Source organism: Cornus florida, unplaced genomic scaffold (genome assembly GCF_030987335.1).
Source record: "Cornus florida cultivar Cherokee Brave unplaced genomic scaffold, ASM3098733v1 CherokeeBrave_3.0.0_Hap2_Chr05, whole genome shotgun sequence".
Lineage (NCBI taxonomy): Eukaryota > Viridiplantae > Streptophyta > Magnoliopsida > Cornales > Cornaceae > Cornus > Cornus florida.
In genome coordinates this window covers 48670361-48742449 of record NW_026775575.1, presented here as the reverse complement: position 1 = coordinate 48742449, position 72089 = coordinate 48670361, and positions in this window count along the sequence as shown.

The window sequence follows — 72089 nt, the reverse complement described above, 5'->3', positions numbered from 1 at the left end:
AACGGCACGTCGTTGGATGTGCTTGATGTTCTTTGCTTTTGGGTTTGGATTCTGAATTTGTGTCTCTGACTTCTGAGTCTCTGGATTTCTAAGTCTCTGGATTTTTGGAATTCTGAATTCTGAATCTGTCTCTCTTCAATTTTTGTCCCTTGTTTCTTCCTCCAGGCCTTTATTTATAGGCTTCTTGGATTAATAGGATGATGACACGTGTCATCTCTTGATAAGGATAAAATCATAACTGGCCGAGCCGGTTATATTATGATTATTACCCTTAAATATAATTATCCCAAATATATTTTATTAGGAATAATTATTTTTTTTATTTAATCATCTGGGCTGGGCTAATTAAATAAATTAAGTGGACCAAGTTTGGGCCATTAAATAACTTAATTAAATATTAAGTCCATATTTCATGGATCCATTTGTCAAAACCAAAACCCACTAAAATTTTAGTGCCTACAGCGATAAACACCCATGGATTTGGCCTGGTTGATGATGAGCACTGCAACAAGCTCAGAGAGAGTCATGGGTTGTCCATGCTTGCGGATGATGTCTGGTATGCCAAGTTGAACTGCACAGTTTAGTGACATAGAGTTCATGAAGTTGAATATGTGGTTCCATATGTGAGCTTGAGAGTGAAACAGCTCTTTATCAACCTCAACATTGGTCATCATATCCATCTTAATTAAACTGTCTAATGTTTTTGCTTAAAACTCTTAAAACATTGATCTATATATATATATATATATATATATATATATATATATATAGGAAGTGGCAGAAGTACAAGCAAGCATGAGCAGAAATAAAAAAAGATAGTTTACTCTTTCAATTTTTCCATATTTTTTTAATATAACAATGGCCATTCGTTTTATATAGAAGTGTCATTTTCCTTCCATTTACATGGGTCTTCATTAGTCAAGATCTACTAAATCTGATCATTATCGCATTTGCAAATCAAACAATTATATATTTTCATATATATTTAAGTAAGCCGAAGTAATAAATTTGTTCACAGGTAAAGGAATTTTGAATTTTAACCAAAAAAAAAAAAGTATTTTGAATTCACAAAACAAAAAAATAATTCAGAGAAATTTAATATATTATTTGATAATTAAATGAATTGATAATTCAGAGAAATCTAATATATTATTTGATAATTGAATAAATAAACAATTTTACACTTGGTAGTACACATATATATTATTAAAGAAAACTTAATTCTAGAAAACTAAAACATAAAGAAACTTAAAGGAAAATAACAATAAAAATAAGTCCAAAAATAAAGTTTTTTTTTTAAATTCCAAAACAAAATAGAATAAGATAAATAAAAAATACTGAATCTAAAATTTGAGATCAATCAGACTTCGTTTAAGCTTCGAACAAAAACCTGAAAATATAGGAAGTGATTATCCATAGGCCTCAAACATAGTACGATAAAACGCGAAAATAATGAATAGGCCTTGAATAAAAATCCAAAAATAATCAATTGGCCCTGGTGATCAGCTTTGGTTATATAGGAAGTGGAAGAAGTACTAGCCAACTCCACCACCAGATGAGCAGCATCGCTCATCACCCCTTTCTTCTCTTTCCCCTTAATCAAATTCATTTCTTCTTTAGAGGAATCAAAAAGCAAAAAAGAAAAAGAAAAAATATCCAGAAACTAAGAACAAAGAACTCCACTAAATTGTACGCCAAACCAAAAAAATAGAAAAGATGAATGTTGAGCTTAAAAAATAAAAATCATATTTATTTGTATAAATATGGCTAGATATTTTGCAATTATTCCATCCGCTTACCAGAGCCTGAATGCCTGATAGATATAGAATGATATTGGAAAAATATCATGGATCTAATTTAGTTAAGTGAGATCTTTCATTCAATTTCCTTATTATGGGTATTTATGTAATAAACATAAAATATATATATATATATCTATATATATATATATATATATATATATATATTTCGTCCTTTAACCGCAGTTAATCCTCGATCAGCTAAATAGGGTAAGTTGCAACACTTAATAAATAGAAATTGTTTGTGCAATGTTTCAAAACTAGAGGAGATTTACTGCATTAAAGTGTATTATATTAGGAGAAGTGATAGATTTTTCGACTTCAATTGTCGACTACTCCGAATATAACGTGGTTGGAATGAGTGGAAGAGAAAGAGATGTTTACGGGAATTTTTTTTAAAAATTCTAATGAAATCCAACCACGTTATATTCGTAAGAAGAGTCAACAATTAACGTCGGAAGACCTATCATTTTTCTTATATTAGACACACTAAAGCACATTTAAAATGAGATAACTATAGTAATGTTGTTTATTATGGAGTAAAAATGTTTATACTAATTGTTAGTTGGGCACTTAACACTAACATAAACAAACTATATCAAATCACGTCCGCCTGTTGGAAGTGGAATCAAAGGGCATATTGACATATTTGATGGTATGTTAAATGCCAAGTGAACATTTGGAATCACTACAACAAAAATGGTTATTTACTACATTTCATTTACTACATTTAAAATTTAAATCTTGTAAAAAAGTAAAAATTTCATTTTTGAAACTAAATTTTATTTTAAAAACTAAATATCAGTGTCAAATAATTTTTTAAAAGATAACTTTATATATACCACAAATTTTTTTCTTAATTACTACATATAATGAATGTGTTTAAGTAATGTTTAATTTTTTAATTTAAATTAATTTAATAAAACACAATTCACGTTTTTTTGCTTCAAAACACCAGTCAACTAAAAGCACAATTCACGTTTTTTCCATTATGTTATGTAACTCCGCAGTCTTCACCGAAAAACCCTGAAAATTGAACGTATATTGTGATTTTTATCATCTTTGATGAATTTGTAGATCTGAGAGTTTGATTTTCTATCATCGCTGATAAATATGTAGATCTGAGAGTTTGAATTTGACCAACGAAGCCTGGATCTATGCACACGTATCTTTGTAAGTTCCTCTCTCTATGTTTCTCTCTTTACATAAGCAGCAATGGCGTCCTCTGTAAGTTCCTCTCTCAACTTCTTCGACCTTCAAAAGTTGAATTTCAGCTCTCAAATGTCGTATACGGTTCTCTCTCTGTCTATATTTACATATAACTTCGTTAGCTTCCATTTATGTTGATCTATTGTTATGAGAAATTCAATTTCTCTACTCGAACGTAGAATCGGTGTTTGTGAAAATTTATATATATATATTTGCATATTTTCGTCAAATACTTGAAATTGTGATGATTCTATTATGTTTTATATTACATTCCCAATCTATATATATAAATTCATATGTGTACGTTATATTTACATGCTATGTCTTCTCTACTATTCTGTTTTTAGAAATTATTATATACAACAACATGATTTCTATGTTCTGATCTCTTTGATTGTTTGTTGCATAAAATTGAATTGATTTGAGGATCTTATCTGTAGCAGAGTATTTGTATGACTTCCAAATATTCGACAAAATGTCTCTATAATGTTTCACTTTGGTATTTCTATATTGCTTGGCACTTGATATAATATATGCAATATATGTGTGTTGTTATATAGGTGAAATGGCCCAAAACCATTCCCGTGTTCTTACTTTCCATCATTTTTTTTTTCATTTTTTCCATCAAATTCAAAGTACTTCACTGTGTATCTAAATTCAAATTGGATGCCTATAGTTTAAGGCTCGTATTTATGGGGACAATGTATATGAATTTGTTTGGTTTGTGCATATGCGAATGCTTTGTTGCTTTGATGTACTTCTGTCACTGCAAAACATGGTTTGTTTCATCAAAAGGTGTATGCAGGTTTCAAGTAGGTTGACAAAGATGATGGACAAAGACTGGTCTCGCAATACTAACTGGTTATTTCAGTTAGCACATAATGTATAAAAATTATATATCCTTTGGGCTGTTTGAACATTAGTGCATTAATCCCACATGTCTCTGCAGATACAAAATTTAGTTAGAATTTCAAGAAATATTAACATCGAAAAAACAACTATAAGACCTTCTTATCACTGAGAATGTTGCATGATAATTCTACTCAATAGAACCTCTATCCAACTAGGGAATGACTATTTATATTTTAACTCTAGTCAGAGTGTATGATAGATCGTAAGAAGTTAACACGCACACGGTACCTGAACTTTTTGTATTTTAAATCTTCTATAAATGGTTGTAAGTACACATTAATTTTAGGTTTGCTGATATGGCTCAAGTTAATATATTTTTAATGCTTTTAGTTTCAGTAAATTTCAATCTGGAACTAGTATATGTTGCTTGATTGGTTTGAGATCACTTTTTTATTTTTTCTTAATTATTCAGAAAAAAATGCCGCACTGCTTCTGCTTTTTTTTCACTCCCTGTCCAAGAAAAAACTTTTTTCTTAATTAAGTAGTTATGTAGGTTTCAGTTTTTGTGTTTCACAATTGGTTCATCAACATAGCAAATTACTATATTATGTTGAAATTCGGACCTTAAAACGATTTCATCAACATTCATCCAAGGAAGGTGCTAATATAGCAAAAAAATCACAACAAGCTGCTAACTGCAATCAAAGTGCTGAGGGTATTATGTTCAGCCATGTAGAGATGAATTCTGACTTGACTTTGTATAATTAATGTTTTTCTAGTTACTTAAGTTTTATGAAAATGTTAATGTCTATCTTGTTTTGCATATTTGAAGTCATCCAAACAATGTGATAAGATGGTAAAAAAACCACAGCAAGCAATGTATTGAGTTTAAGGAGTGTTTGAGGTTAAATGGGCTACAGGGATTAAAACTTTACTGAGGTTAAAAATGAAGGTTGGAGAGAGAAATAATATGCTTCTACTGCTATTGTGTTCTCTTTTTTTTTTTTTTTTTTTTTTTTTCAGGTTTGTCCTCTATCTATTTTTGTGTTTTGTGTTTTATGTTTCTAGACACACAATATTTGGCCAAAGTTAAGATAAGTAGTTGTGTAAATATTTTTTTCTTTATAGGTTAGATTAAATATTTGATAATCAAATCATGTTTGATTCATTTATCTAGCTATTAGTATTATTTAAATAATGAGGGGTGGGTCAAATCCACTTTTAACTCCTCTTTCCTTTCCTCCCTTTGTTCTGAATATTTGTGTGTGTGCATGTGTGTGTGAGAGAGAGAGAGAGAGATAGAGAGAGAAGAATTGGGTGGCTATTGATTATATAACCTGTAGAGGTCATGTTTGGTTAGGAATTTTGGACCTGCTGGTCAGTGGTTAGAGTGTACTAGGGGCTCATTTAATGGGATGGGTGTTTTTCTACTGTTGCTGGGGCTGTTTGTTTTGACTTTTGGCAGATGAGTTTCAGCTTCCTTCTATTTCAATCAAATTATAAGAATTAGTAAACCATGTTGCTGGGGGCTGTTTGTTTTTATCGTGCAGGATTGTGTGCAATGTGCAGTAAAGCAAGTGATTGACGCCAATGATGGAAACAAGATGTTGGTACTGTGGTCCTTGTTCTGTTGTTGGACATCTATTCATCGATCTTTGGCCTTTTCTTCATTTTCTTTCTCTACTCTCATTAGATTTCATAACAATTGTAATATACTTAAATGATTTGAATTGTTTGATGATTGAATAGTTAAATATGGTTTTGACTTGTATAGTGGCCGAATAAGCTTTTGGTTTATTAATTGTTATATGATGAAATTGTGTGGATTAATTGTCTTTGGGGGCATAATTATTTTATTATGAAGCTTGCTTTGAAATCAATTTTTTTTTAAAAAGTTGCTTTCCATAGGGTGTAAAAAACCCAGTAAAATGTTATTACATGTAAAAAAATCTATTAACCGGATGACAGGTGGTTATTTACATGGTTTAATTGGATGCGGTAATAAAATTCACTATATACCGCATGGCTTGTTAACGCATATGAGTTAACCTTGTAAGAGGTAACTACAAGATTTTTTTCATCTTACGAATATTCATTTCTCTTGTAGTGAGTATCGGTTAAATGAATTATTGATGTCAAAAAAATTTGACATATCGGTTAGAAATGCTCTTAATTTCTAATGAGGTTACTTATATCAATTCCTTAATTATGTATTTAATTTGTTGGGAATAATGATCATTTGACTAATCCCTTGACCAGCTAGAATTATACTTATATATCCTATGATGATGAATCGATGTTCATTAGTTGAATTAGTTAAAAATAATTTTATCAATCCAAAGTTTTTTATTTTCATTTATTTATTTATTTTTTAAAACAAAAATATTTAGAGTTAGTGGTTAGTTATTAGAAGCGAGAGAAGGGTGCAAAGTTTGAACATGGACTCCAAACACAAAACAATAATATGACACTTGCTTATAAGTCGAAAGTTGGAACATGACTTTAACATGATAAGTTATTGATAACCATTAAAATAATTAAGCAAAGTCACATTATTCAATACCCTCCATTGAGGTCATAAAATCATTACATAAACATGATTTCATTGGATTGACGTTGTTTAGCAACAACGAGCACTAAAATCAAACAAGTCTCTTAATCTCATTAAAATGCAGTAATTGCTAATCTGATACGGTCTATAGATTTAAAAAATGGTATTAATCAAACATGTTTTTCATTGCCACCAATTACCAATTCAGTAATTTGGATTAAAATATATGATCAAGTTATCTAATTTCACCAAATGGTAAATTATATTTTATGACTGATCCAAGATTTAACAAATTTTATCTATCCTAAAGTACACGCACCATTTAAGTGATGAGTACATATTGAGAGCGAGACTTGGCTTCAAGAAATATTAGCCAAGCAAGCTATTAGACATGATAAGAAAGAAAAAATAATTTATTGGTGTGATAAAGACAACAAGTCCTTAATGGCGTATTAATTTAAATTCATATAGAATAAGATTGTTGTAAAAAAAAACAATTATAAATTGAAGACATTAAAGGTCCTTTTGGCAACATATATATTGGTGTTTTTTTTTAAAAAAAAAAAATGAAAAAAAAAAAACAAATCTTACCATGATTATTTAGCTACAATAACAAAAACAAGTGAAAATAATTTATTTTTTTACTACATATTTGGGTCTTTTCTAAAAACATTTGCTTCAGTGTGCAAAGCGTTACAACATGTGTTTTTGCAACTTCCTTATCATTTACACTAATTTGTCATCAAAAATAAAAATACAAAAAACAATTGCCAAAAGAAGCTCTAAGTGTACAATATTAGAGAAAGGAAGGTGCAAAGTTCAACCATGAACTCCCGACAATAATTCAATCACTCAAACAACATGATACTTGCTTATCAGCCGAAAGTTGAAACATGACTTTAGCGTAATGACCATTAAAATAATTAAACAAAGTCACATTTTCAATACCCTCCGTTGAGGTAAGATCATTACATAAACATGATTAATTCATTGGATTGAATTAATGTTTACTAAAATCAAACAAGTCACGTAATCTCATTAAAATATAAAGTAATTGCTAATCTGACGGGGTCTATAGATTTAAAAAATGGTTTTAATCAAACATGTTTTCATTGCCACCGAACAGTAACTTGAAAAAAATATATATGATTAAGTTATCTAATTTTACTGGATGGTAAACTATATTTTATGACAGACTCAAGATTTAACAAATCTTATTAGATAAACACCCCTTACAACATATTAATGCCTTAGTTAAATATTAAAGTAAAATTAAACAAATGAGGTGGACAGATAAAAAGGAACATGAAAATGTAAGTACTGATTTAATATTATCTCGGAATCTTCGAATTTCGAAAATTTATCATTTTCCATTAAGCAACCAAGAGATTCTTGGTTTTAGTTATGGGTCAAGGGGCTATAGGTTCAAGCAACCTAGCTTTTCCCGGTTATGTTGAGATCACATGGAAGAAGAGTGCTCTCTCTCTTTTTTTTTCTTTTTCTTTTTTTCACATGCTACTCAACTTTAAGGTAAAATAATATCATTAGATTATGGAGTAGCATTTAGTGAAAGAAAAAAAGAAAAAGAAAAAGAAAAAGAAGAGTAATTAGATTAAAATTTTAACTTGTTAATTTGCTGTAGAATATTATACCCTAAGTCACATAGAACAAGAACGAGTGCGAGAGTGGGAGCGAGAGCGGAAGCGAGAATGCGAAAACGTTAAAATCTAAATTTTTTTAAAGCGAGAGCGTCTAAAGAGTGTCTGTATATTAAGTTTAAATAAAACTATACAAGGCCAAAACATACATATCTTATATTTTTTATTTATTTAAATCCATAAGCAAATATATTCATTATTTTTTTATTCCATTAATAATATATGTAATTAATAAGTTAATTTTTCTCACTAATAGACGTGATTTATTTGTAATATTCCTCCAATTGAAAATTTTTTTAGTAATATATTTCTAAACATGTATTATATATATATAGGCGTTCAATGAATTCTTATAGAAATCGCGAATTAGGAAAACAAATTCGCGAATTGCAAAAATTAAATTCACAAATTTACGTGCAAAGTTTGAGAGCGGAACCAATTTGAACGTAGGTGTCATAATTACGTAGATCTCCAATGTTAACTACCACAAAGTCATCAGTGCACCTTATCAGACTTCTACTGACGAACACCATGAAGAGGCTATGTGCTTTTTACCCGTTTGTCTAGGAAGAAAGTCTACAATACGATGGGGTATTGTATATGTGGTACTCTATTCAATACATAGATGTAGAAATTCTCAATTTATAGAGTATTAAGGTAAATTGAGTGTTTCTATTTCTGTCGAGAAATTATGAATACTTTTACGAGAGTAATATATCTGGAACTGATATGTTTCGTATATTGATATTTATGAATATGTATCCAATATTTCTTATATGTAACTATAATTTAAATATATGTTTTTACTTTTAATACATATCGATATTATATTTCTTAAATGTAACTATAATTTAAATATATATTTTTTAACTTCTAATACGTATCAGATATTTGGACTGCCGGTCTAATATTTTTAAGGTATTTTGTAACACATTTTAAACAAGTTAATAAAATAATATTTGAATCACTGGGAGAGATCCCGTGTGATTATGGGACACCTTTGGTGAGGTGGATGCAATTTATCTTTCTTTTTACTTTTTAGTTGGCTTATGTTTCACAGGTTTTTGTTGATGGGTTTATTCCTCCAATAAATAAGGACAATGGTTAAATTAATGCAGTACAGTACTTACCTTTTCACATTTTCCCCATTGATTTGTCCACAATAATACTCCACATCATTTTCTTTACTTCTTAATTTTTTAAATTTTGCTTGACCTAATGTGATGTGAGGGCGTGAATCCTCTGAAGTTACTCGCCATACCGTCCGTGCGGTGCCGAATATAAGGTCCTAAAGACCCGATGCTTTCGAAAGTTTATTTATAATAATGCTTTTAAAGTGTATGAAATGCGAATATAGATTTTTATAGGTAACAATCAAAATTATTTTGATAATATTAATAACCTTTTCACGTTCTTACATAAATATGACATCAGTTTTAGAGAATTTTAACAATATGTTAAAATATTCTTTTCTATAAAATATACACATTCATGTATGATGTATATATATATATATATATATATATTTATCTTCTTCAACAGTATGTTAAGAGTTACCAATGTGTACAATTGGTATATTTTTTACATTACCTTTTTACACCGTCACAACAACATATTTTATTTCTTCTCTATCTTTCTCATTTCATTAATGAATCAACCCTATATTAAGTATGTTTGTAAAAATTATGTGGGGTCTATGCATGACACTAGTTTGTTATTATTGGAAAATATATTTTTACACAAAAGATATAAAACAACCACTGGTGTTAAAAATAAATAATTCAAAATTTTTGTGTAAATCTATTATGATACATCAGATTTACAAAAAAAAAAAAAATATATACACAAACGGTTGGAGATGCTCTCAGCAGTCTGTTAAAACATTTTTTTTGTGTAAAATATACACTGCCACGTATGATGTGTAATTTTTTTATTTATTTTATTTTATATTTTATTTTATTTTATTTTTTATCTCCAGCAATGTGTAAAAGACACTTCCATGTCACCAATGTGTAAAATTATTGTATATTATACACAACTTTTTTACACAGCCATATCAGCATATTTCCTTTCTCCTCCCTCTTTCTCATACCATTAATGAATCAGCCCTATATTAAGTAGGTTTGTAAAAATTATGTAGGGTCCAGGCGTATAAACTTGGTTGTCAGAAACACGACCGGGTATAGTTCCATTCCCCGGATGTGTGGTAGAAGGAGCGGTGTTCAGAGGCTAAATGGCAGGGACAGGAAGGATGCTCCTAGAAGTAATAATCTCATTGCATTCTCAGAAGACATGCTTAGCCTGATCAAGAGCTGGATTGGTATAATGGTCGAGCGGTTTCGATCTGAAGATCATGGTCGCAGTTGTCCGGATCATTATAAGACCTCCTCTACCCCTTAGGGGGTAACAGTCTGTGAATCCATCCCTGTATCCCTGAGCCTACCGAAAGGCTCCGATACGGGAGAAACAGCCATGAAGAGCCTTAACCCCACTTTCGACCTGCTCATAACTCCAAGGAAGGTCGTACGCTCGTCTGAAGACTTCTTTTCCAGATTAGACCTTGTAATGACCCAACTAGATACCAAAAGAATAATAATAAAATATCTAAAATTTCAGCATGACCTCCGCAGAAAAAGTCCCTCTACAACCTGTTGAAATACAAAAAAAAAAAAAAAAAAAAAAAATACAATGGCCTCATTGGGCCTTAAAATAATATATATAATTTATAAACATTACTGACCAAGCGGCCCGTTCGGTCTCCAGAGCACCCTAAAGATTATCTCTCTCCTTCTGAAGGGCAGAGAATTTGAGTTATGATGAGCGCTGAAAAGTGCGTATTTAAATCCCTTAAGCTTAGGTATTCTAATACCTTTATCTATCTTACTTTACCATTTTAGATTGATTTCGTATTATTTCCATTTTCAGGCATTTATCCCGAAAATAAGCTAACTCAGCCAAATAAGAGCAGAAATGAAGCAATTCTGGGATGAATCAAAGAAAGGAGCCAAGTGGAAGTAGAAGGAAGAAAAAGGTGGAAATCAACATCTTCGATCGATCTCAGATCAAAGTTCGATTGATCCAATATGATCGATCTCAGCACTTCAAGATGGATCAGAGCCATGATGACATTTTCAGAGATCTCAAAAGCTCGATCGATCCAACATCATTCTTCGATCGATCGAACTACCCTGTCCTTATCCAAATGATTGATCTTATCCAGTTGTACCACCCTACCAATCACTTTTGTTCTTTTGCCAAAAATATCTTCGAAATATCTCAGATTTGTTTTTATCCAAAAAGTGCCGCCAATGAGAATTGATCCAACTTTAGTTTGATAAATCTCAGCTATATTCGATCGATCCAAGTCCAAGGTTCGATTGATCGAACTTCCTCCAGTGCGAAAAAGTTAAATTTCTAGCTCATTGAAGGCTGTCCTTATCCAATCATTGGGGAATATTTTGTGCACGACCCCAGCTCATTTTGTGTGTCACTTGACCTACCTATATATAAAATATGATACACTTTTTGAGAAGATATACTTAAGATTGATCTATCACAAGAAAAAGGCTATTCTTAGGGAGGAAGAAAGGAGGAGGAGGCTAGAGACACAAGCTTGGGAGCTCTTCATCAACCAAGGAGTAGATTTCTTCCATAGAGTTTGCCCTTGAGGGTTGGAGAAGCACTACCATGAGTGGCTAGACATCCTCTTGGGGCTAGAGTTAGCCCCAAGCATGCTTTCTACATCTTGATTTTGTGTATTATTGAGGGATTAGTGTTGTAATACATGTTTTGACACTTTTATATGTATATAGATCTTATCTATTCAATGATTTATGTGGTTTAATGTTCCCAATTGATCATTTCATTCTATCCATATGTCTATGTATGCTAGAATAGATGTTCATGTGTTTGTCTCTATTTCTTATGTTATTGATGCATGTCTATGTGTATTAATGCCATGTCTCTAGAGATTGTCAAAATATAGTGCTTAATGGAATGCTCTTGTAATTTTTTTTATGGTTCAGGCTCATTTCTTGATGGATTATGCCTCTCCCTTAACTTAATTAGTTTAATTTCATGTCATTACCTTAATTGTAGTGTAGTGGTAGCATAGTTGTTAGATGGGAAGATAATCCATGCTTGTTGTTTGATATTCCATACTTTTGAATGCAAGTAGCATATGTCTCTAACCTTGTGGTGTATTTGGCTTGTGAGCTTAATGAAAGGATTAATGACTTGTTAGATATATTGTGCTTTTCACATACTATTTAGACAATATATACTTAATTTTTAGATATATTGTGCTTTTCACATGTTGCTTAGACAATAATACTTAATTGGTCACTCTTGCTAGTTGAATCAACCAAAAACACACACACATCAATATTGCAACACACATTTCCCTCATTAGTCACTTCTTAAGGGTGTAGAAAAGTATTGCTTGGTGGTGACCTTTAAACCCCAAGATCTCTCTCTCTTACTTATTCTTTATTGCATTCAATTATTTAGTTTAATTTGCTCTCTAGTTTAATTAACCAACCAACTATTTGTTTGATCACTCAACCTACTAACCCTAATTGTGATTCCACAACCAAATTCGACTCCAACCCTTTAGGACAATTCCTACTCACCCTAACTATATTTTTAGTGAGGGTAGTAGTGGCTTTTATAAATGTAAAACTTGGCCCTCGCCTTAATGTACACTTTCTAAGCTTGTGGTGCAGCGACATACCCTAGTTTTTGGCGCCGTTGCCGGGGATTAGGCAACGTCGTATTTGTGGAATTCATTGGGAATTAGTACTTTTTTAATCGTGTCTTTACTTTGTTTTTATTTTTCTTTTTGATTAATTATTGTGTTTGTTCATCTTTGACAAGGAGCATTGAGTTAGGAGGCAAACAAAGGAGCATTCAAGTAAAGGAGCGAAACAAACAAGGAAAAATGCTAAAAATTTTAAAAAAAATTGCTAAGCTAAGCTAAATTTGGAGTTGAAGTACTAAAGGACCTTTGTGAGACTTTCTTTACTCAATCCCTTAGTTAAATCGTCGGCCCACGTGGAGGCTTGTTTTTAAATTCTTAGATAAATCGTGAGCCCGCGTGGAGGCATTCTTTATTGTTCGTTGCATTATTGTTGTTAAAACATAGGAGTATGGGTTAAGTGTTTGTGGAGGAAGTTTTATTGAATTGTTGTGAAGTCGAAGTGCTTGTTCATTCATTGTGTTTGTGTGTTTTTACATTGTGCATGCGTGGTCGTAGATCACTAAGACCAACTCTTGTCCCCCTTGATTTGCATCTTGAATCCGTAGTTAGAAATCCTAGGGGAAAAGGAAGTTCTAGTTTTACCCAATCCATTACATCAATGGAAGGCCATAATGAAGAGCATGTAGAGAACCTTGGCCACATAGACCAACAAGGTATCCTCCATCCGAATGTGCATCATGAGAACATTCAAGTACCATTAGACATGCCTAAGCCATTCATTCACCAACCACAACAATAACAAGGCCAAGTTCCATTTGGAATGCAAAGGCCAATGTATGCTCCACAACCTCCCATCATTCAAGGAAATCAAAATCAAGGTGCCCATGTTGCACATCAAATTGCTAATCCTCTACTTGCTTTACGAGATCACTATGTGCCTAATGAATATAATGCACCCACATGCATTTAATTGCCACCATTTAGTGCACATCACTATGAAATTAAGCCACAAACCATTCAAATGCTTCCTAATTATCATGGACTTCCAAGTGAAGAACCTTACAAGCATTTGGATGAGTTTTTAGAAGTATGTTCCACCGTAAAATATACGGACATACCGGAAGAGGTCTTAAGACTCAAACTTTTTCCATTCACCTTAAAAGACAAGGCAAAGTATTGGTTTAACAATCTTAGGCCTTTTTCAATCACTTCGTGGGCAGAAATGCAACAAGAGTTCATGAAGAAGTACTATCCGGTTTCTAAGACCAATGCCATTAGAACTTCCATTAGAGAATTCACACATGGGGATGGAGAAACATTTCATGAGGCATGGGAACGCTTTAATGAATTGCTTAGTAAGTGTCCATATCATGACATGCTCAAATGGCAATTAGTTCAATATTTCTTTGAGAGCTTACCGAACAATTACAAAGGCATGGTTGATGCTTCCATGGGTGGCTCTTACATTGATAGGCATGAAGATGACGTGTGGCATCTTTATGAGAGCATGAGTGAAAATTCTTTGCATAGAACATTATCATCCAAGAATGGTAGAAATTCACAAGGTAGGAAGAAGGTTGACTTACATCAAGTCCACCACTTAAATGAAATAGCTGCCGAAATGAAGTCTTTATCTCAAAGGTTTGATCAATTTTTAATTAACCAAAACTCGGTGAACCAAGTATCTTCCTTCCCTAACCATTCTCATCATGCATCAAATGAAACATGTATGACTTGTTCTAGTGTTCTTCATTCTACTTCTCATTGTCTTCACGGACAAGTGCAAAATGAACCTAATAAACAAGTCAATGAAACCTTTGTGAACCAAGGGAACAATCCTTATGGTACTCATTATAATCCAAGTTGGAGAAATCATCTGAACTTCTCTTGAAAAAACCAAGGAGAGGGCTCAAACCCTTCCCAAGGCGGTTTTCAAGGGAAGTACATTCCACCTCCACTTCAAAACCAAGGATCCCAAGGTTATAGATTTTATCAATCACAAGGGAATCAATTTGCTAACTCGTATTTTCCCAACCAATCTTATTCCCAAGGAAATGCTAGAAGTCCCGCCTTTGAAGAAAAAGTTTTGAATGCTTTGGGCACTCTTGAGGCAAACACACAATTGCTTCATTCCCACTCTCAATCTATTGCGAAGCTAGAAGCCCAAGTAGGGCAAATAACAAGCACTCTTAATGCAAGAGAGAAGGGAAAGATGCCTATGAATGCCCCACCTAAGCAACAATGTGTTGTGGAAACCCATTCCTCATCGGAAGCCCACACCATTGAGCATGTTAATACGGTGACTACCTTGCGGAGTGGTAGGATTGTAGACAATCAAATTGAAATGTCCAATGAAGAGAGTGAACTGGTACAACCTCAAGTTGTCACCCGTCCCGTTTCACATCCCATTCCTCTTTCATTGCATATACAAGATCTTATGAATGAGAAAGCTTCAAAATGTGATTTGAAGAATGATTTTGAAAATGATTTGAAGAAAGATTTGCCGAAAAATGAATTTGAAAAGGTTTTGTTGAAAAATGATTTGAAACAAAGTGATTTGAAAAATTCTTGTGTTGAAGAGTTTTCAAAAGAAAATGCTGAAAATGTGTTTGAGCCAAAAGTTCTATTTCCGGATGCCTTAAAAGGATCCATTTGAAAAGATAAGTAGAAGGCAAAAACCAATGAAATCATGGAAATGTTTAGACAAGTGAAAGTCAATCTTCCACTTTTGGATGCAATCAAGCAAATTCCGGCTTATGCCAAATTCTCGAAAGACTTGTGCACCCAAAAGCGGAAGAACAAGAGCCAAGCACCAAGAAAAGTAGTTTTGACTGAGCAAGTGAGCTCAATTTTGCAACATAACACTTTACCAAAGTTTAAGGACCTTGGTTCACCTACCACATCATGCATCATTGGTGATCATATCATTAATCGGGCGCTTTTTGACTTAGGAGCAAGTGTTAACCTTTTTCCATACTTGGTTTATGTCAAATTAGGCCTAGGTGAATTGAAACTGACATCAGTAGTTTTATAACTTGCCGACCGATCCATTAAGAAGCCTAGGGATATAATCGAGGATGTATTGATAAAGATTGACAAATTTTTCTTCCCCGTTGATTTCGTTGTCATTGACACGGAACTGGTCCCCAATCTTTAAAGCCAAATTCCCATTATCGTTGGCCGTTCTTTCTTAGCAACCGCTAATGCCAACATTAATTGTAGGACAGGTATAATGAAGATCTCATTTGGCCACATGAAGGTGAAGTTGAATATCTTTAATCCCACACCCAACTCATTTGACAAATATGAAGGAGAGGTTAATGTTGTAGATAAATGTCATGATCTTCAATGTCATAGAAGTGAGCTTTTGTGTAAGACCAAAACTTCAAAGGGATCATCTTCAACCTTGCATTCTCAAAGTGTTGTTTTAAATTCTTGCTTTGAAAGGGCATGGAAGCCCAAAGATTGTGATTGCATTGACAAGGGATCAAAAGTTTTTTTTGAACTTAATCCAATAAGTTCTTCAAAGAACCATTTGTTGGGGGGAGTTCAAAGTATCTATCACCCCAACAAGGTGGGAATGCATAACAAGATCTTTGATCCGGGCTAAAAGAGCCCAATGTCTTACTAGAGACGTTAAAGACTAGCACGACATTTCGTAGGGTGTCAAAACCCTATTCCTCCCTTATTTCTATCTTAAATTTCATTTCTTGCGAAGTCTAGATACTTATTTTTGGTTTATATGCATTGCCAGGAACTGTAATTAGGATTGTATGCACTTTTATGTTGTGATTGAGCATTTTGCATAAGTTTAATCGATCTCAAATGAGAGTTCGATCGATCGAACTTCTACCTGTATTCAGCACCTAGAAAAATTTTCGACCTGCATCCGCCTGCATCCAAATCACCCATCTGTCCCATCGTTCGAACTTATTCTCAAATCGATCAGAAGACCTTAGATCAATCCAACTTCAAAGTTTGATCGATCTTGAGTTCCAATACTTACCCAAATTTTTGAACCAAAAATCTGTATATTTTTGCTTTCTATCTGATCGATCGAACATTTTGTTCAGATCGTTCTCAGTTCTTCATTTCACCATCTTTGACTTTGTTTGACTTCTTATTTTTAAAAAAATCCAAAAATATTTTTATTTTATTTTATTTTCCAAAAATACCAAAAAGATCTTCTTTTATTTACTTAATTTTTCAAAAAAAAAAAAAAAGAAGAGAGATTTTACTTTATTTATTTCAAAAATCCAAAAAGATTTTATTTTATTTTTATTCTTATTTTTCAAAAATCCAAAAATATTTTCTAATTTTCAATTTTAATTTTTAATTTTAGTTTTTAATTTTTCAAAAATTTCAAAAAATTCCATAAATACTTTGAAGAGAGATCATCACAGTTCGATCGATCTGAAATCTCAGTTCGATCGATCGAACTGGACGGGAAAAGTTTTTAAAAATAGAACCTGAGGGTCTCAAGATCGATTCATTAGATCGATCCAACCCTCTAAACCCTTGTCCCTCATTCCCGTCGCCACCGTGCATCCACCCATCTTCATCATCTTTTTCGGCGAACCTCCGGCAAGATCCGGTGAGCGTTGACTTCTCTCTTCTCTCGGATTCCATCACCCCCTTCGCATCTTATCCACTTCTCTCAAATTTTATGTGAGATCCGAGATCCACTTTGTGATTTAAGCTTCTATTTTATGTATTCGTCCTTTACATGCTAGATCTAAGATGTATTGTTGATGATTTCCTCCATTGATGAAGCTTGAAGCATGTTATGTATATGTGTATATAGATTTGTATATAGTTGTATATATTTGAGTTTTGATTTGTTTTGTGGGAGTATGGGCGTAGTCCAGTGACTAGGATTGAGGAATTGTTGTGTTGATGGGCCCACGACACTGTTTGTGAAGGCTCCGTGCCATTCACGTCACAGATCTGTGACCTTTTGATTTTCATCTTCGCATAGTTCGATCGATCGAACTTATTGCTCAGATCGATCTTGAGAGATCGATCGAACTCATTTTTTCAGTTTCTCAGATCGATCGAAGTTTTGAGATCGATCTCAAACCTTTTTACGATCGATCGAACTTCAAAGATCTCATACACACACCTCATTCATCATGTATTATGTTCATGCTATCTTATATATGCCCAATGCCTGTGATATTCCACATTGGATGCATTTCATACTTACATTGCTTAGCATGTTCACCTCCTATAACTTGTATAGATTCATGTCATATATGTTTTGTCTATCTTATTTGACATGCATGTCTCTATTTTGTGCTTTCAATTCTTTATTCTAACACTGACTCCCCTTGCAAGTTTTTAAATTATTTTTCAGGCAATGCCTGAGCGCAAGACTGTAACCCGCGGTCCTTATCACAGCCGGGGCAGGCACACTTTTGATGCCGAGGACGGTCCTTCTCATACACAGGACCCTACACAGGAGGAGCCATTAGAGCCTACTCCACCTTAGTCACCTTCTCATGAGGCTGAGGCTGATCATATTCCATCTACTTTTGAGGCTCAGCCTGCATTTACACCATCTTCATCTCCATCATAGGCTGAGGCTGAGGCTGAGCATTCACCATTACCATCTCCACCACACCAACCATCTCGAGAGCGTGACAGGCCCACGCCTAGATATACACAGATGACAGTGGACCATGAGTTAGTTTTCGACAAAAATTTCTTCTCCAGATCGGTGTTGACCTGATCAGCTTACGATGATATTATCCAGAGGGGCCTTGCAGCTATTCTTGCCCCAGTTACTGAGCCAGTCTACCTGCGGCTAGTACGGATGTTCTTCCAGATCCTCCGACCGTCCCCACATACCACGGCAGAGCTGGTCACTAGCATAGATGGCCATCAGATTACTATTACTGTGGACACGCTAGCCAGATTATGCCATTGTCCACATCGATGCCCTCCAGAGCTATAGGAGCTATATCCGAGGCTATATAGGCTTTCTTATGCCGACATGGCAATTTTCTTGACAGGTCACCAAGCCGATGGCAAGACTTTCGCCACCTGCACTTATCTTCCAGATGACCTAAGGTTCTTTGATTCCGTTCTCTTTCAGAACATATATATAGCCAGGCACAAGATTCAGCGGCGAGGAGAAGCCCATAAGGGCTAAGTCTCTCCCATTTGGCCACCTTATCACCCAGATACTGATTGATCAGCGTTATCGTTTCCATCCTCGGGAGCACCTTGAGAGAAGTTCCTGTCACTTCTTAAAGAAGGAGTAGGACAAGAGCTATAATGCCATTATTACCCGATTATAGGAGGCTGCAGCTAAGGGGGCAGAGGACTTAGATTTAGACGATTTAGAGGCTGAGGAGTCAACAGCAGCAGCAGACCCGGCAGCGGATGACGCACTAGTTGATTTGGCTGTCGAGCATATGGATATTGATTTAGAGCGACCTGCAGATGACGCAGAGTAGCACTCTCCAGTTGGGTCGCAAGTACACTAGGAGGAGCAGACTCAGGATCTTTATTCTGATTCATCCATACCTGAGGCTCCTAGTCAGACCCCCAGCTTTGGAGAGTGTCTTTAGGCTTTTGAGGATGCAATGGTTGCTATCGGAGTTGATACTGCTGCCATTCGAGCAGATGTTGTGGCCCACCGAGCTGATTTTGCTACATTCCTCACGGATGTCATGACTGCACTCCGAGATATATCTAGGGATATCCGCAGAGCTCGCCTTGCCCGTCCTACCTCGTCCACCTGAGATTCCCAGTTTCTTCTATCTTTTCATACTACACCTCTGTGATTTATACTTTATTTTTGTCACTGTATATTATTTACAGCCGGATATGTTAGCTTTGCTCTTTTGATAAACTCTATATTTTATTTTCTTTATATATGTTTTTGCTATGGATATCGTCTATTATGTTCTCATATCTATCTGTTTGACTCCATTAGGTGCATCACAATGACTTCAGTGAGAGAGTGCTACCCAATTTTCAGGACCACCCTTATACCTCTCTCATTGCTTTATTCCATTATCTCATTTACACTTGCATGTCCATTGTGCACTGTTTATCCCTTTTTGTTATCTGATGAGTTTATTCAAGTGCCATCTTTCCAGGACCACAGTTAATCCCAAGTTTGAGGGGGATATGCCACCTACTTCGGATACTTCAGTCCCGATCATTCTTTGCTTTAATTGCATCGGTATACTCTTTCCTTTGTTCTCTTTGCACATTGAGGACACTGTGCCGTTTAAGTTTGGGGGTAATGGTGTACTTTACAGTGTTATCTTTAAATTTCAAAATTTTGAGCTTGACTTGTGTATTTGAGAGATTTTCTATGATTCGTCCATATTAGCAATGATTTTGATCTTTTAAGGACTATATTGCTTAAAATTTAAAAATTGTTTGACTTGAGAGTCCAATACTCCTTGTATGCCTTGTGGAAGCCATTTAGGAGTAAATTTTTCGAAAGATTGATATCTTGCTTGCACTTGTGGTCCACATCATCTTGATTTTGTGATTGTTTTGAGATTTACTTTAGAATTCTACACTAGCACCGGCGCACACTAGTATTCATTTGTAGGGTACATGATTTATTGATTATTGAATTGGTTATATCCTAATTAGGCTAGTAGTGCATTGAAAACTTTCATTCTTGATAAAGGTAGATAACAACCCCTTTTCACTAAGTAGCCGGGATTCTAGCCTCATCAAGCATTGAACTTCTCGCGCCGAAAGGTGGAGGGCCCAAACTCTAGGTTAATAATTGAACTTGCATAAAAAAAAAGAAAAAAAAAAAGAAAAAGAAGCTACAAAAGCAATAAAAAGTAAGGATTTCTCCCAAAAGGTGAGAAATGGGAAACGATTAGAGGGAGGTTGTCTTGATTTGTAGCCTAGTTGTTTTGAGCTTGTAAGTCCGTAGGGGTGTTTAAACGCCCAATGCTCTAAAGCCGTCTGGTTTGGGAGTCATTGACCTAACGCTCGACCTCATGAATCGCTAGAAAGCTTAATAGATCAACACATTGCACCATGTTTCTATCTTTGATCCTAAAAAAAAAAAAAAAAAAAAAAAAAATGAGTGAAAAGAATAAGCGCACCTAGAACAATAAAGCTTTAATAAAAGGTCCACTTTTTGTCTTGATGATCGGTACTAGATTTGTGTGCTAGTTTGAGGATAAGGATGTAATCATTTCTTTAGTTGGCTAAGATAGCAACATATATGATGCCGGTCCACTCAAAAGGATTCTAGAGTTGTTTTGATTTGCATAATCATTTTCTTGATGTGTGGAGGACCATACTTGCTTGCTTGACGTTGAGATTTTGGGAGATTGCTAGAAATGTTTAAAAAATTGCATACTTAAGGTAGTTTTCTCCCAATGCTTATTTGCAATATTGGTGTCTCTTTTGAAAGAATGAGCTTAATGTTTGTGGGTATTATTTCTGGAAACCCTCACGAGACTTCACTCATCCACTAGGGGTTTAAAAGGCTTGTTGCATATGCTAAGTGCAATCATGTTCCCTACGAAAGTGGCGTTATCCATTTATTGCTTTCTAGTTTGTAGTTGTTTAGTTGTTCATTTCATTCCTTTACTTTCTAGTTCATTGCTAGGGACTAGCAATATTTAAGTTTGGGGGTGTTATGAGTGCTGAAAAGTGCGTATTTAAACCCCTTAAACTTAGGCATTCTAGTACCTTTATCCATCTTACTTTATTGTTTTAGACTAATTTCGTGTTATTTCCATTTTCAGGCGCTTATCCCGAAAATAAGCTAACTCAGCCAAATAAGAGCAGAAATTGAGCAATTCTGTGATGAATCAAAGAAAAGAGCTAAGTGGAAGCAAAAGGAAGCAAAATATGGAAATCAACATCTTCGATCGATCTCAGATCAAAGTTCGATCGATCCAACATGATCGATGTCAGCACTTTAAGAAGGATCAAAGCCATGATAACATTTTCAGATATCTCAAAAGTTTAATCGATCCAACATCATTCTTCGATCGATTGAACTACCTTGTCCTTATCCAAATGATTGATTTTATCAAGTTGTACCATCCTACCAACCACTTTTGTCCTTTTCCTAAAAATATCTTCGAAATACCTTAGATTTGTTTTTATCCAAAAAGCGTCGCCATTGAGGATCGATCCAACTTCAGTTCGAAAGATCTCAGCTATGTTCGATCGATCCAAGTTTAAGGTTCGATTGATCGAACTTCCTCCAGTGTGAAAAAGTTAAATTTCCAGCCCATTGAAAGCTGTCCTTATCCAATCATTGGGGAATATTTTGTGCATGACCCCAGCTCATTTTGTGTGTCACTTGACCTACCTATATATAGAATATGACACATTTTTTGAGAGAGGATATACTTAGGATATACTTAGGATTGATCTATCACAAAAAAGGGCTATTCTTAGGGAGGAAGAAAGGAGGAGGAGGCTAGCGACACAAGCTTGGGAGCTCTTCATTAACCAAGGAGTAGATTTCTTCCATGGAGTTTGCCCTTGAGGGTTAGAGAAGCACTACCATGAGTGGCTAGACATTTTCTTGGGGCTAGAGTTAGCCCCAAGCCTGCTTTCTACATCTTGATTTTGTGTATTGTTGAGAGATTAGTGTTGTAATACATGTTTTGGCACTTTTATATCTACAGATCTAGTTTATTCAATGATTTATGTGGTTTAATGTTTCAAATTAATCATTTCATTCTATCCATATGTCTATATATGCTAGAATAGATGTTCATGTGTTTGTCTCTATTTCTTGTGTTATTATTGCATGTCTGTGTGTATTAATGCCATAGATCTAGAGATTGTCAAAACATAATACTTAATGGAATGCTCTTGTAATTTTCTTGATGGTTCATGCTCATTTCTTGATGGATTGTGCCTCTCCCTTAGTTTAATTAGTTTAATTTCATGTCATTAACTTAATTGTAGTGTAGTGGTAGCATAGTTGTTAGATGGGAGGACAATCCATGCTTGTTGTTTGATGTTCCATACTTTCGCATGCAAGTAGCATATGTCTCTAACCTTGTGGTGTATTTGACTTGTGAGCTTAATGAAATGATTAATGACTTGCTAGAGATATTGTGCTTTTCACATGCTATTTAGACAATATATACTTAATTGTTACATATATTGTGTAATACCCCTAGTTTTAAAATGGTTATAATGGGAATTTTAATATTTGGTTTATTGTTTTTATTATTTATTTTATTTGCTTTTGGTATTTATGTGGCTAGGTGTTTTTTTGAATTAAAGTAAGTGTTGGGTGAATTTAAATGTTTATGACTTAAGTTGATTTGTTAATTGTTTTATTTTTATTTGATTTAATGGTTAGTTGTATTTGACGTTGCCTTATTTGGATATTTGTTCTATTTATTTTAATTGTATTTTTATTTTTCTGTAATTGAATTAAATTCATTTTAAATGGATTAAATGCTGTGTAATTTAAAGGATTTAAAGGAGTTTAACTTATTAATGAATTAAATTATAATGTTAAATTAGGATTGTAGCCTGGTATCTCACGCCGACTAGAATTAGGGTTTTGTTTTAATCGTGGAGTAGGATTTGGCTTAGGATTTCTTGGTGCTTATATATATATATATAACAGTGTGTCACCTTAGGGTTGGTAGCAACACAGACCCTATTTATGTTCAGAATTATAGAGAGAAAACAGAGAGGAACAGAGAGAGATTGTGAGAAACAAACAGAGCCACTTTGGTGAGGGTTTGGCCGAGACTTGAAGGACAGACGTAGGAGAAGGGAGGATGGAGCAATAGGAGATTTAATAGTGAATTGGATCACCGAAAAAACTTAGAATGACGGGAATAGAGTTTTGAATCGAAAACTGTAAAGGCAAGTTCTTTCCTTTCTCTCTCCCGTTGCCTGTGTTCTGTGCATCCTTAGACTGTCTCTAGGATTTTAATTGATCAATAATTAAATTATACATGTTTGTTATATGCTAAATCAGATGTCTATATATGTGGAATTATTTTGTTAAAGTTCTTATACCTCTGGTTTGCAGTTTGGAGTGGAAGCATGTTTAATCAGTTAAGGTTTTAAACACTGTAATTGAATTGATCTATTATGAACAAGTCATGGGGATGTTAATGGGATGTTATAAGACCTTAGGTTTAGTTTTGAAGAGGAGCAGAGGGGTTGGAATGGAACTGTAGTTGCAAGATTGTATTTAGTGTTTGATCGTAAAAGCGTGTTAAGACGATTGTTGTTTTTGTTTTTGTTTTAATTCCTACTGATATAACAAACTGATGGGATGCTACTGGGTGTTAATTAAACTCCTAAGATCAGTTTTAAAGACCAACAGAGTGTTAGGAATAGACCAGAGGTGAAGAGGACGGACTGAAACAAAGCAGGAATCTAAAAGAGGCGGCTCTAGGCAGGTTAGAGCCTGGTCCACTTATTTGGAGAAGGCTTTGTGATCCTATTTGTGTTCTGGGGCTGTTTGTGTGTTGTTTGGTTCGATGGTGATTTTTTTGAGCTGTGTTTGGGTTAGGGAGATGGATTTATATATTAATTCAAGAAATATTAAAGCCCTAGGATGCATTAATTTATTTATATGCTAAGGTTTTAAACTGTAGGAAAATCTAAGGCAAGACGCAGGCAGTTTACGGACTTAGCGGACCGAAAGGACTTAATTGTGCAAACTGCGCCTAGAAATTCAAAAGAGTTGGAACATGGATTTCAAGCATTATATTATGCTATACTAGAGCCATTTTTAATAAATTAAGGTCTTTATACTCAGGGGTTTAATCGTGGGAAGGTATACAGCAGTGCAGGTTGTTAACGGATGAAAGAAGTTTAATTATTTTTTTTAGTTTAGCAATTTAACGGAGTAAGTATATATTTGTAACTCTTGTTGTGGTTGTATGCTAGGATCACTTAATTAACAAGTTTGGTCTATGCATATCCTGGATGTTAATTGTTGAAATACTAAATACTTTTCTGCAATGCATGAATTTAAGCTTGGAATTTTAAATTGCTGTAATATTAAGCATTACACTGCAATTATTTGGATTAGGGTTTGGACTTTAATTGTTGGTTTGTACTTAGGTTCTGCTAATCTAATTAGACGTTGGCCTGGAATTAATTGAAGAATTAAATGTATATTTTTTGTCAATTACCTGGATGAATGCTGGAATTTAACTTGACGAATTTGTAAACTTTGTCTCGTTTATTTACATGGATGGATTCTGGATTTTTAGTTAATGACTTGTTTAAATTTTGTGTTTATCAACTATATAGCTTTTGTGGACTTTATTTGATGTACTTCCTAAATGTTGCATCATTTACGGATCATTTGCATGTATGCACTAGTATGGGACGGTGTCATACGAAGGGATGGATTAAGTCACAACGCTAATTCCTACCCATTCATACATACGGAATGGATTAAGTAAAACAGTTAAATCCTACATGGTTTTATGTCCTATCAACTAACACAGTTGAATGACATACTGGATGATTGTTTATATTTCTGTATTTGGAAGGATAGGGTTTTAACTAAAACGTTTAAATCCTAATTTTATGTTGTGTCGTGGCAATGAATAGTTGAGCGGCACTTCATTGGTTTGGATTGGAATTTATATATATAAATTATGGTACCGCGATCTGAGCTTGAGTCTCATAGTCGACGGTTAGGGTGCCTATATGTAGTAGGATGCGTAGCTAGCTATGTTAGTTGAGATATACCCTGTTAGGCTTAGGTAGTCATGCCCACTCAGGTGCGTATTCGTTGTACTCTATTTGCGGTTCGTTAGGAGGAGTTGATGTCAATTGAATTCTGTAGAAATAGAATGGTTGACAGTAGGAGGAGGATGGGGTTCACGGCGAAAGCGATATGGACCCAACGGCATAAAGGAGTTCGTTGTCGAGTTCTTTGCCAAAAGCAGAACTTGGGATCGAAGGTAGTTTCGGGGTTGGCATTACTTAGGAAGTATACGCCAAGAACAGATTAAGGTGTAGGTGTTAGGTCACCGCATAACGGGGCCAACATAACTTCAGTTGTTCTAAAAAAGGAGGTAAGCAAAGAGTAGGATTCTGAAGAGGATCCTAAAGGAAGAGATATCAGTGTCTCTAAGAAAGGGGATATTGAAGCTTGAAGATAAATGATCACACGAGGGTGCTCTCATTCACCAGTAGTATAGTGAATGGTACTAGTGGAGTTGGTGTGAGCCAATCTGCATATAGTTAAAGTTTCGTATCATTTCTCCAGGAGTTTATTGTAAAGTACTCTTTAGGAGTTTGGGAATCGGACGGAGTTCTAACCAGAACAAAGACATGATTTTATATCACATTTCAGCGAGTATGGGGATTAGGTTGTGATGTGCTACGTTGCGTTGCAAAGTCGTGATAGACGGTTTGCTTTCCGCGTATAAGGAGGATAAGGGGTAAGCTTTTGGTATTTGCTTAGGCAAAAGAATGTTGCTTTTAAGCTATGGTTACAAATGGGTTTCAAGGTTGGATGATTACCAACGAAACTACGAAATGAACTTTTGTGACATAATTTGGGAACTTGAGTTCAAAGGAGGTTTTTCTCTTGAATGGAGGATGTTTTAAGTAGAAATTATATTTTGGTTGTTTTGTTGTCTTGTGTGTATCTATGTGTTTGCTTTTTAAATATTTTGTGTTGCATTTTGTTGTTACGTGTTTCATTTTTGTTAATTGGTTTAAGATTTGGAATAGGGCTTAGTTGGGGCATACGTATGTCGGCCAACTATTATTGTAATAACATATAGTAATAGCGCTATATGCGCTAGGATTTGTGGATATAGGGTCATAGGATTAGGTAGAAATACAAACTTCTAGCCAATCTATTAGACCTGGATATGCATAATTATGTTATGCTACTTGGGAAGGGATAGTTCAACTACCTATGAGAGTCAAATAATCTACAATAATTAGTTGGATATGCTCTACACTAGGTAGGGATTTGTTTTTACAATGCTATAAGAATGGTGGTTGTGAATGCCTTGGGGGATTCGTGAGGTTGTGGTAGGTAAATATCCCTGTAATGCCGCTAGGGTTCGGATAGAGGATTTCGTGCTGGTAGGTACTTATTAGAATGACGTCGAGGGAGGATAGTGGACTGATGCAAGCTTTATCAGTTTATTCATGATCTACGCATTATTTTACGAGGGTGTCATTTGGAAGGTTTGCTGGTGTTGCACTTGGAGGAGGAACCAAAGTTTCTACACTGTATAAAATGTGGAAATTTTTTTTAGGGGTATCTTTTGCAACAATTAGCTGTTGCTCTGATATTAATGACTATATGGAGGATGGGAACGGTTTCATATTTAATTGAAACGAGACAAGGAGTTAACTGGGCACTTACCTATATTAGAGAAATATGATGTGTCATGGACAGGAAGGAGAGACTGAACGTCTGTATAAGGAAGCGGTGCACGGTGTGCATGGAAAGTCATCGTGAATTGACTTTCACTGAATGGAAGTGCTGGTTGATTTTATTATCGGTTTGCTTATCACTAACTAGTAATGCATAGTTACAGTTGCAGGGTTAACTTTTGAGGATGCTTCGATGTAAGCAATGGGTGTAAGCAAAAGCTGGTGCTACTAGACCAGTTGGTACGTCCTGCAGACAAATGGGAAGAAGGATATAAGGACTGAGTTTTACACCTCTTAGTTCTTTATTCATCCCGGTGCAAAACAAAATGCTTCATGGTATGAAACAGATGTTTGGAGGATCAGCAAGTAGAGGGATGTGGTGATTTGGATACCATTTCTAATATGATCGAAATGGACCATTCGAGATTACGAGACCCTTGTAGACATTTCTATGTTCCATTGATAGACCCTTTTCATGGATTTAGATGAGGTGTTGCTAACTTTTACAAAGGGTCAGGATGTGGTTGGGATGTTGGTTCGTTTCTTTATTAAATCAGCTGAATTCTGGTTTATTGCGAACTGGTGGGTCATCAGTTTTTATGAATAGAGGGGATTATAAGAAGACTTAGATGCCTCAATGTGGTGATTCACATTTTGTATTAAGTTCTGTCCAGGAAAAAGGAATAGGGAGGTGGATGCTCTCAACAACTGATCGGATATTCATATCTTGCGATTCATTGTTGAGTTCATAGTGGCAGTTTCGCTTGTATAACAATGACATGGGCTGTTATCACGGGAAATCAGGAAGTCAACTACACCATTTGGGGTTGATCTTCGTGGAGGTGTACCTTACTCAGTTAGAGCTTAAGGTACTGACGAGCGATTTGTGGTTTTGTTAGTGCTGTCAGAATGATTGCGATTTCACAATCGAAACTTCTTCTCAATGCACTCGGATGGTTATCCAGAACATCAAGACATCAACTGTCAGTTCTAGGGATCAGGTTTGGGAAGAGACATGTATATAACTGTCTATACGAGTAACACTTGTTTGAAAGGTGGACGATGGATAACCGGAGCTCATTGGAGTTTTTTTGCCACTACCTAAATCGAAATGGAAGTGGGAAACAGTTGATTTGGGGATGTATTCTATATCAGAAGCAAGGTGCGTTATTGAGGAAGGTCAGTTTTTATATATTATATTGCCGTTCATGGAGGGTGTTTCTCCATTTAGGCGGTAGCCTATAAATTCGTGATTTACAACGTTAGGATGAGACGCATAGAAGTTTTACACATTTATGCTATGTACCTGGGAGGAATGTGGATCTGTACCCTCTTAAAACAATTTGGCAAAGGATAGGAAGTTGCTTACTACAACTTACGTGTTGCATAACTTTTATGTTTCTTTGATATAGAACTCATAAGTTTCCTTGGAGGATTTGAAATTTAGTGAAGCTCATGCATAGCAGCAGCATCCACAATGGAATGGAAATGACTTTTAACAAAAATAATTCAGAGTTTTGTGAATTCCGAGGACGGATTCCGTTTGTTAGGGGGGAAGAATGTAATACCCCTAGTTTTAAAAGGGTTATAATTGGAATTTTAATATTTAGTTTATTATTTTTATTATTTATTTTATTTGCTTTTGGTATTTATGTGGCTAGGTGTTTTTTTGAATTAAAGTAAGTGTTGGGTGAATTTAAATGTTTATGACTTAAATTGATTTGTTAATTGTTTTATTTTTATTTGATTTAATGGTTAATTGTATTTGACGTTGCCTTATTTTGTTATTTGTTCTATTCAATTTAATTGTATTTTTATTTTTCTGTAATTGAATTAAATTCATTTTAAATGGATTAAATGCTGTGTAATTTAAAGAATTTAAAGGAGTTTAACTTATTAATGAATTAAATTATAATGTTAAATTAGGATTGTAGTCTGGTATCTCACGCCGACTAGAATTAGGGTTTTGTTTCAATCGTGGAGTAGGATTTGGCTTGGGATTTCTTGGTGCTTATATATATGTAACAGTGTGTCACCTTAGGGTTGATAGCAAACACAGACCCTATTTACGTTCAGAATTATAGAGAGAAAACAGAGAGGAAAAGAGAGAGATTGTGAGAAACAAACAGAGCCACTTTGGTGAGGGTTTGGCCATGGCTTGAAGGATGAATGTAGGAGAAGGGAAGATGGAGCAATAGGAGATTTAACAGTGAATTGGATCGTCGAAAAAACTTAGAATGACGGCAACAGAGTTTTGAATCCAAAACTGTAAAGGCAAGTTCTTTCCTTTCTCTCTCCCGTTGCCTTTGTTCTGTGCATCCTTAGACTGTCTCTAGGGTTTTAATTGATCAATAATTAAATTATGCATGTTTGTTATATGCTAAATTAGATGTCTATATGTGTGGAATTATTTTGTTAAAGTTCTTATACCTCTGGTTTGCAGTTTGGAGTGGAAGCATGTTTAATCGGTTAAGGTTTTAAACACTGTAATTGAATTGATCTATTATGAACAAGTCATGGGGATGTTAATGGGATGTTATAAGACCTTAGGTTCAGTTTTGAAGAGGAGCAGAGGGGTTGGAATGGAACTGTAGTTGCAAGATTGTATTTAGTGTTTGATCGTAAAAGCGTGTTAAGACGATTATTGTTTTTCTTGTTGTTTTAATTCCTACTGTTATAACAAACTGATGGGATGTTACTAGGTGTTAATTAAAATCCTAAGATTAGTTTTAAAGACCAACAGAGTGTTAGGAATAGACCAGAGGTGAAGAGGACGGACTGAAACAAAGCAGGAACGGACTGAAGCTCGCAGAGGGGGAAAGAGACGGCTCCACGGAGGGAAGAGATGGCTCCCCTATGAGTAGAGCCTGCTCTTGAGGAAGTAGAGCAGGATCTACCTCTAAAAGAGGCAGCTCTAGGCAGGTTAGAGCCTGGTCCACTTATTTGGAGAAGGCTCTGTGATCCTATTTGTGTTCTGGGGCTGTTTGTGTGTTGTTTGGTTCGATGGTGGTTTTTTTGAGCTATGTTTGGGTTAGGGAGATGGATTTATATATTAATTCAAGAAATATTAAAGCCCTAGGATGCATTAATTTATTTATATGCTAGGGTTTTAAACCGCAGGAAAATCTAAGGCAAGACGTAGGCAGTTTACGGACTTAGCAGACCGAAAAGACTTAATTGTGCAAACTGTGTCTAGAAATTAAAAAGAGTTGGAACATGGATTCCAAGCATTATATTATGCTATACTAAAGCCATTTTTAATAAATTAAGGTCTTTATACTCAGGGGTTTAATCGTGGGAAGGTATATAGCAGTGTAGGTTGTTAACGGATGAAAGAAGTTTAATTGTTTTTTTTAGTTTAGCAATTTAACACAGTAGGTATATATTTGTAACTCTTGTTGTGGTTGTATGCTAGGATCACTTAATTAACAAGTTTGGTCTATGCATATCCTGGATGTTAATTGTTGAAATACTAAATACTTTTTTGCAATGCATGAATTTAAGCTTAGAATTTTAAATTGCTGTAATATTAAGCATTACACTGCAATTATTTGGATTAGGGTTTGGACTTTAATTGTTGGACTTGTACTTAGGTTCTGCCAATCTAATTAGACGTTGGCCTGGACTTAATTGAAGAAATAAATGTATATTTTCTGTCAATTACCTGGATGAATGTCGGAATTTAATTTGACGAATTTGTAAACTTTGTCTCGTTTAATTACATGGATGGATTTGGGATTTTTAGTTGATACCTTGTTTAAATTCTGTGTTTATCAACTATATGAATACTGTGGACTTTATTTGATGTACTGCCTAAATGTTTTATCATTTATGGATCATTTGCATGTATACACCGGTATGGGACGGTGTCATATGGAGGGATGGATTAGGTCACAATGCTAATTCCTACCCATTCATACATACGAAATGGATTAACTAAAATAGTTAAATCCTACATGGTTTCATGTCCTGTCAACTAACACAGTTGAACGACATACTGGATGATTGTTTATATTTCTGTATTAGGAAGGATAGGGTTTTAACTAAAACGTTTAAATCCTAATTTTATGTTATGTCGTGGCAACGAACAATTGAGCGGCACTACATTGGTTTGGATGGGAATTTATATATATAAATTATGGTACCGCGATATGAGCTTGAGTTTCATAGTCGACGGTTAGGGTGCGTATATGCAGTAGGATGCGTAGCTAGCTATGTTGGTTGAGGTATACCTTGTTAGGCTTAGGTAGTCATGCCCATTTAGGTGCGTATTGCATGTTGGCTTCTATTCAGGTTGAGACCCTCATCATAGTTTAGTGAGAGTCCTGTAGTGTGGTTATATGTATATATCTATTTACGGACTATATAGATATGGTTGAGACATCTAGGATGTATCTGCGTATCGGGTCTCTATTTGGACTGTAGTTAGGATAGAACTTATTCGTGGGCTTGACCCACTATTATTTTTCAGGTAACGGACGATTCCAGGTCTTAGATCTTGTTCGTGCTGAGCAGAGACGACTTCTCATTCTTCCGACGTTGTAGGCGGTTCCTGTATGGTTTAGCATTAGATTCTTTTCCGGTGGTTCATTTCTCAGTGAGGATTTTATTAGGGGTCCACCAGATGGATTCCCGAGTTGTATTAGAAATGGAGAATTTGGATGTATCAGAATAATTCTTTATTAATTTAATTTTATTCTGAGGTTTCAGTATTTAGTTTCTCATTCTAGTTTCTTTTCAGCAAATTTTTATTTATTCCTATTCCCTTAATTGTATTCTGTGTTCGTTTATTGCTAATTGGTTTGATATCCTCGGGTAATCGGGCGTGGGCCTGGCCAACCCGCATCCAGAAATCTGGGGGTATGACATATTGTGTTTTTCACATGTTACTTAGACAATATATACTTAATTAGTCACCCTTGCTAATTGAATCAACCACACACACACACACATCAATATTGCAACACACATTTCCCTCATTAGTCACTTGTTAAGGGTGTAGAAAAGTATTGCTTGGTGGTGACCTCTAAACCCCAAGATCTCTCTCTCTTACTTACTCTTTATTGCATTCAATTATTTAGTTTAATTTGCTCTCTAGTTTAATCAACCAGCCAACTATTTGTTTGATCACTCGACCTACTAACCCTAATTGTGATTCCATAACCAAATTCGACTCCAATCCCTTGTGATGATCCCTACTTGCCCTAACTATATTTTTAGTGAAGGTAGTAGTGGCTTTTATAAATGTAAAACTTGGCCCTCACCTTAATGCAAACTTTCTAACCTTGTGGTGTAGGACGGCTAACCACCATAGTTTTTTTTTTTGCTCTCTAGTTTAATCAACCAATTAACTATTTGTTTGATCATTCGACCTACTAACCCTAATTGTGATTCCATAACCAAATTCGACTCCAATCCCTTGGGATGATCCCTACTCACCCTAATTATATTTTTAGTGAAGGTAGTAGTGGCTTTTATAAATATAAAACTTGGCCCTCGCCTTAATACACACTTTCTACGCTTATGGTGTTGGACGGCTAACCACTATAGTTTTTGGCGCCGTTGCCGGGGATTAGGCAACGTCATATTTGTGGAATTCATTAGGAATTAGTACTCTTTTAATCGTGTCTTTACTTTGTTTTTATTTTTCTTTTGTTACTTATTGTGTTTGTTCTTGATTGACAAGGAGCATTGAGCTAGGAAGCAAGCAAAGGAGCATCCAAGCAAATGAGCTAAGCAAGCAAGGAAAAATGCTAAAAGTTTAAAAAAAATTTGCTAAGCTAAGCTAAATTTGGAGTTAAAGTGCTAAAGGACCTTTGTGAGACTTTCTTTACTCAATCCCTTAGTTAAATCGTCGGCCCGCGTAGAGGCTTGTTTTTAAATTCTTAGTTAAACCGTGAGCTCGCGTGGAGGCATTCTTAATTGTTCTTTGCATCATTGTTGGTAAAACATAAGAGTATGGGTTAAGTGTTTGTAGAGAAAGTTTCATTGAATTGTTGTGAAATCAAAGTGCTTGTTCATTCATTGTGTTTGTGTGTTTTACATTGTGCATGCATGGTCGTAGATCACTAAGACCAACTCTTGTCCCTCTTGATTTGCATCTTGAATCCGTAGTTAGAAATCCTAGGGGAATAGGAAGTTCTAGTTCTACCCAATCAATTACATCAATGGAAGGCCATAATGAATAGCATGTAGAGGACCTTGGTGACATAGACCAACAAGGTATCCTCCATCCAAATGTGCATCATGAGAACAGTCAAGTACCATTAGACATGCCTAGCCATTCATTCACCAACCATAACAACAATAAGGCCAAGTTCTATTTGGAATGCCAAGGCCAATGTATGCTCCACAACCTCCCATCATTCAAGGAAATCAAAATCAAGGTGCCCATGTTGCACATCAAATTGCTAATCCTCTACTTGCTTTACGAGATCACTATGTGCCTAATGAATATAATGCACCCACATGCATTCAATTGCCACCAGTTAGTGCACATCACTATGAAATTAAGTCACAAACCATTCAAATGCTTCCTAATTATCATGGACTTCCAAGTCAAGAACCTTATATGTTTTACCATAAAATATACGGATATGCCGGAAGAGGTCTTAAGACTCAAACTTTTTCTACTCACCTTAAAAGACAAGGCAAAGTATTGGTTTAACAATCTTAGGCCTTTTTCAATCACTTCCTGGGCAGAAATGCAACAAGAGTTCTTGAAGAAGTACTATCCGGTTTCTAAGACCAATGTCATGAGAACTTCCATTAGAAAATTCACATATAGGGATGGAGAAATATTTCATGAGGCATGGGAACACTTTAATGAACTACTTAGGAAGTGTCCACATCATGACATGCCCAAATAGCAATTAGTTCAATATTTCTTTGAGAACTTATCGGACAATTACAAAGGCATGGTTGATGCTTCCATGGGTGGCTTTTACATTAATAGGCATGAGGATGACGTGTGGCGTCTTTATGAGAGCATGAGTGAAAATTCTTTGCGTAGAACATTATTTCCAAGAATGGTAGAAATTCATAAGGTAGGAAAAGTGTTGGCTTACATCAAGTCGAACATTCAAATGAAATAGCCGCCGAAATGAAGTCTTTATCTCAAAGGTTTGATCAATTTTTGATTAACCAAAACTCGGCGAACCAAGTATCTTCCTTCCCTAATCAATCTCATCGTGCATCAAATGAAACATGTATGACTTGTTCTAGTGTTCTTCATTCTACTTCTCATTGTCCTCACGGACAAGTGCAAAATAAACCTAATGAACAAGTCAATGCAGCTTTTGTGAACTAAGGGAACAATCCTTATGATACTCATTATAATCCAAGTTGGAGAAATCATCCAAATTTCTCTTGGAAAAACCAAGGAGAGGGCTCAAACCCTTCCCAAGGTGGTTTTCAAGGGAAGTACATTCCACCTCCACTTCAAAACCAAGGATCCCAAGGTTATAGATCTTTTCAGTTACAAGGGAATCAATTTGCTAACTCTCATTTTCCCAACCAATCTTATTCCTAAGAAATGCTTGAAGTCCCGCCTTTGAAGAAAAAGTTTTGAATGCTTTGGGCACTCTTGAGGCAAACACACTATTGCTTCATTCCCACTCTCAATCTATTGTGAAGCTAGAAACCTAAGTAGGGCAAATAACAAGCACTCTTAATGCAAGAGAGAAGGGAAAGATGCCTATGAATGCCCCACCTAAGCATTAATATGCTGTGGAAACCCATTCCTCATCAGAAGGTCACACCATTGAGCATTTTAATGCGGTGACTACCTTGCGGAGTGGTAGGATTGTAGACAATCAACTTGAAATGTCCAATAAAGAGAGTGAACCGGTACAACCTCAAGTTGTCAGCCGTCCCGTTTCACATCCCATTCCTCATTCATTGCATATACATGATCTTGTGAATGAGAAAGCTTTAAAATGTGATTTGAAGAATGATTTTGAAAATGATTTGAAGAAAGATTTGCCGAAAAATGAATTTAAAAAGGTTTTGTTGAAAAATGATTTGAAACAAAGTGATTTAAAAAATTCTTGTGTTGAAGAGTTTTCAAAAGAAAATGCTGGAAAAGTTTTTGAGCCAAAAGTTTCATTTCCGGATGCCTTAAAAGGATCCGTTTCAAAAGATAAGCAAAAGGCAAAAACCAATGAAATCATGGAAATGTTTAGGCAAGTGAAAGTTAATCTTCCACTTTTGGATGCAATCAAGCAAATTCCGGTTTATGCCAAATTCTTGAAAGACTTGTGCACCTAAAAGCGGAAGAACAAGAGCTAAGCACCAAGAAAAGTGGTTTTCAACGAGCAAGTGAGCTTAATTTTGCTACATAACACTTTACCAAAGTTTAAGGACCCCGGTTCACCTACCACATCATGCTTCATTAGCGATCATATCATTAATCGGGTGCTTTTTGACTTAGGAGCAAGTGTTAACCTTATTCCATACTCGGTTTATGTCAAATTGGGCCTAGGTGAATTGAAACCAACGTCGGTAGTTTTACAACTTGCCGACCGATCCATTAAGAAGCCTAGGGGTATAATCGAGGATGTATTGATAAATATTGACAAATTCTTCTTCCCCGTTGATTTCATTGTCATTGCCACGGAACCGGTCCCCAATCCTAAAAGTCAAATTCCCGTTATCCTTGGCCGTCCTTTCTTGGTAACCGCTAATGCCAATATCAATTGTAGGACGGGGATAATGAAAATCTCATTTGGCCACATGAAGGTGAAGTTGAATATCTTTAATCCCACACCCAATTCATTTGACAAATATGAAGGAGAGATTAATGTTGTAGATAAATGTCATGATCTTCAATGTCAAGGAAGTGAGCTTTTGTGTAAGACCAAAACTTCAAAGGGATCATCTTCAACCTTGCATTCTTAAAGTGTTGTTTCAAATTCTTGCTTTGAAAGGGCATGGAAGCCCAAAGATTGTAATTGCATTGACAAGGAATTAGAAGTTTCTTTTGAGCTTAATCCAATAAGTTCTTCAAAGAACCATTTGTTGGGGGAGTTCAAAGCATCTATCACCCCGACAAGGAGGGGATGTATAACAAGATCTTTGATCAGGGCTAAAAGAGCCCAACGTCTTGCTAAAGACGTTAAAGACTAGCACAACATTTCGTGGGGTGTCAAAACCCTATTCCTCCCTTATTTTTATCTTTAATTTCATTTCTTGCGAAGTTTAGATACTTGTTTTTGGTACATATGCATTGCTAGGAACTGTGGTTAGGATTGCATGCACTTTTATGTTATGATTGAGCATTTTGCATAAGTTTGATCGATCTCAAATGAGAGTATGATCGATCAAACTTCCATCTGCATCCAACACTTAGAAAATTTTTTGACCTGCATCCACCTGCATCCAAATCACCTCTCTGTCCCATCGTTTGAACTTATTCTCAATTCGATCAGAAGACCTTAAATCAATCCAACTTCAAAGTCCTATCGATCTTGAGTTCCAACACTTAGCCAAATTTTTGAACCAAAAACTTGCATATTTTTGCTCTCTGTCTGATCGATCGAACATTTCGTTCAGATCGATCGAACATTTCGTTCAGATCGATCTCTGTTCTTCAATTCTCTATTTTGACTTTTGTTTGACTTTATTTGACTTTTTAATTTTCAAAAATCCAAACATATGGGCCTAGTCGATTTTGGTTAAGATCCGAACCCCGTCTTTAAATCTAAGCTTCGAATTGATGCATAAATGTTTTATATTCTAGATCTAGGATTGCTTAAATGTTCAAATCCTCCATTGATGAAGCTTGAAGCTTGTTATGTATATGTGTATATAGTTGTATATATTTGAGTTTTGATTTGGTTTATGGGAGTATGGGCCTAGTCCAGTGACTAGGATTGAGGAATTGTTGTGTTGATGGGCCCACGACACTGTTCGTGAAGGCCCCGTGCCATCCACGTCACAGATCTGTGACCTTTTGATTTTCATCTTCGCACAGTTCGATCAATCGAACTTATTTGTCAAATCAATCTTGAGAGATCGATCGAACTCAGTTTTTCAGTTTCTCAGATCGATCGAAGTTTTGAGATCGATCTCAAACCTTTTTATGATCGATCGAACTTCACAGATCTTATACACACACTTCATTCATCACGTCTTATGTTCATACTATCTTATATATGCCCAATGCCTGTGATATTCCACATTGGATGCATTTCATACTTACATCGCTTAGCATGTTCACCTCCTATCACTTGTATAGATTCATGTCATATATGTTTTTTCTATCTTATTTGACATGCATGTCTCTATTTTGTGCTTTCAATTCTTTATTCTGGCACTGACTCCCTTGCGAGTTTTTAAATTATTTTTCAGGCTATGCCTAAGCGCAAGACTGTAGCCCGCGGTCACTATCACCACCGGGGCAGGCACACTTTCGATGCCGAGGCCAGTCTTTCTCATGCACAGAACCCTACACATGAGGAGCCATTAGAGCCTACTCCACCTCAATCACCTTCTCATGAGGCTGAGGCTGAGGCTGATCATATTCTATCTACTTCTGAGGCTCAGCCTGCATTTACACCATCTCCATCTCCATCACAGGCTGAGGCTGTGGTTGATCATTCACCATTACCATCTCCACCATACCATGAGTTAGTTTTCGACACAGATTTCTTCTTCAGATCAGTGCTGACCCGATCAGCTTACGATGATATTATCCAGAGGGGCCTTGCAGCTATTCTTACCCCAGTTATTGAGCCAGTCTACCCGCGTCTAGTACGGATGTTCTTCCAGAACCTCCGACCGTCCCCGCGTACCATGGCAGAGCTAGTCACAACCATAAATGGCCATCAAATTACTATTACTATGGACATGCTAGCCAAATCATGTCATTGTCCACACCGATGCCCTCTGGAGCTATAGGAGCTATATCCGAGGCTACACAGGCCTTCTTATGCCGACATGGCAGTTTTCTTGACAGGTCACCATGCTGATGGCAAGACTTTCGCCACTCGCACTTATATTCCAGATGACCTAAGGGTCTTTGATTCTATTCTCTTCCGGAACATATATGGCCGGGCACAAGATTCAGTGGAGAGGAGACTATCTGACAGCCCTCTACACATTTTATACAGGCCAATGGGTATCTATTCTCGCGCTCATTTAGAGCGTGATGAGGAAGCTCTTCGATGAGTATATCAGCAAGGAGAAGCCTAGAAGGGCTAAGTCTCTCCCATTTGTCCACCTCATCACCCAGATACTGAATGATCAGTGCTATCATTTCCATCCTCGGGAGCACCTTGAGAGAGGTTCCTGTCACTTCTTGAAGAAGGACTGGGACAAGAGCTATAATGCCATTATTACCCGATTACAAGAGGCTGCAGCTCAGGCGGTAAAGGACTTAGATTTAGAAAATTTAGAGGCTGAGGAGCCAGCAGCAGCAGCAGACCCGACAGCGGATGACGCACCAGTTGATCCGGCTGTCTAGCGTATGGGTATTGATTTAGAGTGACCTGCAGATTACGCAGAGTAGCACTCCCCAGTTGGGTCGCCAGTACACGAGGAGGAGCAGACTTAGGATCTTTCTTCTGGTTCATCCGTACCTGAGGCTCCTGATCGGTTGGTCAATTAAACATCAACCTTCGCAATAGAACGAATCATTGTAAAATAGGGCTATTGGTCGGGTAAGTCGAACCACTGGGACTGCGCTAATCTATGGTAACCTAAGTGTCTAGAGTCATTTTAGAGTGATAAGGGGTGTTCATAGAGGGTTTGTTTTGTTTGTCACTAAACTAGGAATTCAAATGTGCATAAAACAATAGTGACTTGAAAGAATTAGATGAGATAGAACAATAGAGAAGAGACTAGGGAAGAGACTCCACAACCATCAATAAGCATGCTAGGATATGATTTACTTAAGGGAATAACATATATGTATAACCATGGGATGCAACAACACAAATTATTACATTCCCTTCAAGAAATTTATGAAATCAATAGGTAAGAATAACCTATCAAAGCATTGCATGTTTTGGTTACCTAAACTGGGTTGTAACCTTAGACATACTCACTAAGCATAGAGTTATCAAGCCCTTAATCACATAGTAGAAGCACATGACATAGAATCCAAGAATAATCTATCAAAGGAAGATCCTAAGCAATAGATTATCAAATCTCCTAAATATCATGCCATTAACAACACTTCCATAAACTCCATTCCATTGTCACTATGAAAATGTAGCAATATAATCATAGGAGAAAAACCATCTAAGACAAGATATTTAACTCAAGATAATTACGTATAGATATTGAAATTCATTACATCAAATGAAGAGCTCTAGTTCATGGAAGGATTACATACATATATTAACCCCAAATATAAATCAAAACAAAGCAAAGCTTACAAAATGGAGCTTCATCACCTCCCTAGAGGAGGTTTAGTTACCCATGGTGGCCCTAGATGAAGGAAGAAGCAAGGCTTTCCCCTCCATTTTCGAGCTTCCTCCTTGAAGCTTCAAGAACTCCTCCTCTTTGCTCTCTTCTCTCTCCTCTATCTTCTCAAAATGAAGCTTTTTTAATCCTGTGTCACCTCCCTTCTCTTCTCTTGTATAGATAAGGCTCTAAAAACCCCCACCAACCAACATCTCCAACCAACCATTAAAGAGGAAAATTAGAATTGAGGAACCCAAGATGCAAGTGACTGAAAATGGGCCATTTCTGGATGCAATTCTGCCCCAATTTTGAGCACTCCCAATAAGGGCTCGAGCACTCGAAATTGGAGCAGAATGCTCCATTCTTGCCTTGCTCTGCCCGGACCTACTTTAGTAAAATAGCCATAACTTTGAGCTCTAAACTGCGAATGATAAACCGTTTCAAGATTTGGAAAGCTAATTCCGAGCTCTAAAAACTTTATGTTTTGGTAGAGATCGAATTCTCAAGTCTGGTTGGTCGAAATTGAAGAACAAGGCAGAACTTCATTGCTGCCAGGTAGTTCTGAGCACCTATGATAAGAAGATCATAACTCTCTGTTCCAAACTCTGAATGACAAACCACTTGAAGATTTGGAAAGCTGATTCAGAGATCTAAATATGTCATGTTATGATAGAAGTCCAGTTCTCAAGTTTTCAAGGTAAAAATGGCGAGCAAAGTTCAGGATCTACCGCTGCCAGAAATTCAGCCTTGTGCCTTTTTATGGCCAAAACTCCACAAAGCATCCTTCTTGCTTCTTTTTGGCCAATGGACCTGAAAATATACAAAAACATGCAAATGAAAGTAATCTACATAATATAAGCAAACAATGGACTTAAATAATGCAATTAAGGGCGCTTGAATATGCAATATTCGGCGCTTATCAGCTCCTAGTCAGACACCCGACTTTGGAGAGCGTCTTTGTGATACCCCTCGGATCCAGGTCATGGGTTGATTAGGCCCAGGGCCAAACCAGAGGGAAATATCAAACAATTAATACTTTAATGAACACAGAATACAAGATGAAATAAGAAATAAAATAATAAACTGAAAGAATGTTAATTGAAAATCTTTAAAATAAAATTATTAAATTCCAAACTCCAAAACCACCAATCAATTAACAACTCGGGAATCCATCTAGCAGACCCCTAATAAAAATCCCAACTACAAAGGAAATAACAGAAATAAGATCTAAAAAATATAAGAGTGGGTTAGGCCCACATGCAAGTCCTGATCTACTACAATCCAAACAGAAATCCGATACGCAGATACATCCTAGATAGACTCAAAAATATCTAGAGTAGTCCATATATGTATATATTACACACTATAGGATGCTCGCTTGTCCAGTAGGTCTGTTTTAGTCTGAGTAGAGATACCATGCAAATCGCACATAACGTGGTCATGAGTACGTAGACCTACCAGGGAACAACACCTATGTCTAGTTATCCGTCCTAGGTGATATACGCACCCTAACCATGATCCTGAGACTCAAACTCATACCATGGCACCATATAATAGACATATATAAAATCCGCACTCCTAATACAAAATATCAACCATCTGTATTATGGTTTGATATATGTAACAAATCCATCCTAAATCCAAATAAGTCATTTAATTATTTTATTGATATGACACAAGTAGGTGATGGACTTAACCAATATGGTTAATCCATACCTTAATCCAAATTAAGTAAAACTTAGTATTTGAACTAGTCCATACCTAGTATGTCACCGTCCCATACCGGTACATACAATCCTCCAGTTAACACAGTTGTCTATATAGTATTAAATAGTCATCAACTATACACCAGAATATACACAAGATAAATTTAATGCATATACATAAATAACAGGCATTCAATATAGAGCCAAAATCCAATTCCAATAATGTAAACTGCTATATTAAATTTAAGCATTCACAACCTCCAACATAGTCCATGAATTGATACAGTTAATAGAAATTTAAGTATCAATTAAATCTAACTAAGCATGGTTAAAATAAATTAATTCACCATCCTTAAAATACTGAATAAAAATATGATTATATATAATTAAATTATATAAAAAAACTTTACTCAGTTCCAGTAAACAAAACTAATAAAACAGAGAGCAAACTACCCATCTTCTCTTAGGTTCATCTTGCTCTAACTTTTAATCCAGCTATGAATTTATATTTTTCCACCATAAAACCAGCCTTGAACAGTCCCACACATCATTTAAACCAAGTTTAAATTAATTGCAGAAATCTTGAAAATCAAACAGTTTTAACAAAATGCACGTTACAGTGCTTTTTAAGAAGAGAAGGCTCTAGAAAAATGAGAACCTGCTCTTAGCAGCCTCGTCCAGTCTAGCTTCGTTTTCTTCTATTCCAATGATTTACAGAACCTCTGTAATGTGTTCTAAATCATATTCCAGGTTCAATCTTAGTTCTAAATAGATTTTAGACCACTGATATCCAATTAAAACATGTATGGAACACAAGTCTTAAAGCAACGATTATAAAAACCTCGTTAGCAAATTTTAAGCAAGTCACAACAGATTATTTCAGATTTATGTAATGCAGTTAAATACTGTTCTAAGAACTTGTTCTAGGGTTGAAACTCATTCCCAGATTAGTTACAAGGCATCTAATCGCATTACTAATCTCAACTAAAACAAGCTTAATCATAAACCACAAAAAAACAAATAGCAGAACAGCAAAGTTTATTCCAAGCAGTTAATTCACGAGAGTTAAACAAAATTCACGTATGCATAAAAGACATGGTATTATGTTGGTTTAAATCCGTTTTAGCCTTTATTAAATCCCTGGAGTCTAACTAGGCATGTACAGAACACGAATTAAAGGGAAAGAGAAGAATTAGAGACTTGCCTTTGAGTCTCAAACTTGAAAAGTTAATTCCACATCTCTGAGTGTTAAACCACCTTTCCTGCTCCTACTATAGTCCAGTAACACACACCAAGCTTCCCCTTTGATTATGGTTTGTGAACCACCCAAATTCCCACTCCGGTTCTCTCTCTATTTGTCTTTTATATCTCACAGTCTCTGTCTTTCTTTACAGAGCAAAACTTTTATTTTCTCTAAACCCTAAACCACCGTATTACATATATTTATTGGTGTAAATTGACACTAACCCTAATCCACGTACAATTAGAGACTAAGCCCTAATTCCAATTCTAACCTGCCCATGAAACTATCAGTTCTAACCTACGGCGGCTCTTATAACTGTAACCCTAAGTTACCATAAAGAAAATACAGTACATTAATTAAATAAAACAATTAAATTAGTATTAAAAATTAAACAGGTAATTAATCCACGTTACATAAATTCAGCCCTTAATTTAATTTAAATAATTAATTAAAACCAATTAAACAAATAACATTTAACCAACACAATAAAACAATTAAACAAATTTAAATAAAAACAATCAAATAAAAACAATTAAATCAAATATTAAATACTAGAAATATCCTTTTAAAATTAGGGGTATTACATTCTTTCTCCCTAACAAAAGGAATTTCGTCCTTGGAATTCGCTTTTACCTTCTTCCAATATTTCAGGAAACTGCGAGCGAATGACATCCTCCCGTTCCCAAGTGGACTCAGCCTTATTGTGATGACTTCATTGAACACGTACCGAAGGAATAACCTTGTTACGAAGAATCTAATCCCGTCGGTCTACAATACGATACAGCGGCTCCAAATAAGTTGCATCCGGCTGCAACTCAATTTTCCTAACGTCGATATGCTGATACCGATCCTCATCTCGCAGAAATTTTCGCAACATAGAAACATGGAACACATTATGGACGCGATCCAAGTTATCCAGAAATGCCAACCGATAAGTAACAGCCCCAATACGATCCGTAATCATGAATGGATCGACAAACCGCGGTGATAACTTCCCTTTCTTCCCAAAGCGCTGGACACCTTTCATAGGTGACACTTTGAGTAGAACCTGATCTCCAACCTTAAACTCCAAAGCACGAGTACGCTAATCAGCATACCTCGGCCTACTCTGAGCAGTACGCATGTGATCCTTAATAAGAGTTATCTTCTCAGAAGTATCCTTGATGAACTCAGGACCCAATAATCTGCTCTCGCCAACCTCCATCCAACAAATAGGCGATCGACACGGTCGGCCGTATAACACCTCAAATGGTGCCATCCCAATAGTCTTCTAGAAACTATTGTTATAAGCAAACTCCATAAGTGGTAAGTAATCCTCCTAATGGCCCTTGAAATCAAGAACACACGACTGAAGCATATCCTCCATAATCTGATTCTCCCGCTCAGTCTGTCCATCAGTCTGAGGATGATAAGCAGTGCTAAGATGCAACTCGGTACCCAAAGCCTGCTGAAAACTCTTCCAAAATCCAGACACAAAGCTTGAATCCCTGTCTGATATAATAGACAATAGAATGCCGTGTAACTTCACAATCTTTAAAATGTAAAGCCTCGCCAACTGCTCCGAAGTGAAATCAGTGCGAATAGGCAAGAAGTGTGCTGATTCCGTCAGTCTATCCACAATAACCCAAATGGAGTTGTGATCCTTGAAGGAATTTGGCAACCCTTCGACAAAGTCCATAGAAATGCTCTCCCATTTCCACTCTGGTATCGGTAGTGGCTGTAGAGCTCCTAACGGCCTCTGATGATCAATCTTGACCATCTGACAAGTACTATATCGCGAGACAAAAAAAGCAATGTCCCTCTTCATACTTGCCCACCAAAACTGCCGCTTCATATCTTGATACATCTTGTCGCCTCCTAGATGAATAGAAAACTTTGAATGGTGAGTCGCAGTCATCACATCCTTCCTCAAATCATCAGCAGAAGGTACCACTAACCGTCCCTTGTACCTCAAACCTCCATCAGCCCTAACATAGTAGAATGGAACCTCTCCGGAAGCTATCTCTGCAACCTTGTCAATGCACTACTGATCGGTGAGTTGTGCCTTCAAAACCTTGTGAATGATAGAAGGTATAACTACCATACAAGCCATGAAAGCATCTGACAATTCATCAACCTTCTTCAATGCATTCTACTTAGTAGTGAATAGAGTGGAAAGACTACCAATAGGTCGGCGACTGAGTGCATCCACCACCACATTCGCTTCCCCTAGATGGTACTGTATAGAAAAATGATAGTCTTTCACAAACTCCAACCACCTGCGCTGTCTCATATTCAACTCCCGCTGAGTGAATAAGTACTGCAGACTCTTGTGATCGCTGAATAATCTGAAGGACTCACCCAACAGATAATGCCTCCAAATCCGTAAGGCAAAGACCATAGCTGCCAATTCCAAATCATACGTTGGATAATTAAGCTCATGAGGCTTAAGCTTCTGAGATCCATACGAAATCGGTCGCTTCTCCTGTATCAAAACACATCGAAGACCGTGCAACGAAGCATCTATGTAGACCAGATACTCTATCCCGCTCTGTGGGGTAGACAAAACCGGTGCAAAAGTCAACTTAGTCTTCAGCTCATCAAAAGCTTTCTAATAATGTTCATCCCACACAAACTGTACACCCTTCTTAGTCAGATGAATGAGTGGTCCTGCTATCTTTGAGAACCCCTGGATAAACCTCCTGTAATATCCTGCCAGACCAAGGAAACTCCGAATCTCGATAGGTGAAGTAGGCTGTCCCCACTCAACCACTGCAGAAACCTTGGCTGGATCCACCACTATTCCTTTTTTTAACACCACGTGACCCAGAAACTTCACCTCCCTATGCAAAAATTCACGCTTCTCGAACTTGGCATACAACTGGTGTTCACGAAGTGTCTGTAAAACTATCCATAGATGTTTAGCATGGTTGTCCTCTGACCTTGAGTAAATCAAAATGTCATCTATGAAGACAATGACAAATTGATCCAAGTAAGCCCTGAAGACTCTGTTCATCAAATCAATGAAGACCGCTGGTGCATTAGTCAATCCAAATGGCATCACCCGAAACTCATAGGATCCATACCTAGTGAGAAACACTGTCCTCGGAACATCCTGCTCTCGAACTTGAAATTGATGATACCCAGACCGTAGATCAATCTTAGAGAAATAAGTAGCTCTATTCAACTGATCAAATAAGTCATCAATCTGAATAAAGGATACTTGTTACGAATAGTAACCTTGTTCAACTCCCTATAATCTATACACAAGCAGAGCGAACCATCCTTCTTCTTCACAAATAAAACCGATGCTCCTCAGGGTGAAGTATTCCTGCGAATGAAACCCTGGCTGAGTAGTTACTGAATCTGATCCCTTAGCTCACGCATATCTACGGGTGCCATCCTATAAGGTGCCCTAGCAATAGGCATAGTGCCTGGAGCTAAGTCTATTACAAAGTCGATCTCGCGACTAGGCGGCAACCCTGGAATCTCTTGAAATACATCCGGGAAATCCTGCACGATTGGTATATTATCCAATGATACAGTAGTCCCCTCCTCCATTTCCTTCTCCACATGGAACAAATATGTGCCAATGACCCTGCTAGAACGTGGCATAGCGATGACATACATGTCCTGACCAGGTATGGTAAACACAATAGACCTATCAAAACAATTAACTTGGGCATGGTAGTGAGACAACCAATCCATCCCAAGTATCACATCATAAGTGTGCATGTCCAGGACCAATAGGTTGGCTAGAAATCTGAGTCTGTCAATATGTAGTGTCACAGGCCCATCACTCTCATGTAGAATAGTTGTATCCCCCAATGGTGTAGAAATACCCTGAGGTCTAGTGCATACCCTCATCCTCATCCTAGATAAAACAACAAAAGTCCTAGCTACAAATGAGTCTGTAGCACTCGTATCATACAAAACACGTCCAAGTAAACCATGAATAGGAAACTTACCCTCAACAGCCTGAGGTACCTACATATCCTGTGGCATGGGGTTGTACACCCTGCCATAGTGCAACTACTGCGGTGCCTGTCCCTAAGTCTGCGGCGGTGCCAGTAAAGCCGGATAAGCCTGTCCCTGAATATGTGGAACCTGTGGAGCTGGTAAAGGCACTGGCACCCTCTGCCCCTGTTGCACATGTTGCCCTTGTCCCTATCTCTGTCCCTGTCTGACTATAGGACACTGCCTGGAAGTGTGACCTTACTCTCTACAGGTGTAGCAACTACCCTGGAAAGTACCAAATGGCCTCCTTTGTCGATTAGCCTGTGGCTGACCCTGTCCTGCTTGTGGTCCCCTATTCTGCTGTCGCTGAATAGGTGCCACATTCCTGGGAGCATCTGAACTACCCTTGTGCTTCTTCCAAGGCTGTTGTCCCTGGAATTTGCCCTTGTCATTCTATTGGTGTCCGTTCCCATTCCCTTTCTCAACTGATTAATTAGCAGAGTCTCTATCACCCCGCTTCTCACCCTTAGCCTGTCTGAAATCCACGATCAACTGATACTGCTGTAGCGCGGCATCTACCACTTGAGCATAGGTAGTATAGGCTAGACTACCTATAATAGCTCTCTTGATAGACTACATCAGTCCCTTGACGAAACTGTTGTGCTTCTTCTCCTCTGTATCCACCTCCTCCGGTGCAAAGAGGGACAAGCATGCGAATTGCTACTCATACTCTGCCACTGTCATGTTTCCCTACTGCAGATTGAGAAACTCAGTCTTCATAGCTACCCTGACTGCATAAGGGAAGTACTTTTCTTCAAAGTGTGCACTGAACTCATCATAAGTCAATGCCATCCTTTCTTCTATGGTGGTAACTGACTCCCACCACTATAGTGCATCCCTAACTAACTTGAAGGTAGCAAGCATCTGTTTCTGAACCTCCATGTGCTGAACAAAGCGAAGATGTCACTCGATGTCCTATTTTCATTGGTGAGCTACTCTCGCATCGGTGGAACCTCTAAACTTAGGTAGGTTCCCTTTATGAAAGAACTCCTAACCCTTTCCCAAGTATCAGTCTGAACAACCGGTGCTGGTAAAGGTGCCAGCTATACCTAAGGCTGATTCCAAAGTGCAGCTATTACCCCTACTTCTATAGCCCGAGCAATAAGGTTATTGAGGTGAGGAGGAAACTCTGGATCTCCTCCCTGATCCCGAGTCTACTGAACTTCCTCCTGCTCCTCAAAGAACTGACCTTCATCCTCCTGACGCTGCCTACCGGCCACTTCCCTTCGTTGCCGATTGTTCCGTCTGGTTCTTGTGTTAGCCATTCTGTCAACACAGAAAGACAGACATCAGCACGATTAAACTGAACCGTAAAGAATATAATGAATCCTAATACTTAAGCTCTAATCAAGAGAAAACGCTACGCGGAAGTCTTATACGATAGAATCCTAGAGACACTTGAACCTGGAGTGCTCTGATACCAATTGTGATACCCCTCAGATCCAAGTCATGGGTTGATTAGGCCCAGGCCCAAACTTGAGGGAAATATCAAACAATTAATACTTTAATGAACACAGAATACAAGATGAAATAAGAAATAAAATAATAAACTGAAGGAATGCTAATTAAAAATCCTTAAAATAAAATTATAAAATTCCAAACTCCAAAACCTTCAATCAATTAACAACTCGGGAATCCATCTAGCGGACCTCTAAAAATTGCAACTGCAAACAAAATAACAGAAATTAGATCCAAAGCTAATAAGTAAGCAGTCCTACATAGTCGGTGGAATAGAAGTCTGTATCTGCTCTGCACGACCAAGCTCTAACTCTGGAACTGACGAGCACCTGAAAAATATAAGAGTGGGTCAGGCCTACATGCAAGTCCTGATCTACTACAATCCAAACAGAAATCCGATACGCAGATACATCCTAGATAGACTCAACAATATCTAGAGTAGTCCATATATGTATATATTACACACTATAGGACGCTCGCTAGTCCAGTAGGTCTATCTCAGCTTGAGTAGAGATGCCATGCAAATCGCACATAACGTGGTCATGAGTACCTAGACCTACCAGGGAACAACACCTATGTCCAGTTATCCATCCTAGGCGATGTACGCGCCCTAACCATGGTCCTGAGACTCAAACTCATACCATGACACCATATAATAGATATATATAAAATCCACACTCCTAATACAAAATATCAACCATCCGTATTATGGTTTGATATATGTAACAAATCCATCCTGGATCCAAAGTAAGTCATTCAATTATTTTATTGATATAACACAAGTAGGTGATGGACTTAACCAATATGGTTAATCCATACCTTAATCCAAATTAGGTAGAACTTAGTGTTTGAACTAGTCCATACCTAGTATGTCACCGTCCCATACCGGTACATACAATCCTCCAGTTAACGCAGTTATCCATATAGTATTAAATAGTCATCAACTATACACCAGAATATACAAAAGATAAATTTAATGCATATACATAAATAATAGGCATTCAATATAGAGCCTAAAATCCAATTCCAATAATGTAAACTGCTATATTAAATTTAAGCGTTCACATCCTCCAACATAGTCCATGAATTGATACAGTTAATAGAAATTTAAGTATCAATTAAATCTAACTAAGTATGGTTAAACAAAATTAATTCACCATCCTTAAGATACTGAATAAAAATATGATTATATATAATTAAATTATATATAAAAACTTTACTCAGTTCCAGTAAACAAAACCAATAAAACAGAGAGCAAACTACCCATCTTCTCTTTGGTTCATCTTGCTCTAACTTTTAATCCAGCTATGAATTTATATTTTTCCACCATAAAACCAGCCTTGACCAGTCCCACACATCATTTAAAACAATTTAAATTAATTGCAGAAATCTTGAAAATCAAACAGTTTTAACAAAATACACGTTACAGTGCTTTTCAAGAAGAGTAGGATCTAGAAAAATGATAGCCTGCTCCATGTTTTCACCTAGAGCTGGCTCTAGGATCTTAGGGCCAGCTCCATGACACCTAGAGCCGGCTCTCCCCTTTGGGAGCCGGCTCTAAGAAGGTTGGGAGCCTTCTCTCCCTCCTCTTAGCAACCTCGTCCAATCTAGCTTCGTTTTCTTCTATTCCAGTGATTTATAGAACCTCTGTAATGTGTTCTAAATTATATTCTAGGTTCAATCTTAGTTCTAAATAGATTTTGGACCACTGATATCCAATTAAAACTTGTATGGAACATAAGTTTTAAAGCAACAATTATAAAAACCTCGTTAGCAAATTTTAAGCAAGTCACAACAGATTGTTTCAGATTTATGTAATGCAGTTAAATACTATTCTAAGAACTTGTTCTAGGGTTCAAACTCATTCCTAGATTAGTTACAAGGCATCTAATCGCATTACTAATCTTAACTAAAACAAGCTTACTCATAAACCATAGAAAAACAATTAGGAGAACATTAAAGTTTATTACAAGCAGTTAATTCATGAGAGTTAAACAAAATTCATGTATGCATAAAAGACATGGTATTATATTGGTTTAAATCCGTTTTAGCCTTCATTAAATCCCTGGAGTTTAACTAGGCATGTACAGAACACGAATTAAAGGGAAAGAGAAGAATCAGAGACTTGCCTTTGAGTCTCAAACTTGAAAAGTTAATTCCACGTCTCTGAGTGTTAAACCACCCTTGCTGCTCCTTCTGTAGTCCAGTAACACACAACAAGCTTCCCCTTTGATTCTGGTTTGTGAACGACCCAAATTCCCACTCCGGTTCTCTCTCTGTTTGTCTTCTATATCTCACAGTCTCTGTCTTTCTTTACAGAGCAAAACGTTTATTTTCTCTAAACCCTAAACCACTGTATTACATATATTTATAGGTGTAAATTAACACTAACCCTAATCCATGTACAATTAGAGACTAAGCCCTAATTCCAATTCTAACCGGCCCATAAAACTATCAGTTCTAACCTACGGCGGCTCTTATAATTGTAACCTAAGTTGCCATAAAGAAAATACAGTACATTAATTAAATAAAACAATTAATTCAGTATTAAAAATTAAACATGTAATTAATCCACGTTACATAAATTCAGCACTTAATTTAATTTGAATAATTAATTAAAACCAATTAAACAAATAACATTTAACCAACACAATAAAACAATTAAACAAATTTAAATAAAAACAATCAAATAAAAACAATTAAATCAAAAATTAAATACCAGAAATATCCTTTTAAAATTAGGGGTATTACAGTCTTCAGGCTCTTGAGGATGCAGTGGTTGCTATCAGAGCTGATATTACCGCCATTCGAGCCGATGTTGTGGCCCACAGAGCTGATTTTGCTACATTCCGCACGGATGTCATGACTGCACCCCGAGATTTATTTAGGGATATCCACGGAGCTCGCCCTGCCCATCCTGCCTCGTCCACCTGAGATTCCCAGTTTCTTCTATCTTTTCATACTACACCTCTGTGATCTATATTTCATTTTTATCACTGTATATTATTTGCAGCCGGATATGTCGGTTTTGTTCTTTTGATTTACTTTATACTTTATTTTCTTTATATATGTTTTTGCTATGGATGTCGTCTATTATGTTCTTATATCTATCTATTTGACTCCATCAAGTGTATCACAGTGACTTCAGTGAGAGAGTGCTACCCAATTTTCAGGACCACCCTTATACCTCTCTCATTGCTTTATTCCATTATCTCATTTACACTTGCATGTCCATTATACACTGTTTATCACTTTTTGTTATCTGATGAGTTTATTCAAGTGCCATCTTTCTAGGACCACAGTTAATCCCAAGTTTGAGGGGGATATGCCACCTACTTCGGATACTTCAGTCCCGATCATTCTTTGCTTTAATTGCACCGGTATACTCTTTCCTTTGTTCTCTTTGCACATTGAGGACACTGTGCCGTTTAAGTTTAACGGTAATGGTGTACTTTACAGTGTTATCTTTAAATTTCAAAATTTTGAGCATGACTTGTGTATTTGAGAGATTTTCTATGATTGGTCCATATTAGCAATTATTTTAATCTTTTGAGGACTATATTGCTTAAAATTAAAAAATTGCTTAACTTGAGAGTCCAATACTCCTTGTATACCTTGTGGAAGCCATTTAGGAGTAAATTTTTCGAAAAATTGATAGGTGAGAAGTGGGAAATGATTAGATGGAGGTTGTCTTAATTTGTAGCCTAGTTGATTTGAGCTGTAAGTCCGTAGGGTTGTTTGAACGCCTAATGCCCTAAAGTCGTCTGGTTTGGGAGTCATTGACCTAACGCTCGACCTCATGAATTGCTAGAATGCTTAATAGATCAACACATTGCACCATGCTTCCATCTTTGATCCTAAAAAAAAAAAATAAAAAAGAAAAAAAAAATTGAGTGAAAAGAATATGCGCACCTAGAACAATAAAGCTTTAATAAAAGGTTTACTTTTTGTCTTGATAATTGGTACTAGATTTGTGTGCTAGTTTGAGGGTAAGGATGTGATCATTTCTTTAGTTAGCTAGGATTGCAACATATTTGATGCCGGTCCACTCAAAAGGATTCTAGAGTTGTTTTGATTTGCATGATCATTTTCTTGATATGTGGAGGACCATACTTGCTTGCTTAATGTTGAGATTTTGGGAGATTGCTTAGAAATATTTGCAAAATTGCATACTTGAGGTAGTTTTCTCCCAATGCTTGTTTGCAATATTGGTGTCTCTTTTGAAAGAATGAGCTTAATGTTTGTAGGTATCATTTCTAGAAACCCTCACGAGACTTCACTCGTCCACTAGGGGTAACCTAGAGGTTTAAAATGCTTGTTGCATATGCTAAGTGCAATCGTGTTCCATACGAAAGTGGCGTTATCCATTTATTGCTTTCTAGCTTGTAGTTGTTTAGTTGTTCATTTCATTCCTTTACTTTCTAGTTCATTGCTAGGGACTAACAATATTTAAGTTTGGGGGTGTGATCAGCGCTAAAAAGTGCGTATTTAAACCCCTTAAGCTTAGGCGTTCTACTACCTTTATCTATCTTACTTTACCGTTTTAGATTGATTTCGTGTTATTTCCATTTTCAGGCACTTATCCCGAAAATATGCTAACTCAGCCAAATAAGAGTAGAAATGAAGCAGTTCTGGGATGAATAAAAAAAAGGAGCCAAGTGGAAGCAAAAGGAAGAAAAATGTGGAAATCAACATCTTCGATCGATCTCAGATCAAAGTTCGATCGATCTAACATGATCGATCTCAGCACTTCAAGATGGATCAGAATCATGATGACATTTTCAAAGATCTCAAAAGCTCGATCAATCTAACATCATTCTTCGATCGATCGAACTACCTTGTCCTTATCTAAATGATTGATCTTATTCAGTTGTACCACCCTACCAACCACTTTTGTCCTTTTCCCAAAAATATCTTCGAAATATCTCAGATTTGTTTTTAACCAAAAAGCGCCGCCATTGAGGATCAATCCAACTTCAGTTTGATAGATCCCAGCTATGTTCGATCGATCCAAGTCCAAGGTTCGATCGATCGAACTTCCTCCAGTGCGAAAAAGTTAAATTTCTAGCTCATTGAAAGCTATCCTTATCCAATCATTGGGGAATATTTTGTGCACCACCCCAGCTCATTTTTGTGTGTCACTTGACCTACCTATATATAGAATATGATACACTTTTTGAGAGGATATACTTAAGATATACTTAGGATTGATCTATCACAAAAAGAGGCTATTCTTAGGTAGGAAGAAAGGAGGAGGAGGCTAGAGACACAAGCTTGGGAGCTCTTCATCAACCAAGGAGTAGATTTCTTCCATGGAGTTTGCCCTTGAGGGTTGGAGAAGCACTACCATGAGTTACTAGACATCCTCTTGGGGCTAGAGTTAGCCCCATGCATGCTTTCTACATCTTGATTTTGTGTATTATTGAGGGATTAGTGTTGTAATACATGTTTTGGCACTTTTATATGTATATAGATCTTGTTTATTCAATGATTTATGTGGTTTAATGCTCCCAATTGATCGTTTCATTCTATCCATTTGTCTATGTATGCTATAATAGATGTTTATATATTTGTCCCTATTTCTTGTGTTATTGATGCATGTCTATGTGTATTAATGCCATAGATCTAGAGATTGTCAAAATATAGTGCTTAATGGAATGCTCTTGTAATTTTCTTGATGGTTCATGTTCATTTCTTGATGGATTGTGCCTCTCCCTTAGCTTAATTAGTTTAATTTCATGTCATTAGCTTAATTGTAGTGTAGTGGTAGCATAGTTGTTATATGGGAGGACAATCCATGCTTGTTGTTTGATGTTCCATACTTTTGAATGCAAGTAGCATATGTCTCTAACCTTGTAGTGTATTTGGCTTGTGAGCTTAATGAAAGGATTAGTGACTTGCTAGATATATTATGCTTTTCACATGCTATTTAGACAATATATACTTAATTGTTAGATATATTGTGTTTTTCATATATTACTTAGACAATATAGACTTAATTGGTCACCCTTGTTAGTTGAATCAACCAAAAACACACACACATCAATATTGGAACACACATTTCCCTCATTAGTCACTTGTTAAGGGTGTAGAAAAGTATTACTTGGTGGTGACCTCTAAACCCCAAGATCTCTCTCTCTTACTTACTCTTTATTACATTCAATTATTTAGTTTAATTTGCTTTGTAGTTTAATAAACCAACCAACTATTTGTTTGATTACTCGACCTACTAACCCTAATTGTGATTCCACAACCAAATTCGACTCCAATCCCTTGGAACGATCCCTACTCACCCTAACTATATTTTTAGTGAAGGTAGTAGTGGCTTTTATAAATGTAAAACTTGGCCCTCGCCTTAATGCACACTTTCTAAGCTTGTGGTGTGGCGACACACCAAGTTATAACTCCTTCTATTTTGCATTTGCCATCTTCAGGTCATAGGACACAATTTTGTACCCGTTGAGAAGTTGTGCATCTTCTGGCTAACTATCTCAAGGGCACTCTATAAGGTGACCATCCCGAACAATGTCTGTATATAAACAAGAGAAAGCTATTATGCCCAATGTAAGCGAGACAATTTTGCAGCGATCAGGAAAAGAAAGTAAGTATAAAGACAAAGTTACTTCCATGGAAGAAACTAAAAATCGGGTGAATATGTCCTTGCGAAACATTTTCCTGTGCACCTTCACGTCTTGAGGTAACCATAGGTAAAAGTAGTAGCTATGCTTGAACATGGTGTCATTGGGAGCAACTACAAAGCCATCCGCTTGGGTGAACATTGGAGTCCATGAAATCATAGTGGGAGGATTAGATGAAGTCCTCTTTGCTCCCCCAGTCGTGCTACTGAAGTAGGCACCTATCTCTGTGCATTGGGCTTGGCTGCCCCAAAGGTTCTAACCCTCTAGGATAAGGGAACATCATCTAAGTTAGACTTAACACCCTTCTCGGATAAGGGTCTCTTTTCTCTCTCCCACTCTTGGGCAGACTCCTGAGCGGTTGGAGGGTTGTCTGACCCAGAAGATGGGGCAGGGGCAACACTAGAAGTACCCCTCTTCCTTCTAAATAAAGGGATCTGTAGTTCGTCTATGCAGAGCCCTATGAATGAGATGCTATTGGGAGCTGCTAAAGTAAGTAACCTGGAAGACGAAGGGATGTTATTCCATACCTTCTCCTCTAAATTATAGATCCTAGCCCTATAAACGCTATAACCCAAGTTGTCATGTAGGATTTTCAGGAAGTGGCAAAGGAAAGAACAATAACAAGGGAGACAAACTTTACATATACATTTGCTTTTATGTTTCTTATACTTAATGTACAGGAGACTGAGCATTCGCAAAGGCGGTTGAAATGGGGAAGTATTTGGAGGCAGAAGCTTGCCAGGCCCCTTTAACCCCTATGAGGCCTTTCTTCCAACCCTTTTTAGAGTCAGGGTTATTAGTGCAGATCGACCATTCGGGAAGAAGGAAAAGATGATAGTACATGTCCTTCTGCTTAATCTTACAAATCGTATAGTAGAGGAGAAGATCCAAAAGGTCAAGCTCTTGATTCTTATTATTATTTGTAATACCCCTACTTTTAAAAGGATAGTTTCGGTATTTATTTATTTGTTTTAATTATTTAATTGATTATTTGACTAATTGTTTATGGGTTTCATTGAATTAAGTATTACTTCATTAATTGACTATTTGTCTATATATTATTTGTATTATTTGTTTAATTAAATTGAGTGCTTGTGTAGTTAATTAATTAGGTTTTTTGCTTGCTTAATTTATGTGTGGTTTAATTATAATTATTTGTTAGGATTGAATGATTTAATTGTTTTATGTTGCATTTTATTTTTAAAAGGAATGGATTTGGATAATAGTAATGGACCAACCCAATGAGTCTCATAGAGTACTTGGATAGGAGTTGGATGGGTACGAATATTTACCCATAGATGGTTGTACATATATATATAGGTATATATTTATGTAAGAATAGTTTTCTAATTATTATTATTATCATTATTATTTGTATATAGTAATTTTAATAATAATGATATAGTAGTATTATATATATAATTATAAGTTATATATACATACCTATATATATATCACGTTAGTTTATTTAGTAGACTTATATATATATATATATATATTTTTTTTTTTTTCCTTTATTTTTTTTTTCTTTAGGTTAGCAGACTTAGGGTTAATATAGGATTAGGGTTATATGTTGTATATATATAATAGTATAGGTCTGTGGGAGGCTAGGCTTTATATACGTGATATATTATATACTTAGAGGCAGAGAGATACATAGAGGAAAACGTGAGGGAAAATAAGGAGGTTTTGGCTAAGGGTTCAAGGCAGACTAAGGAGATGTTAGGAGGCTTGCTCGTGGGTTGAACCAAGAGCACAAAGGACTGAGAAGGCAGCCAAGACATAGCTGGAAAAATTAGAGAAGAAAGAGGTTTAAGGCTTTCATTCCGAAATCTTAAGAGGCAAGTTCTTCTCTTACACTCTCCTTTTGATTTATGTTTCTATACATGTTTATGAGATTCTAGGATACTTAAACATTAAAATTGAATAATTATATATAATTGAATCAATTTAGAATAGAGGGTTTGATGTATATATTTATATGTTCTTGAATTGAATGTTCTTGGATTTTTTATGCATGATTATGTGTTCAACTTGGATCTTTACATGTTAAAACATCTAAAATAAATTAATATGGACTTATGGGACTTAGGTTAAAGCTTAGAGGCCTTAACAATGAAATTTTAGGGTTTACAAAGGCTGAACCAACGAAGAAGACGACCTTCAGCATCAACCAAACTGAGCTGACTTGATTGGTAATCGAGCCGACTCGGTTGGCAATCGAGCTAACTCGGTTGTAACCGAGCCTGTTCAGTTGTAACTGAGCCTACTCAATTGAGCTGTGACCTTGGATTTTTGGTTTTAAGCATCCAAATTTGTTTAATCTATTTTTTTTTTTTCAATTATTAAATGATTAAATGGAATTGGGAAATCATAGAATGCATAATATACGTAGGGTGTTTCCCAGCAAGGGAGCCGGTTCCCTCCAAATAGGAGCCAGCTCTCACCATCATAGAGCCGCCTCTCTTCAAAAGAGAGTTGGCTCTCGACCTAAGGGAGCCGGCTCCTTTTTCCATGGAACCGGCTCTCTCCTCTGAGAGCCGTCTAAATTCCTTACGGAGCTGGCTCTCAACCTGTTTTGCATCATCTTCCTCATCTCCGACGAGTTCCAATCCCTCTGTTCTCCATTGTTGATGGTCCTAAGAGTCTGAACTATGTCTCGCATCATTCCAAATAATTTTATACAGTTGATATGCATCTTAAAAATAGATTAAATCAAGCTTTCATGTAATAAAATTTAAAAAAATTAAGAACACATAAACAACACATAGGAACAGCTTTAAATCAATTTAAGCATGCAAACATGGTCAATTTAGTCTCTAATTAGTCTTGGGATTAACCTAAGCATGCATTAAACACACAAGTCTAAGGGAAGGAGTAAGAGAAAAAACTTGCCTTTGAGATTTCGGATTAAAATCTCAACTTCATCTTCTTAGATTTTCTGGCAACCCTTAACTGTTTCCAACTCCTCTGTTGCCCTTAGTTCAACCCACGAGCAGACTTCAATAACCTCTCCTTGGTTCAGCCCTTATTCTTGGCCAAAACCCTAATTCGTTCTCTCAATTTTCTCTCAAACCTCTTGATGAGTGTTGAAAAGTGCATACTTAAACCCCTTAAGCTTAGGCTTTTTAGTACCTTTATCTATCTTACTTTACCATTTTAGATTGATTTCGTGTTTTCCATTTTTAGGCATTTATCCCGAAAATAAGCTAACTCAGCCAAATAAGAGCAGAAATGAAGCAATTCTAGGATGAATCAAAGAAAGGAGCCAAGTGGAAGCAAAAGGTGGAATTCAACATCTTCGATCAATCTCAGATCAAAGTTCGATCGATTAAACATGATCGATCTCAGCACTTCAAGATGGATCAGAGCCATGATGACATTTTCATAGATCTCAAAGTTCGATCGATCCAACATCATTCTTCAATCGATCGAACTACCTTATCCTTATCCAAATGATTGATTTTATCTAGTTGTACCACCCTACCAACCACTTTTGTCCTTTTCCCAAAAATATCTTCGAAATATCTTAGATTTGTTTTCATCCGAAAAGGCACCACCATTGAGGATAGATCTAACTTCAGTTCGATAGATCTTAGCTATGTTCAATCGATTCAAGTCCAAGGTTCGATCGATCGAACTTCTTCTAGTGCAAAAAAGTTAAATTTCCAGCTCATTGAAAACTGTCCTTATCCAATCATTGGGGAATATTTTGTGCACGACCCCAGCTCATTTTGTGTGTCACTTGACCTACCTATATATAGAATATGATACACTTTTTTGAGGAGAATATACAAAAGATCAATCTATCACAATAGAGGCTATTCTTAGGAAGGAAGAAAGGAGGAGAAGGCTAGAGACACAAGCTTGGGAGCTTTTTATCAACCAATGAGTAGATTTCTTCCATGGAGTTTGCCCTTGAGGGTTGGAGAAGCATTACCATGAGTGGCGAGACATCCTCTTAGGGCTAGAGTTAGCCCTAAACATGCTTTCTACATCTTGATTTTGTGTATTATTGAGGGATTAGTGTTATAATACATGTTTTGGCACTTTTATATATATAGATCTTGTTTATTCAATGATTTATGTGATTTAATGCTTCCAATTGATCATTTCATTCTATCCATATGTCTTTGTATGCTAGAATAGATGTTCATGTGTTTGTCTCTATTTCTTGTGTTATTGATGCATGTCTTTGTGTATTAATGCCATAGATCTAGAGATTGTCAAAACATAGTCCTTAATGGAATGCTCTTATCATTTTCTTGATAGTTTATGCTCATTTCTTGATGGATTATGCCTCTTCCTTAGTTTAATTAGTTTAATTTCATGTCAATAGCTTAATTGTAGTGTAGTGGTAGTATAGTTGTTAGATGGGAGGACAATGCATGCTTGTTGTTTGATGTTCCATACTTTTGAATGCAAGTAGCATATGTCTCTAACCTTGTGGTGTATTTGGCTTGTGAGCTTAATGAAAGGATTAATGACTTGCTAGATATATTGTGTTTTTCACATGCTACTTAGATAATATATACTTAATTGTTAGATATATTGTACTTTCCACATATTACTTAGATAATATATACTTAATTGGTCATCCTTGCTAATTGAATCAAACAAACACACACACACATCAATATTGCAACACACATTTCCCTCATTAGTCACTTGTTAAGGGTGTAGAAAAGTATTGTTTTGGTGGTGACGTCTAAACCCCAAGATCTCTCTCTCTTACTTACTCTTTATTGCATTCAATTATTTAGTTTAATTGCTCTATAGTTTAATCAACCAACCAACTATTTGTTTGATCACTCGACCTACTAACCCTAATTGTGATTCCACAACCAAATTCGACTCCAATCCCTTGGGACGATCCCTACTTGCCCTAACTATATTTTTAGTTAAGGTAGTAGTGGTTTTTATAAATGTAAAACTTGGCCCTCGCCTTAATGCACACTCTTAAGCTTATGGTGTAGCGACCGCCACCACCACCTCTCTGTATCTCTCAGCCTCTATGTGTACATGAATATGGTTTTTTTTAACCCTTGGCTGACATATAATGATATATGTAAAGGCATATACAACCATCCCTAATCCTTATTGCACCCTAAGTCTAAATAAAAAGAAAACGAAAATAAATAATGCCTTATATTTACATAAGCAACAAAACAACGGGAAATACACTAATATATATATATATATATATATATATATATATATAATATACTTTATATTTATATATATACTGATTATGATAATATTAATAACTTTTTATTTGAATAAATAATAATAATCTCCTAATATACACAAGCCCATAGCTATATGTATATTAATCCATGGGTAAATATCTCTACCCAGTAACACTCTCCAAGTAGTCCATTTCCCCCATCCAAACTCAATTCCTTTAAAATAAAAATAAACAGAATAAACATTTAATTTAATTTAAACAATTAATTACAACTAAATACTTAGCACACATCAACTAATCACATTATTTAATTAACCAAATTATTCAAATAACAACAAATAAACAATTAGATAATTAAATCAGTATCCCAAGTAACCAATTAGCCAAATAATCACATAATCAAATAAAAATGCAATAAAAACAATTAATTAAATACCGAGACTATCTTTTTAAAATTAGGGGCATTACATTCTTCCCCCTTAACAAAAGCAATTCCGTCCTCGGAATTCGCTCTTACCTTTTCCAGTATTTCAGGAAACTACAAGCGAATGACATCCTCCTGTTCCCTAGTAGACTCAGCCTCATTATAGTGACTCCACTGAACACGCACTGAAGGTATAACCTTATTGTGAAGAATCTAATCCCGAAGGTCTATAATACGACATAGTGGCTCCATATATGTTGCATTCGGCTGTAACTCAATTTCACTAACATCGATATGCTGATACCGATCCTCATCTTGCGGAAATTTCTGCAATATGGAAACATGAAACACATTATGCACACGATCCAAATGATCCGGAAGTGCTAACCGATAAGCCACAGCTCCAACTTAATCTATAATCATGAATGGACCAACAAACCACGGTGACAGCTTCTCTTTCTTCCCAAAACACATCTTCATAGTAGACACTTTGAGTAGAGCCTGATCTCCAACCTGAAACGCCAATGCATGAGTACGACGATCGGCATAACTCTTTTGCCTACTCTGGGTAGTACGCATGCGATCCCTAATAAGAGCGATCTTCTCAGAGGTATCCTTAATGAACTCAGGACCTAAAATTCTACTATCTCTAACCTCCATCCAACAAACAGGAGATCAACTTGGTCGGCCGTACAAAGCCTTAAACGGTGCCATGCCAATAGTTTTCTGGAAGCTATTATTATATGCAAACTCCATTAATAGCAAATAATTCTCCTAGTCAAGAACACAAGAATGAAGTATATCCTCCTTGATCTGATTAACCCTCTCGGTCTATCCATCAGTCTGATGATAAGCAGTTATAAGATGCAACTCTATACCCAAAGCCTGCTGAAAACTCTTCTAAAATCCTGATACAAAGCACGATTCCCTGTCCGATATAATAGATAATGGAATGCCATGTAACTTTATAACCTTTATAATGTAAAGTCTCGCCAACTACTCTGAAGTGAAGTCAGTGCAAATAGGTAAGAAATGAGCTAATTTAGTCAACCTATCAACGATGACCCAAATGAAATTGTGATCCTTTAATGAATTAAGCAATCCCTCCACAAAATCTATAGAAATGCTCTCCCACTTCCACTTTGGTATAGGTAATGGCTGTATAGATCCTGGTAGCCTCTGATGATCAATTTTGACTATCTGACAAGTACTACATTGAGAGACAAAATAGCAATGTCCTTCTTCATACCTGCCTACCAAAACTACCGCTTCATATCCTGATACATTTTGTCTCCTCCTAGATGAACAGAAAACTCAGAATGATGAGTTTCATTCATCACATCCTTTCTTAAATTGTCAGTAGAAGGTACTACTTAACACCCTTTGTACCTCAAACCTCCATCAATCCCAACATAGCAAAATGGAACTTCCTCAGAAGCTATCTCTGTAACTTTGTCAATGCACTACTAATCCGTGAGTTGTGCCTTCAGGACCTTATGAATGATAGAAAGTGTAACTACCATGCAAGCAATAAAAGCATCAGACAATTTGTCAATGATCTTCAAAGTATTCCACTTAGTAGTGAATAAAGCAGAAAGACTCACATAGACGACTGAGTGCATCTGCCACCACATTCACTTTCCCTAGATGATACTGTATAAAGAAATGATAGTCTTCCCTAAACTCTAACCATCTGCGCTATCTTATATTCAACTCCCGCTGAGTGAACAAATACTGCAGACTCTTGTGATCACTAAATAATTTGAAGGACTCTCCCAACAGATAATGCCTCCAAATGCGTAAGGCAAAGACCACCGCTGCCAACTCCAAATAATGTGTTGGATAATTAAGCTCATGAGACTTAAGCTTACGAGATCTATATGAAATTGGTTGTTCCTCTTGCATCAAAACACACATAAGACCTTGCAAATAACCATATGTGAAAACCAGATATTCTAGTTCACTCTGTGCAGTAGACAGAACCGGCGCAGAAGTCAATTTATTCTTTAACTCATCAAAAGCTTTTTAAAGTGTTCATCCCACACAAATTGTACACCCTTGTTAGTCAAATGAATGAGTGGTCTTGCGATTGATGAGCGCTAAAAAGTGTGCATTTAAACCCCTTAAGCGAGGGTATTTTAGTCCATTCATCTATCTTTATTTACCCGTTTTAGTACTTATTTGTGTTTTTGTCTATTTCAGGTCAATAATGTTAAAATGGGCTAAAAATGGTTTCTTAAGGCCTTTTTGGAGTCAAACTAAGGCTTAGTGATGATCTAGAGCAAAAAAAGGCTGATTTGGAGCAAAAAGAGGCTGATACTGAAAATCTGCCAAGTTGGATCGATCCAAGTTTTTTTGAGATCGATCGCTTTTTCTAAGATCGATCAAAGTTGGATCGATTAAAAATCAAAGTTGGATCGATCGAACTTTTCTCTGATCGATCGAGCTTTTTCTCTGATGGATCAAACTTTTGCTGGCAGCGAGCTGTCTTATTCCCGTACGCGCCCAAAAGTCCACCTACCACATAGTACACGATTAAATATTTTTGGAGCTATATTCCTGACTTAGTGACTAAGAAAAGGACCTTCTATATAAAGGGAAGTGACCTATTTGTAAAGAAGCTTTTATCATTTTATTTTTTGCATTGTAATTTATATTTCTCTCTCTAGTAAAGTTAGAGATTAGGGTTAGAAGAAAAAAGGGAAGTGGAGGCACATCTCAAGATCCATCTCTAGACTGCTCTCTCTCTACATCTCTAGAGCTTCAAAAAAGAAGAAGAAAAAGATGGAGCCAAATTTGGACATAACCATATCCACCTCTTCCATGATTGGCTAGATCTATACTTAGGGCTTGGATGAACCCTAAGTCTTGTGTAATCTAAACCCTTATATTTCTATTTTTGGGGATTTATATATATATATTGTTGTGATTAGTGCTCTAGCCTTGTGATTGTTGATTTAATTCTTCCTTATGATTTTCTATTTTAATTACATGTTGTCTTATGTGTGATTATTTGGGGAATTGATCTCTACACTAGATTCTCTATGTTGATTGCATGTCTATGTGTGATTAATTAAGGATTTAGTGATGGCTAAGCATGTTTTCATTAAATGGGTTAGTCAATTAATTTGATGGTTTATACTTATGCTTAATGGGTTGTTCTACAATTTAATTCATGCTTGTAGGTAGGTAGACTATCTATGCTTGCTTAGATATTCCATGGCTTATTATTGTAAATTCCATGATTCTCTAGATTGATGTGTGCTACAATTGTTGCTACTTAGATGGGTCATGCTTAGAATTGATGGGTTGTGCTATACTTAGTTTAGGTAGACAATTCAAACATAAATTAGATAGTCCATGCTTAATATTGCAATTGGTAGTCGCATTTTGTTCACAATAATGTATTCCCCATTAATGGAAAGCAAGTGGTTAATTACACGAGCTTAGTGGCGATTCCAACACCCTAAGTCCTCTCTTCATATTTCTTAAATCCCAATCTTTAATTAGTTTTATTTCACTTTCATTTAATTAATTGCTTTCTAGAGTAATCAACCAATCTCTCTCTTTGTAATCATTTGGTACATTAGAGTTGAAGTTAAATTCCAACACGTATAATCCCTTGGGACGATCCCTACTCACTATTGCTATGTTAATAGTAGTGTTGGTAGTGGTTTTTATAAATTTAAATTTGACCTAAAAGGCCTTTCTTGAACCGCACATTCACTACATTATTTTGACGTATATCAAACAGCCTCATCAGCGATCTTTGAGAATCCCTGAATGAACCTACGATAATATCCTGCCAATTCGAGGAAACACCGAATCTCGGTAGATGAAGTAGGTTGTCCCCACTCTACCACTGCTGAAACTTTAGCTGGATCTACCGCTATTCCCCTTTTTGACACTACGTGACCTAGAAACTCCACTTCCTTCTGCCAAAATTCACATTACTCAAACTTGGCATATAACTGGTGTTCACAAAGCATCTGCAGCACTATGCAAAGAAGTCTAGCATGATCATCCTCTGACTTTGAATAAATTAAAATAACATCAATGAAGACGATGACAAATTGATCTAAGTAAGCCCTGAAGATTTTGTTTATTAAATCCATGAAGAATGTTGGTGCGTTAGTCAATCCAAAAGGAATGACACGAAACTCATATGAACCATATCTAGTGAGAAACGTTGTCCTAGGAACATCCTGCTCCCTAACTGATAAGCGCCGAATATTGCATATTCAAGCGCCCTTAGCTGCATTAGTTAAATCCATCTTTTCATTATTCTTTATAAATTATCTTTATTTGCACGCTTTTATTTATTTTCAGGTTCATTGGCCAAAAAGGAGCAAAAATGGTGTTTTATCAAATCTTTGAATAGCAATGTGCTCAAGGCTAAGTTCTGGCAATAGCGGAATCTGACTTTGCTTGCCATTTTTGACCGATCAAACTCGAGAACTGGACTTCCATTTAAACATGACATATTTAGAGCTTCGATTTAACTTTCAAAATCTTCAAATGGTTCATCATTTGGAGTTCGGAGAAAAAAGTTATGACGGTTCTACCAAAGTTGTGCAAAGCAGGTTAAGAGGAAGGAGCTCATTGGACTAACTTCGAGCACTCGAAGTCCTTAGTTCTAGCGCTCGAAGTTCTAGTTCGAGCGCTCAAAGTCCTTAGTTCGAGCACTCAAACTCCGGGCAGTTTCCTCTCCGAGAACCATCACTTCAGCCCACTTGCACCTTGTTTCTCTCATCTCTGATTTCCATCTTTATGGGTTGGTTGGAGATGTCTTTTGGTGGGTTTCTGTGCCTTGTTTGGTGGAGGGAGATGTCTATACAAAGGAGGGGAACCACACAAACAATATCATATCTCATCTTTGCAAGATTTTTGGAGAGAGAAAGAGGAGGAGAAGAGAGAGTTCTTGAAGCCAAGGAAAGGGAGCTCGAAAATGGAGGTTCCAACCAAGCTTCTTCCTTTTTCTAAGGCTCCCATGGGTAACTAAACCTCTTTTTAGGGAGGTGATGAAGCCCCTCCCTTGTAAGCATGTCTTAGTATAGTTCTATTTTGGGGATTGCAATGTCTAATCTTTGGTCTTTTCATGGTCTAGAGTATCTTGCCTTTTGTAATGGATCTTCATTCATTTAAATGATTAATATTGAGTCAATTATCTATCTTTGATGGTTTATTCTTTTAATTATGTTGCTTGCACTCTCATGGTGACAATGGTAGTGAGATCATGGAATTATTTTAATGGCATGGAGTTGGAGGACTTTGATAGATCATTGCTTAGGTGAAACCTTTGATGATTTATGCTTATTTCTTACCTTCATGTGCTTCATCATTTTATCTAGGGCTTGATAGTCTTTCATTCAAGTAAATGTGGTTAGCTACACCTTAATTAGGTAGTCTAAACATGTTAACCTTTGATGGATTATGCTTGCTTCAGATTTAATGAATTTCTTGAGGATATTATAGCAACCAAGTGTGCTATGTATCATGACAATATATATATATTGTTTTCCCCCAATTTAGCTCTAATCTAGCATGTGTATAGGGATGGAGGCGGATTCACTTCCCTAGTCCTCTTTACTTGTATTTCATCTCCTTTAAATTCTTGCAAGCTTTTATTTGATGTACTTTAATTTCATAGCTTAAGTGACAACCAACAAATCCTCTATGAACACCTCTATCATTCTAAAAAGACTCTAGACATTTAGGTTGCCATAGATTAGCGCAATCCCAGTGGTTCGACTTGCCTGACCAATAGCCCTATTTTACAATGATTCGTGCTATTGCGAAGGTTGATTTATAATTGTAATCGACTCAACCGATCAATTTTTGGCGCCGTTGCCGGGGATTGCAAACGGTTTAGCAACCGAAATTCTAGGGTTAATTTTAGTGTGATTGTTAATATTGTGATTTGTGAATATTTCTTGTGTGGTTTTGACCATCTTTGTGTTTTAAGTGTGTGAGATTCTAGGAACTCGGAGCTCACTAAGGGAACGCTAGCAAATTTGTAAGTCTAGGGAACTCCAAGTAAGTTTCTTGACCTTCTAGTTTCGAATTTGTAATATATTGTGCATGTGTTAACCTTAGTGATAATTTAGTTTTAAAGCCCTGGTTGAGGCTCTTATCTTGTTTAAATTTCGTGTACAAGCATCGGTCCTTGTCGTGGCCAATTAAATTCTGTCTTGATAATTGAGGAGAATGGGAACATCATATGTGGAGTTGGGAATGATGAATAGTAGCATTGATAGCACTATATATTGTTGATGTTTGGCCGTAGATTACTCTCCCTACCAACTCTTGACTCGCCAGTTGACATAAATTCACTTGAAAGAACACTTAGACGAAACCTTAGGGAATCTTCTAGCGTAAGAGAGCTTGAAACTGAATTTAACACAATAGCTGAAAATGTAGGAGATGTTAGAAATGAGGGGATTAGGGCCGAAATTCCAAATGAAGAGCCAATGACTCTCAGGGACCATTTCATCCCTACTATATATGCTTCACCTTCATGCATAGTGATGCCAAACATTGATGCGGCTCAATATGAGATCAAATCAAGTACCATTCAAATGCTTCCATCTTTCCATGGCCTTGATAATGAAGATCCGTATAAGCATCTTGATGAATTCCTTGAAATCTGTTCGACCATCCGGTTGAGAGGTTTTCCTGAGAATGCACTCCATCTGCATCTTTTCCCATTTCCTTTAAAAGATAGAGCAAAGTATTGGTTAAACTCACTCATTCCAAATTCTATCACTTCTTGGGCTCAATTACAGTAAGAATTCCTTAAGAAGTATTATCCGGTAAGTAAAACCAACCAAATGAGGCGTTCCATTCTTAGCTTTTCTCAAACGGATGGAGAACAACTCTACGAGACTTGGGAAAGGCTACAAGACCTTCTTAGAAAATGTTCGCATTATTTGATTCCAAAATGGCAATTAGTGCAAGCTTTCTATGCTGGCTTAACCGAACCCCATAGATTCATGGTTGACTCTTCTTGTGGCGGGATGTTCATGTCCAAGAATGCAGATGAGGCTTGGACCCTACTAGAGAATTTAAGTGAAAATTCACTTCAACATAATTCTCGTAGGGCTCCGACCTCAACCAATGCAAAGAACACCAACCTGTGTCAACTAAAATCAATAAGGGAGGAATCATCTCAAGTGGATGCCATAGCTCATAAATTCTATCAATTGATGGTACCACATCTCTTTCCTTCATTATCTCAAAATTCGGCAAGTTCGGTATGCTCATTATGTACTAGTCCATTTCATCTCACGGAAGATTGCCCCACACCGGAGCAATATTCCAATCCAAATGAAGAGCAAACTAATGTCAAGTTCTTAAGATCCTGGAATAATCCATATTCCAATACCTACAATCCGGGATGGCGAGATCACCCTAATTTTTCGTGGCGACAACAAGCCCCACAAAATTCCCAATTCCAAAATCAAGGGCATCAAAATCAGCCCCCTCCTCAATTTCAAAATAGGCAATTTCCAGCCTCCTCAAGCTACCGTCCTCCGTATAATCCAAATGTCTCTAATCAACCTCCGGTCTACCCAACTGATGAAATTGTGGCTGCAAACAAGCAAATGATGGAGTCATTAAACAAGCAAATCATGGACTCCAACAAGCAACTCTTAACATCTTTGCAACCTACTCTTTAAATGGTTCATTCTCATACTCAGTCCATAGCTAAGCTCGAAAATCAAGTGGGCCAAATAGCTAACTCTGTGAACCAATTGCTTCAAAAGGACAAGGGTAAGCTTCTTGCTCAACCATTTGAAAATCCTAGAGGGATGTATGCGATTGATGAAACCCTTTCATCGAGTGGGCCGAGTCATGAGCATGTTCAAGTGATTACCACCCTTAGAAGTGGTAGAGTGGTTGACAACAAGGTTGATGGAGACAAAAATGGAAAAGAACCTCCTTTGAGAAATCCAAATTCGAGCTCTTCCAATCAAATTCCAAGCTCTTCTTGTCCAAATACCATTCACAGAAATCCCACACATGTTAACCCAAGTGTGGAAACTACTTATGGGCCAAAAGCTTCGTTTCCGCAACGTCTTCAAGAGTCAACACACATTGGGAACAAGAATTGTAAAATTCAAGACATGTGGGAAGTTTTCAAGCAAGTGAAGATCAACTTGCCCCTCTTGGATGCTATCAAACAAATTCCTCCCTATACAAAATTTCTCAAAGACTTGTGTACTCAAAAGTGCACTTCTAAAAGTCATTTGCCAAAGAAAGTGAGGTTAACTGAAAATGTTAGTGCTATCATTCAGCACAGCACTCCTCCAAAGTATAAGGATCCGGGTGCCCCCACAATCTCTTGTGTCATTGGTGACAACAAAATTGAGAGGGCCCTCATTGACTTAGGAGCTAGTGTGAATTTAATTCAATACTCAGTTTACTTACAGCTTGTCCTGGGAGATTTAAGGCCGACTTCCATGGTTTTGCAACTTGCCGATAGATCGGTCAAGCATCCACGAGGCATTCTTGAAGATGTTATCATCCAAGTGGACAAATTCTACTTCCCGGTAGACTTTGTGGTTCTCGACACGGAATCGGTCCACGATCCAAAAAAGCATATTCCAGTGATCATTGGTAGGCCATTTTTAGCTATGGCTAATGCATCAATTAATTGCCGAACCGGGGTGATGGACATTGCTTTTGGAAACATGCAAGTCAAACTCCATATCTTTCATGCAACTCAACATCCTTCCAATGAGGATGATTGTTTTCTTGTTGATGTCATTGATGAAGTGGTTGAAGAATCTCTCCCCTTCATTCTAAGCAAGGACCCCCTTGAGACTTGCATGTCTCATTTCAACTTCTTGAACTTTGATATTGACCAATCCATCCAAGAAGTTAATTCTCTGCTAGATGTCAACGCTATCATGGATTTTCCCCCTTGGAAAATTCCAAGAGAGCCGCTTCCTCAGCTTTCCACTACTCCTCCGGTTCCATCTTTGAAATCTCCACTGCTACTTGAGCTTAAGCCGCTCCCGGCCTATCTCAAGTATGTATTCCTTGGTTCAAATCAAACTCTCCCGGTCATCATTGCATCGGATCTTCTAAAGGACCAAGAAACCAACCTTTTAGCGGTGCTACAAGAGCACAAAGAAGCTATTGGTTGGGCAGTGGCTGACTTGAAGGGAATTGACCCCTCCATCTGTATGCACCGCATTCATATGGAGGATGATGCAAAGCCTACTAGAGAGGTTCAGTGCCTGTTAAATCCTAACATGAAGGAAGTAGTAATGAAGGAAGTAATAAAATTGTTAGATGTGGGAATCATCTACCCCATCTCTGATAGCAAGTGGGTAAGCCCCACACAAGTTGTTCCTAAGAAATCCGGTCTCACCGTTGTTGAAAATTCAGCGGGTGAGCTCATGCCACAACGAACCACCACCGGGTGGCGTGTGTGTATTGATTACCGAAAGCTCAACTCGTCAACTAGGAAAGATCATTTTCCATTGCCATTTATTGATCAAATCCTAGAAAGGCTAGCCGGCCAAAGTTACTATTGTTTTCTTGACGGTTATTCCGGCTATAACCAAGTGGCAATCGCCCCTCAAGATCAAGAGAAAACAGCCTTCACATGTCCCTTTGGAACTTTTGCATATTGACGCATGCCTTTTGGGCTATGCAATGCTCCTGCAATGTTTCAAAGATGTATGATGTCCATATTTTCCGATATGGTTGAAAAATTCTTGGAAGTTTTCATAGACGATTTTTTTGTCTTCGGCTCCTCCTTTGATTCTTGTCTCAACAACCTATCTCTTGTACTCCAAAGATGTAAGGAGACAAATCTAATTCTAAGTTGGGAGAAGAGCCATTTCATGGTCCAAGAAGGCATTGTTCTAGGGCATGTCATCTCTAAATGGGGAATTGAGGTAGACAAGGCAAAAGTTGAGTTAATTTCTAACCTTCCTCCTCCGAATTCCATCCGTCAAATCCGTTCTTTTCTTGGCCATGCTGGTTTTTATCGCCGCTTCATCAAAGACTTTAGCAAAGTTTCACGGCCCTTGTGCAACCTCTTAGCCAAGGATGTTCCATTCGATTTTGATGAAGCTTGTATGGAAGTGTTCATTAAACTTCGCACTCTCTTCTCATCTGCCCCAATAATGAAACCGCCTAATTGGTCTCTTCCTTTTGAGATCATGTGCGATGCATCCGACTATGCATTAGGCGCGGTTTTGGGCCAACGTATGGACAAGCTCCCATACGTCATTTATTATGCTAGTCGAACTCTTTCTGATGCTCAATTAAATTACACAACTACTGAAAAAGAGTTGCTAGCTGTAGTTTATGCCTTGGATAAATTCCGTTCCTATCTTCTAGGTTCCAAGGTCATAGTTTCTCGGATCATGCCGCCCTTCGGCATTTGCTATCAAAAAAAGAGACCAAACCCCGCTTGATTCGATGGATACTCTTACTTCAAGAGTTCGACATCGAAATTCAGGATAAAAAAGGGGCAGACAATGTTGTCGCCGATCATCTCTCTCGCTTACTCATTGAAAAATCGTCCGATTTCGCTGTTGTCCGTGATTCTTTTCCGGATGAGCAACTCTTCTAGATTTCCCATGCAAATCTTCCATGGTTTGTAGATATTGTTAACTACCTTGCGGTAGGTAAAATTCCAACTCATTGGTCCAAACAAGAGAAGGACCGGTTCTTTTCCCAAGTCAAGCATTTCTTTTGGGAAGATCCGGAGCTATTCAAATACTGCCCAGACCAAATCATTCGGCGATGTATTCTCGAAGTTGAGACTACAAGCATTCTCAATTTCTCTCATACTCTTGCTTGTGGAGGCCATTTCAGTGCCAAAAAGACCGCTCACAAAGTTCTTCAAAGCGGATTCTATTGGCCCTCCTTGTTCCGAGATGCATACAATTTCTATAAATCATGTGAAAGATGCCAAAGGCTCGGATCCATGTCCCAAAGCGACATGATGCCCCTCAATTCCATATTAATAATTAAAATTTTTGATGTGTGGGGAATCGACTTCATGGGACCATTTCCATCTTCTTATGGCTACGAGTACATCCTTGTAGCGGTGGATTATGTTTCCAAATAGGTGGAAGCCGCGGCCACCAGAACCAGTGATCATAAAGTTGTGATCGAGTTCATTCAATCTAACATCTTTAGTCGTTTTGGTACAGTCCGAGCAATTATCAGCGATGGCGGGTCACATTTCAAAAATCGTTATCTTAAATCCGTCCTTTCTAAGTATTCCGTCATCCATAAGGTTGCTACACCTTACCATCCTCAAACGAGTGGTCAAGTAGAGGTGTCTAACTGGCAGATAAAGCACATTTTGGAAAAAATGGTTCGACTGGACCGTAAGGACTGGTCACTAAGACTAGATGATGCACTTTGGGCTTACCGGACAGCTTATAAGACACCCATTGGCATGTCGCCATATCGACTTATCTTAGGCAAAGCGTGTCATCTTCCAGTAGAATTAGAGCACCGTGCTTTTTGGGCCATAAAAAGGCTAAATTTTGATCTCAAACAGGCTGGCTTTAATCGTGCTTTGCAACTGAATGAACTTGAGGAAATCCGAAATGATGCATACGAAAATGCCAAAATCTATAAGGCAAAGACTAAAGCTTTTCATGACAAGCACATTGTTAGCAAGTCTTTCGCCCCGGGACAAAAGGTTTAGCTTTTCAATTCCCGCTTGAAACTCTTTCCTGGAAAACTCCAGTCAAGAGGGTATGGTCCATATATCGTCACTACTATCTTCCCTCATGGAACAATCGAACTCCAAGATCCGGCAAGAGGATCGCTCTTTAAAGTTAATGGCCAACGGCTTAAGCCTTGCATTGACGGCATAGTCCCAACCTGAAAAATTGAGGAAGTCCTCTTGACAGACCCAATTTACGAG